This window comes from Equus przewalskii, chromosome 20 (assembly GCF_037783145.1).
Source record: "Equus przewalskii isolate Varuska chromosome 20, EquPr2, whole genome shotgun sequence".
Classification (NCBI taxonomy): Eukaryota; Metazoa; Chordata; class Mammalia; order Perissodactyla; family Equidae; genus Equus; species Equus przewalskii.
The window spans coordinates 1,485,290-1,554,701 of NC_091850.1; the positions used below are offsets into that span (position 1 = coordinate 1,485,290).

Sequence of the window (69,412 nt, forward strand, 5' to 3'; positions counted from 1 at the left end):
AGAGGACTGCACAAGAGGGTAAACACCAGGCAGTGCAGTCCTGGGGGCTGGGGACACCAGGGTGGGTTGGTTACAGTCACCCAGCTAGTAAGTTTCGAGCCAGGTGTGGCTCTGGGTCTGTCTGGTTCTGCATCCCATGCTCTGAAGTCTTAGCAGGTCCCATCGGCTGTTGAGAATGCGGGGTGGAGCAGGTCATGGTGGCACAAGATGCACATTCCAGAATCACACTCGTCGAGGACCTTTAGCCCTCCTGGCACTGTGTATGGTCACTTGAACAGCTACTGTGCATCGGGCCCTTTCCCTTCCTCCTTCCTCGTCCTTTCTCGAACGCCATCTGGGCCTTTCTTTTTCTGCAAACTGGGAATGCGCACACTTGCCCGGGGAAGCAGGAAGCACACGCACGGCTCCCATCAGTCTGCTCGTGGGTACATGCTCAGTCGGTGCTGGCTCATTTCCTGCCGCTCAGACCGAAGGGCAGCTGACCCAGGTTCCGGGGGCGAAATGTTGTGGCCAGGCCTCCCTGTGCCACCAGCCTGAGTGGAGCTGAGGGAGGGGCGAGGTGCACACCCTGAGACCCCAGCAGGCTGGCTGGGGCTCCCATCTTCCACCCCATGCTGGCCTGGGCTGCACCAGCATGTGACCTCACCTATCTTTCTCTTTCTTTAGCAAATGGAAAGGATCCTGAAGAAAGCGTCCAAAACCCACAAGCAGAGAGTGGAGGTAAGTCCTGTGCCCAGTGGGGAAACTGAGTCATATAGGGGCCCAGAGGCCAGCAGCCTGGCAGAAGGGCCACTGGAGTGTTGGTGGGGAGGAGAGTGTACCCAACCGGAGTGACAGCTCCCCAGGGCTCATTGAAGGGAGAGCCCAGGGTTCAGGAATCTCTGAGGCCTGGCAGAGTGGCCTTGAGAGGAGGGGGCGCCCTGAGGAAAGAGAGGACGTGGGGAAGTGGGGTGGCAGTGCCACACATCCCTGTGCCCTGCTTGGGGCTGTGCTGACGTGAGCTTTCTCTGCTTTCCCAGGACTTCAACAGACACCTGGATACACTCACGGAGCACTACGACATTCCCAAAGTCAGCTGGACGAAGTAGCTCCCAGCCCGGGACATGGAGTGGCATGGGGGGCAGCAGAGCGCCAAGTCGGGGTTATGTTTGGGGCCTTTGGTATTTTTTAGAAACATTCTTTTACACACACCATTGTGTCCTCTGCTGAGACAGTGCTTTTCCAAGCAGTGTGCCCTCAATCTGGACCTCAATTAAAGTAAGACTGTCCTTTTACTCTGTTTTGGTTTCTCGGTAGGAGATAGATCTTTTTAGCTTGGACTGGAAATTTTTGAGTTTATCCAGAGATAAGGGTGATTTCTGTGTAAGTGCCGTGGAAAAGTGTCTTTGCCCCCGAGTTGCATGTGACTCTCTTTGGCAGCTAGCCAGCTCTCTTTGCCTGGATGAGACCGACTCCAGAGGATGAGGAGTTAATGCAAGCGCGGCCTGCAATGTGCAGCCCCTCGGGGAGCCCTGCGTGGGCTGCCCCTACAGGCTCCCTCTAGCTTGGGGCTTATGCTGTTCCATCCAGGGCCGGGGAGGCCACATGCAGCTTCGTGGCCTTCAGACTGCCTCTTCAGCCACCTGGTGGGGAGACCTCGCAGCCAAGGAAGCAGAACAACCGCCTAAGGATGGAACACGCGCCTTGTCCCTTTCTGAGCTGAGCTGGTGGCCAGCATGCAGCCTCTTCCCCACTGTCCCCATTTCAGACATACCTGGTGGGTGTTGCCATGGCAGACGTTACTCACCCAGCATTCTTTGTAATGGAACCCGGACACAGCCTGCCTTGCTGCCCTCAACCGTGGCCTCTAAGCAGCCCCCCGTGTTTATTCGTAACATGAAGCCTATTGGGCATTCCTGGCCTAAGGACACCTCAGGGGTGACAGGACCAGGGCAGAGCCCTGCAAGGACAGGGGTGCAGTCACAGGGGAGGACCCAAGTTCTGTGCTGGAGAGCCAGGAGCTTTGAGGGCCTATGTGTACCCACCAGATGAGGATCAAGCTGCTTATGCACCTGGGAGAACCATCTGTGCCGACATAGATAGTGAAAGAATAACGGAGTCAGAGGACAGCCTGCTGTTGGGTTTGGGACTGTCATATACGAACTGCAGAATAAAGCAAAACCAGTTATGAAATAGAAGCCTGAGTGTCTTACTTATAGGCTGTTAGATTCTCACTAGACACGCTGTCTTTTGGATTTATCCCACATGAAGAATATGCGTACTGCAAAACGACTGTTTGCCCTTAGTCTGGAAAAGATTGAATGACGCATTTCCACCTGTGGTTCACAACCCACCTGAGAGAGGTGACATACCCTCTCATTAGCAGTGGCTCCTTAGGGCAGATTCCCCCACTGTCAGGCCTTTGCCATCCCTGAGCAGTGGCCGGGTCCTGCGAGCGTGCTCTGGTGCTGGGAGAGCCTCTGTCAGTACGGTGAAAGATGGACCCTAATTCTCCTTGCCTAACCAACCACTCCAGACCCGAGGGGCTCACAACAGCAGGAGTTCTCTCCCAATTCTGTGGGGTGACACTGCTCAGCTGGATGGGTCTTCTCCATGAGGCATAGTTTAGTTCACTCATATAGCTGCATGGGCTTCCCTGGGGCCAGAAAGTCTGAATGGCATCTCATCCTCCAGAGTCGCTCTCCACATAGCCTGTTTCATTGGCCAACGCAAGTCATGTTACCAAACCTAGAGTGTCAGGGAGCTGCACGAGGGCGTGAACACCAGGAGGTGGGGTTTCCTGGGGGCATCACTATTAGAATCTGCCACCGTGGTTTTCAATTTCTGCTGTATGTTGGACTCTCCTGGGAGCATTAGGAACCACTGATGCCACCTGCGGTGGGGTTTAGTCGTTGAGAGTCTTCAGAGCTTCCCAGGTGACCCTAATATGTAGCAAAATTTGAGAAACCCTGGTCTGCCACAATAGGTATGGTCTCCGATATGATGCGGAGGACAAATCTGGCTTACACCTTAAACATAAATGCCGAGGATGAAATTCAGATGGGACTTGAATTCTCCCACATGCTGAGAAAAGGAAGTTACAAGTAATTTCTGCATAAAGAGTGTTTACTGTGATGGTACTCTTGGCACTTGGGAATCTTTGTTTCCGCGAAAGACTTCTGCAATCTCTTCCTCCCAGCCTCCTTGATACTGTATTAAACATCTAAACAAAATGCCCAGAGCAAGCCCAAAAGGAGATGCTCTGTAATGAGAGAAGTCATCTTTCCTGGGCGGCTCTTCTTTTTGCCTTATAATCTTTGGCATTTACTCAATTTTTCTTCAGTGAGATGTATAGTTTTGTAATTAAAAAAAAATTGTTTTCAGGCTGGCCCCGTGGCCTAGTGGTTAAGTTCAGTGTGCTCCACTTCAGTGGCCTGGGTTCGGTTCCCAGGCACGGACCTACACCACTCGGCAGCAGCCATGCTGTGGTGGCCCACACACACAATAGACGAGGATTGGCAACAGATGTTAGCTCAGGGTGAATTTTCCTCAGCAAAAAAAAAAGACATGTTTTTCTAAAACGTTGCAATAAATTGTGCAAAGTATGAGGCTGAGTACAATAGGGTTTCTTACCCAACAAATGTCCAAAAGCCTCCCTTGGTTGCTTTGTGCAAGAATGCTTCCAGCCCAGGATGTACTTAGTAGTCTTCAAATATTACAGTTTTCTTCTCGGGATCTTCCTGCACCTACGTCTGTCCTAAGCAGAGGATCTATTGCCATCTTTCAAAACCCCAATGGGAGATGAGAGGGAAAATCAACAGTGAAAGCCAGGCAGCCTGAGTAAATGGTTCTGACACTGCAGGGTTGGGATCCCCACGGCACTGTAAAGGTTCATTGGGACAGAACGCAGGCATTTCTCCACAGCCCGAGTGTTCATAAAAGGAAATGAGATATTCAATTTATTAATCAGAGGTCACAATGTGCGTTAGCCACAGTGGCCACTAACTACAGAAATGAAACACGTGCTTTTCGCCTAAGTTCAGTGGAGCGTGGTTTTCAGATCAATCCAGGCAATAAACAGCCACGCTTGTTCACTGACAAAGGGTGACACTGACAGGTGACAGGTAGTGACTGTTGATAAGGCTTGATTACCATTCAGAGTTTGACCTCTTTCCGAGTAACTACCACCTTACCCCCCCCATTGAGCATTTCACAATGGTGGCTGTATATGTTTGTTTCCCAGCCTCCCCCACCAACTATGAGTTCCATTGGGCTGAGCCCTAGATGGGTTCCACCACCGGGATCTCCCACCTAACTTGGCCCACAGTGGGGTTTCCAGCTGCCACGGCTTCGTCGCGCAGCCGGGCAACTAGGGGATGCCCGGCTTCAGTCGGCCCGGCCCGGCCCCGCTCCGCCCCGCCCCTGTGGATCTTACTTCCGTGATGCTTGAGGCGGAAGCGGGAAATTAGAGCACATTGGACGTACTGCGCCTGCGCTTACTCCGCCCTGCGCCTGCGCACTCCTGACAGCTCCTCCCCGACCGGACCTAACGGTCCGCGCGCGGCTCCTCGGACCGGAAGTGGAGGCGAACTGTCGCGGGGCGCGCGCGGCCTTGCTCAACGCCTGGCGGTTGCCGCCGCCGTCGCCGCCGCCCTCGGCCGCTGCCGAGGCTTCCCGCAGCCGCCATGTCTGCCAGCGCCGTCTACGTGTTGGACCTGAAGGGCAAGGTACGGAGGGCTCCCCACCCTCCCGGTTGCCAGGCACCCGCGGTGGCCGCGCCCCGTGGGGACCCACCCTGTTGCTAGGTAACCGGCCAACGGGACCCACCCTGGCCTTAGGTGAGGAAGCGATCAGCCTCGCCTGAGGGCCCCACCCTGTTGCTAGGTAGCTAGGCAGGGTCTTCTGTCCGCTAGCCTGCCCGGTTGCTAGGAAACGCGGTGGGCTGCCGCCGTTGCCAGGTAACCGGCTGCACGACCCCCGCCCCCCGCGCCGTGGGCCGTGGGCTCGGCCCTGGGGGCCCCGGAAGCCCGAGGCGGCGGGGAGGGCGGGCCGCGGCCGGCGTCGGAGCCGTGCTCCTCTGGCCCGAGGTGGCGAGGCGTGACGAGGACAGGGTGCCCTCGTGCCAGTCCCGCCCTCTCCGGGCGCCCAGCCTCTGCTCCTCTGGCGATTTCTCTGTGCTGGTCCCTGCAGGGATTTCTTAACTTTCATTGTGACAGTGAGTGACAAGGGTTAGGTGAGGTGGGTGGTGGGAGTGACACTTTACAGAGGGAGCAGGTGAGGCACAGAGAGGCGAGGCAGCCTGCCCAAGGTCACACCCGTCACAGAGAAGTGACAGGTCTAGGAGTGAACCCAGAATCATTTGTTTAGTCAACTGATGTCTGAGAAGCACCTGCTGAATGCCAGGCGGGTTGCTGAGCCTTGGGCCCCTGGGGTGAGCAAATCTGTCAGTCCCTGCCCTTCTGGAGCTCACAGTCTGCGGGGAGATGGCCGCTGATCTCAGAAAGCACAAATAAATGTGACTGGCGGTGGTGGAACAGTGAGGATGTAATAGCGAGAGTCCGCCTCGGCGGGGCGTCAGGGAGGCGTGCCTGGAGGAGTGACACTGATATCAGGGTGAGGGGTGAAGGAGGAGTTGGACATGTCGATGGAAATAATCCTTAACCAACCTGTAAATCAACATTGGGGTGAGTTTATCACAAGCCAGAGAGAGGATTGTAACCTGGGAAGGCCTTAGGAGGCGTTCCATTCTGGAGAAGCTTGGTTGGCAGTGCAGTCTTACATGTTTTTAAACACACCCGGGATCCATTTTCATCAGTTTCAGAGAGGTCTTCAGTCGAAAATAGCAAGTCGGTCGACATGACTGCCTGTCAGGACAGGGACTGTCCGGGCGTACCTGTAGGGCGTTACCGGCGGGGCTAGGAGGGCAAGTGTGCATTCTTATCTTAAGAGAGCACAGTCTTTCCTTTGATGGATAAGCAGATGTATGGTGTATGTTTGATAGGCCATAAGCCAGGCTTGTTAGTTCAAGCCAAATCAGTTCTGAGCTCCAGTAGTTACCCCGTATACGTCAGTATGTGAAAATCTCCTGTCAGACGTGACGAGAACCCAGGTGCCTTTCTCAGGCGGATCTGAGGAAGCTTCTGAGAGGAGCAATCTCGACGCCTTTCGTAAGCGGGCTGTCGCCTTCCCCCAAGTCCGTCGCGGCTGGAAGGCAAGGGAGGGTCTGGCCTCATGCATCTGGAGCAATGAGTACAGGTCCAGCAGTGCGCAACATGCCCAACATGGAGCAGGGAGAGAAACGGGAGTCGGGCCTGGTGGGGCGGGCAGGAGTTAGCTCAGAAGCAGTGGGCAGTGAGGAGGTGAAGTGGCTGCCCCTTCCTGCCCCAGCCCCAGCCCTTTCCCGCAGTCCCCTGAGTGGGTCACCTGCCTTGGATGGCACCCAAAGTCAACATCCAGTGAGGCCCAGTGCAGGCTTCCGTCCCCTGACTTCTTCGAGGCAGGGAAAGACACAGATCAGGCGGGGGGCTGCATGGGTGCAGTGTTCCCTGAGTCCTTGTAGCCCCCGCCACCGTGTCCCCAGAGGTCCAGAAGGCTGCCTGTCTCTGATCACTCATTCCTCCTGGGCTCCCAGCACATGCTGAGCCCCATGCTGACTGTCTCACAGTGACTGTGGAGTTAGGGCTGAACTCAAAAACTGGCTCTGCTGCTCAGCTGTGTGACCTCAGGCAAGTGCCTTCTCTCTGAGCCTCACTTTCCTCGTAGTCAGGAGGCTTTTATGGCATTGTTGTGTGAACCCCCTGAGCAGGTACGTGAGAGAGACTCAGCACCACCTATGACCCACAGTCCACATTAGTCCCCACGGGCCTCAAGGTCTGGCAGGGGAGACGCATAGAAGCAGACGCATGGATCCAAACAGTCGATCTGGTTAGCCACAGGGCCTGGACAGTGCCCCAGGTGGTGCAGTTGCCCAAGCTCACTTTCGGCTGGCAGCAGGAGAAGTGTTACGAAAGGCTTACTGGAGGAGGGAGCTGCGGGAGCTGGGAAGGTGACCAGGTGGCAGTCAGTGGACAAGGAGGCATCACTGTGGGAATGAGGGGTGCGGGGCAGGGCGCTGGAGCTGGCAAGCTGGGAGTCCTGGTGATGCTGGAGCCTGGAGGACAGCGCCAGGAGGGCCCTGGGTGTTGAGGGTGTCCAGACAGCAGAGAGGGCCAGAGAGGACCACTGTGAGCCCAGGAGGGAGGAGCTGCCCCAAGGGGATGGTGGCCTGGGAGAAGCACCATCAGACCTGCCTTCCGGAAGCTCCCGAGGCAGCCGTGGGCGTCCCTCCTGTCCACAGCGGCTGTCACGCTGTTTATTATTCCTCTCCCCACGGCTCGCATGTTTTCAAAGTTTCCCTCCTGCACAGAGCACATTTAATCAAAAACAAGGTAATGGGGGCTGGCCCGGTGGCACAGTGGTTACGTTTGGCGCACTCCATTTCAGCGGCCCAGGTTTGCGGGTTCCAGTCCCAGGCATGGACCTACACAACTTGTCAGCCATGCTGTGTCAGTGACCCACATACAAAATAGAGGAAGAGTGGCATGGATGTTAGCTCAGGGCCAGTCTTCCTCAGCAAAATAAAATAAAAAATAAGGTAATGGCACATCAAGAAATTCACAACTACATGTCTCTGCCAGCTGAGCCCCTGATTACTGAGCAAGCCAGCATGGCTGCATTCCGCTGACAGAAAGCCCTCTGGACACTTGCCCGCCCTCTCTTTCTTGCTTCTCAGCAGCTCCTGCGGCCTCCTGCTCCTTTCTCTGTCTGCTGGCCCCTCCTCCTCCTCGTTCCCCTTGGATGTTGACCCCTCAGGCGCGGTGGTCTGTGCCTCCCGTGCCATCCGTCTCCCAGGGCAGGCTTTGACCCACGTCAGTGTGCCAGTGGCTTTCAAATTTGAACTGCGGTCCAGAGTACGTATCTGGAGACCCATTGGCCTCCAGGACACCCTGGAGGTCCCGCAGCCACCACAAACTCTCTCCATCTCAGCGGGTGACACCGCCATCCATTCGGCCACCCACGTTGGAGACCTGGGCACTATTCCTGCCTCCTTTCCCTCCTCCCCCGCACATTCACTCCCAGACATTGACCGAACACCAGCTGCGGGCCAGGCTCTGTTGTGGGTGCTGAGACCCAACCGTGAACAAGACGCAAGCAGTCACTGTTCTCTGGGAGTGGTAGACTCTGGTAGAAGTGACACAATAAGTGAGGTTACAGATAAATGTACAATGCAGCGGTGATGTGGGCACTGAAGGTAAAGTGGAGTTAGCGGTAGAGAGGGACGGGATATGATCTCTCAGCCATGGCAAGCAGGAAAGACTTCTTGGAGGAGGTGTTGTCTGAGCTGAGGCTTGAGAAGTGAGACGAGCTAGGCCAGGGCATTGTGGGCAGAGGGAACTGCGAATGCAAAGGCCCTGAGGCAGGACCATGTGTGGACTGCTCAGAGGCCAGCTAGGAGGCCAGGCTGGCTGGAGTGGAGTGAGCCGAGGGAACAGGGACGTTGGAGGCTTGGAGGGGCTGTGAAGAGCCAGACGGCCGTGGGAACGGACTTGCGGCTTGCTCTCAGCAGCAGGCTTGACAGACAGCAGTTTCAGCAGGGCAGAGACCTGACCTGCCTTCTGTTGAAGAAGATCCTCCCGCTCTTTGTGGAGAGGGAACTGTGGGGTCAAGAGGAACAGCGGGGGCGGGGGAGGTCACTGCAGCGTTGCCTGCCTCCCTCCAGTCTGCCCTAGGTCCTGCCTTAGTCCTCGCATCCGGGCCCCGCAGCCCCAGCTCCAAGGCTGTCCTCACTCCCCTACCCAGCGTTCCCACCCCTGGCTCCCGCCACCCTGGTCCCCCGACCCCTCAGGCCTCAGTTTGAAGGTCTCGCCCTGGGGGAGACTCTCAGTTCCCCCCAAGCAAGTGCCCCAGCCTGGGGACCCTGTTTGTCTTGGTCATCTCTGTGTCCCCAGGCCTCGCATGGTGCATGGCACAGGGGCACGCAGTGCATCCTGGGTAAATGAGCGGACTTCTCTGCAGCCCTGGTGAGGGCAAGCAAATGAATTTCTCCTTACCTTTTCCTTTGAGCACTCTAGGGACCCAGGGGCCCCGTGCCAGCGGCAGCCCCCAGAGTTGTTTGCCTGGGGAAGAAGCTGGGCCTTAGGAAGCCAGGAAGGCAATGTTTATGGAGCAGAAGTGGCCCTGCAGGGAGTGAGAAGTAGGGTGATGAGCCTGGCTCACCTTTGCTCACCATGTGCCCCAGGTGGTGGTACCACTCCTCTGGACGTCATGTCCCCTCAGGGGCCAGTATGGGAGGCAGGATATGCTCCTGACAAGGAGTGTGTGGAGGGCACGTGGGAGTCCTTCGGCCAGGGCCTGGTCCAGGTGCCCACAAGATCACCCCCCGGGTGCTGGGTCCCTGACAGGCCTTCTCAACCTCAGCAGGAAGAGGGCACAGGGACCCTTGCCCACGGGCCATCAAAGCAAAACCAGGAAAGGAAGGTTGTCTGTCTGTCTATCTCTGTCACTGTCTTGTTCTCTTTCTCTCTCTGGCGTGAAAAAGCAAAGACACTGTATTTCACGAACCTACAGCTTCCGAGGCAGGTGCTCTGGGCTCAGTCAGCTCAGCGATGGTGCTCTCAGGGCATGCTGGGTCCTGCAGCTGGCTGTCCTCGCGGCCCGCAGGAGCAGCAGCAGCTCTGGGCAGTGTCTCCACACACAGCCTCGCTGGGCTGCAGAGCCTCTGCCCCCTTTGCTTCCATCAGGGAGCTGTACCGTGCGTGGAACAAATCAGGCTTCCTGAAAGTTCACCCTTACAGCTACCCAGAAAGCCGCGAGCACGCTGTCCATCACCCCTGAGGTGTCCTCACACCCCTTTGTGTCCAGCCTGTCCCCAGGCAGCTGCTGCTGTGTTTTCTGTCACCATTTCCCGAGATTCTACATAAATGGAATTGTGTGGGATGTGCTGGCCATTGTCTGGTTTCTTCCACTCGGCCAGTGGTCCCAAGATTCCTTCATGTCAGCGTGAGCGTCAGGACTCGTTCCTTTCACGGCTGAGGAGTGCTCCATCTGTGGGCAGACACCGTCTGTGTCTCTGCTCACCTGTTGGAGGACATCAGCATTCTCTCCAGCCTGAATCCATTTAAAATAAAGCTGCTGTGGAATCGAAAGCCCAGAAATAAACATCTGTGGACAGCTAATCTTCGACAAGGGAGCCAAGAACTTACAATGGAGAAAGGAATCTCTTCAATAAATGGTGTTGGGAAAACTGGACAGGCTTAGGCAAAAGAATGAAAGTAGACCACTATCTTACACCAAACATAAAAATTAACTCAAAATGGATTAAAGACTTGAATGTAAGACCTGAAATCATAAAACTCCTGGAAGGAATTATAGGCAGGACACTCTTTGACATCAGTCTTAGCAGCATCTTTTTGAATACCATGTCTACTTGGACAAGGGACAAAAGAAAAAATGAACAAATGGGGCTACATCAGACTAAAAAGCTTCTGCAAGACAAAGGAAACCATCAACAAGGTGAAAAGACAGCCCACCAACTGGGAGAAAATATTTTCAAATCATATATCCAACAAGGGGTTAATTTCTGAAATATATAAAGAACTCACAGAAGTCAACAACAAAAAACAAACAACCCGATCAAAAAATGGGCAGAGGATCTGGACATTTTTCTCAAGAGGATATACAGATGGCCAACAGGCATGTGAAAAGATGTCCAACAACAGTAATGATCGGGGAAATGCAAATCCAAACGACAATGAGAGAGCACCCTACGCCACTCAGAATGCGTGTAATTAACAAGACAGAAAACAACAGATGTTGGAGAGGGTGTGGAGAGAACGGAACCTTCATACACCGCTGGTGGGAATGCAAACGCATGCAGCCACTGTGGAAAACAGTATGGAGATTCCTCAAAACATTAAAAATAGAAATACCATGCAACTATCCCAAAGAACATGCAAACAGTAATGCATAAAGATCTCCGCCACCCCGTGTTCACGGCAGCACTGTTTACAATAGCCGAGACTTGGAAGCAACACACGTGCCCATCAACAGATGAATGGATAAAGATGCGGGATATTTATACAATGAAATACTACTCAGCAAGAAAAAAGCACAAAATCATCCCATTCACAACAACGTGGACAGACCTTGAGGGTATTGTGTTAAGCAAAATAAGCCAGACAGAGAAAGACAAACGCCATATGATTTCACTCATGTGGAAGATAGACAAACACGAGGATAAGGAGAACAGGGTAGTGGTTACCAGACAGAAAAGGGGAGGGCAAAAGGGGTAAAGGGGCACATATGTCTGGTGAGAGATAAAAACTAGACTATTAGTGGTGAGCACGATGCACTCTACACAGAAACTGATATATTATAACATACACTTGAGATTTACACAATGTGAGAAACTAGTATGACCTCAATAAAATAATTTAAAAATAAATAAGTAAAATAAAATAAAGCTGCTGTGGACATATGTTTCCGTTTCTCTTGGGTAGATACCTAAGAGAGGAATGGCTGAATCATAACCTCAATGGATCTTTCTGGGCACCTGCCACACTTTACCCAGGTGGCTGTTCCATTTTACATTCCCACCAGCAGTCAGCGGGGGTCCCGGATGCTGCGCATCCTAACCCACAGGCTGAGAGAGAGAGGAGGAGAAGGGCTCCTCCCCTGTGGGCCACAGGCGGGTTCCAGCAGATGTAAACACTCAGCAGCGTCTGCTGAACAGGCGCCCTGACACAGGCAGACGAGCAGGGGGAGTTAGCACAGGAAAGGCTCTGAGAAGGTCTGCAGTGAGAGCCTGTGGACGTTGCTTAACCTGGTGTCCCCCAGGCGATTCAGTGCTGGACTCGCCCGTGGCTCCCTCCCACCTTCCCCCTGCAAAGAGCCCCGCTGGCCCCTGTGGAAGTTCACTTTGGGAAATGCTCTCCTTGGGGAATTCCCTGGGAGATGGAGATCAGACGGCCTCGAGTCTACACCCTCTGATGGCCTACTGTGATCAGGGTCCCAGGAGGGAGGGAGCTGATAAGTCTGCCCCCGCCCCAGGCTCCCGGCTGTGGGACTCAGTGAAAGCCTCTGCCCTCCACCGGCCCAGGTGCTCATCTGCCGGAACTACCGCGGCGACGTGGACATGTCGGAGGTGGAGCACTTCATGCCCATCCTGATGGAGAAGGAGGAGGAAGGCATGCTGTCGCCCATCCTGGCCCATGGGGGCGTCCGCTTCATGTGGATCAAACACAACAACCTGTACCGTATCCTTTTGCGGGGGAGCTCCCAGGCGGACTCCTGTGTGGGTATGCACGTGTGCACGTGTGTGTGCCCACATGTACACACGTGCAACGAGAGCTGCCGGCACTGGCCCTGGCCCAGCCCAATGGGGCCAGCTGACCCGGCCCGGCCCTGCCAGAGCTCTCTGCTGCCGATGAGATGCATGCAGGACACGCAATGACAGGCGGACCTCTTCTGTTCCAGGGATCTAGGAAGGCTTCCCTGGAGAGGCCTGCAGGAAGGCCAGCTGTCCATCTTGCCAGAGGAGTGGGCAGGCAGGAGGAGTGCCAGGCCCGGGCCAAGGGTCTGCAAGGGGAAGGCGTGGCCCATTCCAGAGGCCGCAGTAGGACACTGGAGAGGGGTGCGCGGTGGGAGCGAGGCCCACGTGGTCAGTGGGCACAGGCCATGGGGGCTCGTAGGACATCACCTTACGTGTGATGGGGAGTCTTTGGGACGTTTTAGGCAGAGGGGAGGTACAGTCAGATTTGCGTTTTCTGAAGGTCTCTCACTCCTGAGGGGACCACACTGCAGGGAACAGAAGTGGGCATGGGGAGGTGGCGAGGACATTGGGATTGGTGTCCAGGTGGGAGGGGGGTAGTGGCCTGGACCACGAGGGGGCTGGAATACAGCGAAGGGGAGAGATTCCTCACAACCCCGCCCACATCCCGGGCCCCCTGCCCTCAGGCCCATGTTTCTGTCCACAACGTCTGACTGGCCCCCATGGCTGTGGTCAGCCCTCCAGGCTCCAGGAGGGGCCTGGCTTTTCAAACTCAGCTCCAGCAGCTGTGTGCCTAGAGGCAAGTCCCTCCCCTTCCCACTGTGCAGGGGGAGCAGTTACTCCTCCCTGCAGGGCCATTAGGGTCTGCTGAGCGGATGTGTGCGATGCACCCAGCAGATGTGGGTTCTCTCCCCTTTCCCGTGTTCGTAGAGACACGTGGGACCTTGCTAGTGCAGGTGTGGTTCACAGGCCACAGCATCCTCGGGAGCCTTCTGGGAATACAGGATCCCAGCCCCCACACAGCCCGCAGGTCAGAGTCCGCGATTCAGCGAGCCCATCTCTTGTGACTTGTGCACATTGCAGCGTGGGAGGTGCTGCCCTGGGCCTGTCCCGGCCGGCCCTGCGGCACGCTTCTGCTTATCCTTCGCCGCCCTCTGGAAGGCCTCGGGGCGGCTCTGCAGAGACTGCCATGGCCTGTAACCCAGCCAGGTGACTGTCTCGGAAGCTGCCCTGGGTCTGGGCAGGGGTTGCCCAGGTGTGGGAGGAGGGCTCGTGTGAGCTTCCAGGGCCGTCAGACCAGTCTCCAGCGGGGCCCGACAGTTCACGTGTGGGCCTCCAGGGAGGAGACAAGGAGGGCTCACCCCTCTGGGTGCCGCACCCTGCCTGAGGGGAGGTCCTGTCCCCCCAGCCTCGTCCCTGGTTCCACTGTCAAGTGACAGTTTCCAGCAAGGCCTGGCCATGAGGGTTGTAGGTGCCCCTGGCCCCCCTTAGAAAGCGCTTGGAGGGTGTGGCCAGGCTGTAGGAGGGAGGCCAGCACTCCTCTGACCGGTCCAGCGTCCATTTCTTGGGCCCCTGCACTGGGCCAGGATGAGGCAGGAAGTGAGGTGAAGGTGGCCCCTGCCCTCCCAGCCCCCTTCCTGGAACTCACAGCTCGGCGCTGGAGCCAGGTGGCCTGGCCTGTCGTGAACGGGAAGTCCAGGGCACAGCCCAGGGGCCTGCAGTGGAGGAGCCGGCTTCCGGGGGGGTTCAAGGCCCCTTAGGGAAAGAGGGACAGGAAGTACCCAGCACACATTGGCTGTGAGGCGAGGCTCCCGCATTGGATGGAGTCTGTGCCGGGCACGCCCCACACATCCCCTCCGTGGATCCGCTCGCAGGCCCCAGTAAATGGGTGAGAAGAGGGGCTTGGTGACAAGTCCACTCCAGGGCCGAGGCTGGCAGGAGGGCTGCTTCCCACAGAGCCTGGCAGGAGCCCTGGACCGCGGGAGGCTCCCGTGCGGTCAGCTTTGGAGAAGGGCCAGCTGTGGTCCGGCTTTCCGCTCTCGGAACCAGCCGCACTGCCTCCCCGTGGGCTGTTCACCCCATGAAGGGCCCCTGCCAGGCTTCAGCTCTCAGGCCAAGTCTCCCCTCCTCAGGCAGCCCCCGCCCAGCAGCAGTGGCTTCTCTGTGCCCCTGCTGCCCCTCTGTCGGCTGAGCGCTCCCTGGGGCTGGGACTGCGGCCAGCTGGTAACTGCGGTGTCCCAGGCCCGGCTCAGACCCGGAGCTCAGTAATCCACTGGGGCCGAGGGCACGGCTCAGGGTTGGGCTGGTGGAGGCTCCGAGCCCGGCATGTGGGTGGGGGTCTCTCTAAGACATTCAGCGAGCCGGGGTCTGCGAGGCGGCTGCCCAGGCCTCAGAACGCTCCTTAACTGTGGCCGCCATGCAGTGGTCGCCACCTCCAAGAAGAACGCGTGCGTGTCGCTGGTGTTCTCCTTCCTCTACAAGGTGGTGCAGGTGAGTCAAGCCACAGGGGCCCTGGAGGGGTGTCGGTCGTCCTGATTCTGCTGTGTGTCACCCCAGACTGGCCACCCGAGGGCTGCAGTGTCCCCGGGAGTTCTGGGGCTCAAACCCCAGGAGAAGGGATGGGGAGCTCCAGCTGCTGCATGTGTGGGATTCGACAGCCTGGTGAGGAGAGGAAAGTGAACAGGAGGTGGGGCTCAGGGCAGGAGTGTGCCCTGACCACAGGAGGGACCCCCGCTGGCTGTGAAAGGGTGGAGGGTGGCCAGCTGAGAGTCTGGGGTTAGGGAGGTGGGATAACCAGGAGGAGGGCAGAGGCGAGCTCTGCTCAGAATCTCCAAGGTCCCCGGCTGGGAAGAGCTGACAAGCTAGGCCCAGGCCCACAGCGAGGTGGGAGGCAGAGAGAGCAGTACATGCAGCAGCTCTGGGGCAGGAGCACACCTGGTTGGGTCAGGGAACATCAGGCAGGCCGGTGTGTGAGGGACAGAGTGTGGGGCTGAGGTAGCAAGGTGGGTGGGGCTGGACCCTGGGGTCGAGGCTGGGCAGCACCTGGTGACGAGTTTAGGTTTCGTTCCAAGTCTCATGAGAGGTGGTGCTTAAGATCATCTCTCTGTCTGCTGAGTAGAGAAGGAGCTTGAAGGCAGGAGGGAGGCCAGTGAGGGGGTTGCTGCGGCCTTCTGCAAGAGGAACTGGGGGGCCTGGCTGAGGTGGGCGCCGCCAGGTTGAACAAAGTGGAGAGTCAGACCCACGAGGCCCCAGTGGGCCCAGGAGAGCTTTCGTCCCTCCAGTGGTGCAGCATGCAGCTAGCTCACGAGCTTCCTGTGCCACCTGGGCGCAGGCTGGTCTCAGTGGCGAGGGCGTCGGGAGCAGAGCACATGCCCCCTGGGGAGGGCCTTCCCTCCGGAGCAATGGTGCCGTCGCAGGCGGGCAGGCCCGGCAGTGCTGCGTGAGGTCCGAGTGGAGGCCAGGCGGTCTGGGTCCTGAGCACAAGAGGCGTCAGCAGGCCGGGAGCCAGGAGGGGGAGCCAGGAGGGCCCTCCTCCCTCGAGGGATGGCACTTCCTTTCTCCCCGTGACCTTCCTTCCGTGTTAGTGCTGAAGAAACGCCCCGCCTCGGTCCTTCTTTGGCCCTCTTAATTTTCTGCTGAAATGAGGAGGGCATGTCTGCATGCAGAGCTGCACAGGCTGGCGGCTCAGGGAGGCTGGGAGGACCACCTGTCCTGTCCCCAGTGGCTCCTGCCCCTCACCTGAACCCCTCCTGACTCAGTGGCAAAGGGTGACAGTTACAGTGGGGATTAAAGAGAGGCTCAGAAGGGGTCCGGGCCTGGGGCGTCTGTCAGGGAGGAGAGGAGCGCGGCCCCGCGGGGCGGGATTCAGGGCTTCTGAGCAGGCCTCAAGGCCACCTGTGCCCCCGGCCTCCTGGGTTCCGGCCGGAAGGGCAGACGGGTGTGTGCGAGCGCTCCTCTCCTCCTCCCTGTCCACTGGCTGCCTGTGCCACTGCCGGTGCCGCAGGTCTTCTCCGAGTACTTCAAGGAGCTGGAGGAGGAGAGCATCCGTGACAACTTCGTCATCATCTACGAGCTGCTGGACGAACTCATGGACTTCGGCTACCCGCAGACCACGGACAGCAAGATCCTGCAGGAGTGAGTGGACGGCGCGGCCCCGGCAGGCCGGGCGGTGGCGGGCGGTTGCGAGTTCTTGGCAGTTTTAGATGCCCTTCCCGCTCAGCATCCCTTTAGGACCGGGGCCTTGGTCCCCCTGTTGGGCAGTGCCTGGAACGCCTGGTGGGTGGGCGTTGCCTGCCTGTGTTTCCACCTCATAACAGGCTGTGAGGGGAGCCCTCCTGGAAGCTGCCCTCTGCCCCTGGGGCCCAGGCCCGCTCCACGCAGCCCGAGCCGTGTGCCCGTCTCACGAGGAGCGAAGGGCCGCCGAGAGCAGCGTGTAACGGCCCGCACCTTGCGCCTCTTGTTCCCCAAGTGGGAGTGGGGCCTCCCGCTTCCTCTCCCCGGGGTCGTCCCCTCCGCACACCCAGCCAGAGGGGAGTTCCTGCCCACGTGTTGGCCTCGGCCGCTCGGCGCTCCCTGGGCCTTGGATTTGTTGGGATCTGGGGACGTCCTAAGCTAGTCTTGGATTCGCCTGGCCCGGGCACCTTGACCCTGAGCCCGGCCCCGCAGGTACATCACTCAGGAAGGCCACAAGCTGGAAACTGGGGCTCCTCGGCCCCCAGCCACTGTCACCAACGCGGTGTCCTGGCGCTCCGAGGGCATCAAGTACCGGAAGAACGAGGTCTTCCTGGATGTCATTGAGTCTGTCAACCTGCTGGTAGGCCGCCTGTCTTTTCTGTTCTTTTTTGTTCTTTCTACTTTTGTCTTCTCCGTGATGGAAATCAAAGCAAGAGGCCTGTGAAAGCCAGCAAACCGCAGGGAAATGCTTAGGCTCCCGGGACAGCAGATGAGGGGTGCGGCTTGGGCCGCTCGCTGCGACGCAAGCTGCTTTCATCTTCATTAGCCTTTGTTCTTATTTCCAGTCAGTACGCGTGCAGTGTTGTTTAAAAAAAGAAAGAAAAAGCAGTGTGTAAAGTTAGAGGCGAAGGGCTCTGTAACTGGAAAGACCACCTCGCGGAAGGACTCATCATCATCCATGGGGACCTTATTCTGTAGCTTCACAAATGTACGTTGTTCTTCTGTAAAACTGAGCGTACGAGATGCAGTGCTCCTGCAACTTGTTTTTCTGTTTTTTGAGTTTGTTTGTTTTTACTGTTTTCTGTATGTTTGATTTTGTCTTAATTGTATCTTTTAAATTATCGTTAAGTAAAACTGACCTTTTTTCTAGGAATTTTAGTGCACTTCCAGAATTTTGTACCGCGTGATCCTAATCAGGATCCAGACTAGCCGCATCGCCTCAGAAACCTCCCCGGGCTGCGCCTCTGTGGTGGTGCCCACACCCGCCCTGGCGGCCGTGCTGGGGCCCCTGTCCCTGTAGCTCTGTTTCTGTGAGGTCATCTTCTGAAGGAATCAGACAGTGAGTGACCTTTTGGGTCTGGCTTCTTTCACTCCGCATGATGTCTTTGAGATTCCTGCAGGTTGCCGTGTTTCTCAGGTTTGGTTCTTATATTTGTGTATGTCCATTTTACGTTCTGCACCGCAGTTTGGTTATCCATTCACCCCCTCGAGGACCTTTGGGTCATTCTCAGCGTTTGGCAGTTGGGAGGAGGGTTGCTGTGGTCGTTGCGTGCACAGGTTTATGTGTGGACAGGAGTGTCCGTTTCTCTGGGGCAGATACCCGGGCGTGGGATTGCTGGCTCAGGCGGGAAGTAGATGTTTAACTTGATGAGAAACTGCCAGCCCGTTTGCCAGAGGGGCTGTCGCATGTCTGCGTTTTCCCCAGCGGCAGATGAGAGTTTGGTATGCTCCACGGCCTGGGTCCTTATTTTCACGTGGCCGTCCTGTTAGGTATGGGTGGCATCTCACCTGGCTTGGGGGTTTGCATGTCCCTGATGGCCAGTAATGTTGAACACCTTTCTGTGTGCTGCTTGTCATCCACATATCCTCTTTGGCAAAGTGTCTCTTCAGGTCTTTTGAGCATTTTTAAATTGGGTTGTTTATTTTCTAATTGTTGAGATGTCTTTTGTCAGCTCTGTGATTTGCAAATATTTTCTTGTCTCCATTCTCTTGGCAGTATCTTTCACAGAGCAAAAGTTTTTAATTTTGAGAAAAATTATTAAATTCTTTTTATTGATTATGCTTTTGGTGCCATGTCTGGGAACTCATTGTCAAATACAAGGTCATAGAGATTTTCTCCTAAATTTTTTTCTACAAGTTTTATAGTTTTACGTTTAGACCTGTGATCAGTTTGGAGTTGTTTTATATAAGTTATGAAGTTTATGGCCATTTTTTTGTATATAGAACAATTTTTTGCAGTTCTAAGTCATTTTTTGAAAAGACTACACTTTCTCCCTTGGATTGCTTTTGCATTCTTGTCAAAAAGCAATTGGCCATGTTTTTGCGAGTCTGTCTCTGGACTCTCTGTTCTGTTCCGTGGTTCTCTATGTCTGTTCCTTCGCCAGTACTGCACTGTGACAGCTGGAACTTTACACTGTCTGAAAATCAGAGAATGCATTCCCCCAACGTTCTTTTTCAAAATTGTTATAGCTGTTTAGTTCCTTTGTACCAAATTTTAAAATCGGCTTGTCTATATCTACAAGAAATCCTGCTGGGATTCTGATTGCTGTTGTGTTAAATAACTCAATTCACCTATTTGAGGGAGAATTGGTACCTTTAGTATATTCAGTCTCACAATCCATGAGTGCAGTATTTCTCTATATGTTTAGGTCACCTTTGATTTCTTTCTTCTGTCTTTTGTAGTTTTTACCTTGTACATGTTTTGGCAGATTTATACTTAAGCATTTCTTTTTTTTGATGCTATTGTAAATTGTATGTTTTCAATTTTATTTGGTAGAATTCACCAGTGAAACTGTCTGAGCCTGGAGATTTCTTTTTCACAATATTGTGAAGTACAAATTTCAGTTCTTTAATGGTTACAGGATTATTCAGGTTTCCTCTGTCATCGTGAGTGGGTTTTGGTAGTTCGCTGTTTTGCAGACGCTGATCCTTTTCCTGTAAGCCATTGAGTTTCCTGCAGAGTGCCGTCTGTAGCGTGCCCTCACATCTTTCAGTGTCTGCAGCGTCTGCGCTGACGCCACGCTCTCACTCCTCATACTGGTCATTTATGTCGTCTTTCTTTTTTCTTCATCAGTCTTGTGAGAAGTTTATCTATTTTATTGATCTTTACAGAGAATCAGCTTTTGATTTCATTGATTTTTCTCTATTGTTTTTCTCTTTGTAATTTCATTGATTTCTGCTCTTGTCTCTAATATTTCCTTCTCCATGATTTGGGTTTATTTTTCTCTTTTCCTAGTTTCTTAAGGTAGAAACTGAAGATACTGATTTGAAACCATTCTTCTTTTCTGATATAAACACGCTATAAATCTCTCTCTAGACACTGGTTTAGCTATGTCCCACAATTGGTACGTTGGATTGTTGTTTTTGTTCAAAGTATTTTCAAATTTCCCTCGAGATTTCCTTTTGGCCCGTGGATTATTTAATAAAAGTGTGTTGATTAATTTCTAAATGTTTGCAGATTTTTCTGTTGTCTTGTGGCCATTGATTTTTAATTTCATTCCGTTAATGTCTGAGAATATGAGAATATATTGCGTATAATGTCAGTTCTTTAAAATTTGTTAAAGTTTTTTTTTTTTAAAGATTTTATTTTTTTTCCTTTTTCTCCCCAAAGCCCCCCAGTACATAGTTGTATATTCTTCGTTGTGGGTCCTTCTAGTTGTGGCATGTGGGACACTGCCTCAATGTGGTTTGATGAGCAGTGCCATGTCATTTGCATTGCACTCTCTTCATTCCCAATTTTCCAGGTTTCCTTCTGGAATCATTTCCCTTCCACCTAAAAAACTTTTTTTTAGCAATTCTTTCAGAACAGGTGTACTGGCTACAAATTCCCTTGTTTTTCCGTCCTCTGAGAATGTCTTTATTTTACCTTCATTCCTGACTGATATCTACACTGGATATCCAATTCTGGGTTGACAGTTCTCTTTTAGCACCTTAAAAACGTTGTGCCACTTCCTTCTAGGCTCACAGTTTCTGGTGAGAAGTCCAGTCGCTCAAATCCATGCCCCCCGTAGGCAGCACATTGTTCTCTCTGGCTGCTTCCCAGGTTTCCCTTTGTCTTTAGTTTTAAGCAGATAGATTATAATGTGTCCAGGTTTGGGTATCTTTGGGTTTCTACTGTTTGGGTTTTCTTGAATCTGCAGGTTTATGTCTTTCACCAAACTTGCAGTGTTCCCAGCCATTATTTCCTCAAATATAGTTGATCATTTCACTCTTTCTCTTTTCCTTCTGTGCTCCAGTGACACGAACGCCAGCCTTTTCTTATCGCCCCAGAGTCCCTGAAGCTGTTTATTTTATTCCACTGTTTTGCTCTCTGTTGTTTAGATTGGATAATTTCCATTGCTCTTTCTTCAAGTTCACTGGCTTCTCCCTGTGTTGTCTCCATTCTGCTCTTGAGCCCATCCAGCAAGTTTTTAATTTCAGTTATGGTATTCCTCAGTTCTGAAATTTCCATTTGATTTTCTTCCTATCATCTGTTTCTTTGCTGAGACTTTCTATTTTAACATGTGTTGCAAGAGTGTTTGCCATTTTTATCATAGCTGATTAAAGTCTTTGTCATATAATCCAAATACTGTGTCAGTGTTGTGTCTGTTGCTTGTATTTTCCACGTGAGCTGAAATTTTCATGGTTCTCTGTATGCTGTATAATTTTAGATTACATCCTGGACTTTTTGAACACTAAGGTATAAGGTTCTAGGTCTTATTTAAATTATATGGTAAATGTTGATTTTTTTTAGCTAACAGGTGACCTGGTTAGGCTCCAGCCACAGTTCCAGCCTCCAGTCTGTGGGCCATGAGTATCAGTTTTTTTGGGTTTTTTTAAAAGATTTTATTTTTTTCCCTAAAGCCCCCCGGTACATAGTTGTATATTCTTCGTTGTGGGTCCTTCTAGTTGTGGCATGTGGGACACTGCCTCAGTGTGATTTGATGAGCAGTGCCATGTCCGTGCCCAGGATTCGAACCAACGAAACACTGGGCCGCCTGCAGCAGAGCGTGTGAACTTAACCACTTGGCCATTGGGCCAGCCCCCTTTTTTTTTTTTTTCTGCTTTTTCTTCCCAAATCCCCCCAGTAGATAGTTGTATATTTTGAGTTGTGCGTCCTTCTAGTTGTGGCATGTGGGATGCCGCCTCAACGTGGCCTGTTGAGCAGTGCCATGTCCGCACCCAGGATCCGAACTGGTAAAACTCTGGGCTGCTGAAGCAGAGCACACGAACTTAACCACTTAGCCACGGGGCTGGCCCCTGAGTATCAGTTTTTAAAGGCTTCCTGTCATTTGCTATTTGAGTCTATCGCGCGTGTGCACTGTCCAGTGGTCAGGCTGGGACTAGGCAGTTTGGTTGTCCAGGTCTTTGGCATGCTAATTAGGACCATGCCTTGCACGCCCCCTTCTAGAGAGCTCTGGAGACGTGAACAGCGTCATGGGGTTGCTTTCCTGAGCTCCTCACTCTCTGCTCTCTTCCTAGTGCTTTCTGGCTGCCTGGGGCTTCCCTTTTTGGTTCTGCAGACAAAAACTTGTGGCTCTAGAGCCCCAGTTTGTTGTGCATGTCTGCAGTTGGCCCCGAATCCTGGGTTTGCCCCACCCTCTCTAAACAGCAGCTAAATGGCTTGGGGCCTGGGATTTGAGAGAACAGAAAAGGGGGGAAACGGGGGGTTTCCGTACTCCCTCTGAGCCACAGGAGTTCCCCTTCTGGCCCCGGAGCCAGAGCTAGAGGCTTCCACGAGCTCTGTCTGCACCCAGGTGTCACTTCCACTTCCAGGTTTCCTCTGCTCTTCCACGGAGTGGGGGAGGGGAGGGGCGCTGCTCGTTTCGCAGGCTCTGCCCGGACCCACCTGCTGCACTTTCCAGAGTCTCCCCACAGTTGCCCGTGTGTCCTTCCCAGGTTTTGTGGCTGTAGTCAGTGGCAGAGAAAGGGTGACGCAAGCCAGCTGCGTCTCACCTGCGGGCTGCCTGTCTCCACATGGGACAGTACCTCCTCCCACTGTTTGGGCTGAGCCGATCCCATCATGTGGGTCACTTATGCGGGCCTGTTTCTGACCATTAGAGACGGGACAGAAATGCGTGTGCCTCCTCCTCAGGTGCACACTTTGGGCTTCCCGCTTCCCTGGGCAAGGCTTCTGGAGGGCTGAGTCTGCAGACGTGGAGCTGCTGAGCAGCCATGCTTTCCACCAAGACTCCCAGTGGACTTCATGGAAACGCGTCAGCCTTCTTACTCTTGGGGCTGTGGGACAAGGCAGTGGCCTCACTGGCTCCCTCCTGCCTGAGGACCTCTGCCCGGACTGTTTGCTGAGCCAGCACACGGCTCAGGTGCCCTGGGGTGGGAGAGCAAATCCAAGGGAGCCACTTAGAACAGCTGTGTGGGAAAGCGCTGGGCCTGCAGGGCTGTCCCGGCCACAGTGCGTCCCTGCGCCTGGCTCTGCCCAGGGACCCGCGTTCCTCTGTACACGGGGCAGCGCGCAGTGGGTGTAGACACCCCAGGCATGTTAGAACCTTCCCAAGTCAGATTGCAGAGCTGGCAGCTGCTAGAGTCCACATCGGGCTCCAAATTCTGGAAATCCAGCTGTAGAGGTGTACCCAAGCAGCCGGTCCCTCCCTCCCTCAGCCAGTATCTCTGCCGACCCCACCCTGGGGAACCCCCTGGCTCTGGGCCGCCGTTCACACCGCAGCTGGGGAGGCCAGCCCCGTCCTGGTGGCTGCCCATGGGGCCAAGATTAGCCTTGTGGGCTGCATGGCTTTTCTGCTCCACTTCCTGGGCCTTCCTTCCCAGCGTTCTTGACCTCATGTGTTTAGTGACAGAGGTCTGTGCCATCCCAACTCCCCAACGGTGAGACAGCCCCAGAGAATGGGATCTGGAGGTGGTCACAGTTCAGGAGTGCAGAGGACCAGCAGGGTAGGGCTGGCGGGGGTGGCAGCCAGAACCGGGCCAGGGCCCACGGCTGCACCGGCTCACTGAGTGCTGCTGCCCCTGGGCTGGACCCAACGGCAAGCAGCCTGGCATAGCCCCTCCCCAGAGGGGCCTGGAGGCGGAGGGACACGCAGACAGTGCTGGCGAGAGGCAGAAGAGGAGGCAGCAGCTGTGTACCGTGGGGGCAGGGAGCTGCCTGCTGGGGTGAGGACAGCGAGGACCATTGTGGCCAGAGCACATATAGCGACCCTGGGAGGCGATGAGCCAGACCCTGCAGGCCCTTCCGTCCTGTTTCCTGCCTTTCTGGGGCCGCCATCGGGTTCTCCACTGCCCCCAAGGCAAAGGGCTTTTCATGCACATGGGGCTTTCTAGACACCTGGGTTAGACCCTGCAGAAGTCAGAGGCTCAGCCTCCATCGTGTGAGCATGGCTGGCGCCTGTGAGGAGTGACCTGTGTGGTCCCAGGGCCTCTGGGTTTGCAGCCCTTGGTCTCGCTTGCTGGCATGGCTGTGGCCTTGTGCAGAGTGGCGCTGTAGAGTAGTGGTCAGGGCTGCGACCCAGCACCTCTGCCCACTGCTCCGTGCCTCATCTCAGAAGTGGGCCCGAGGAGAGGCACTCCAGCAGCCTGGCTCCCTCAGGACAGGCTCAGGCGGCCCAGAGGTCTGCTGTGATTTTCATCGCATTCTCAGATGCCTCCGGCTTGCAGGGAGTCACAGGGTCTCCCAGTCACAGCCCCCGCGGGCTGGCACGGAGCCACCTGGGCAGTGCTGGCTGCTGGGCTGCGTCTGCTAAAGTGCCTTGTTGCTTTGGGTCTGTGCTTATCAGATGTCAGGGCAGCCCTGGGGAGCAGGGACAGCTCCGGGCACAGGAGGCTCCGTCTGTGACAAGCCTGAAGGTTTGGACAGACAGAGATCTTGAGAAAAGTGAGTCTGGCCTGCTCCAGAGAGCCCCGGGGCGGTGGGTGAGCATGCAGATGAGCTGCAGGGTTTGCCCCGTCATCGTAGGGGCTCCTCAGAGGGAGCGGAGCCTGCGAGAGAGCCCTGAAGTGGACGGCCAGGCCTAGGTCACCAGGCCCAGCCATGACGGAGGGGCCCATGCGGCCTGAGGCCTAGAGGGGCCCACGAGTGTCTGCCCCGCTGGCTTGCCCCTCCCTCTCCAGCCAGGGGCTGGTGAGCAGGGCGTCCAGGATGGAGGTGGCTGGGAGGTCTTACAGCATGCTGGGGGACAGTAGCTGGGAGGCAGGGCCGCCTCTCACGCCCACCCTGCCACCCCCAGGTCAGTGCCAACGGCAATGTCCTGCGCAGCGAGATCGTGGGCTCCATCAAGATGCGGGTGTTCCTCTCGGGCATGCCCGAGCTGCGCCTGGGCCTCAACGACAAGGTCCTCTTTGACAACACAGGCCGTGAGTACCCCCACCCACCTTGTCCCAGGCCCAGTCAGAGCTGGGGGAGTGTTCACCTGCATGGGGCGCAGGCCGAGCTGCGGCACTTGGGTGAGAAACATTGTCACGTGGTTCACGAGATGCCGTGAAAAGGAATAAATGAACACCTGGATGGGGAGGGCCTGGGATGGTGAACACCCTAAGGTCAAGTCCCCTCGACGGCCTGGCTGAGCGCGTGGAGGGTTGCAACTGGTCCTCCACCCACTACCCCCTGCACGTGGGACGGCTCAGGGTCAGCCTCGCTCCCTCCCCGCGGGCCACTGCTGCCCTCGCCTCGGGCCCTGGGTCTGGCCTATCTGAAGGCCACACGCAGTGCTGCAGCTCCAGTCCCCAGGCCTGGTGCGGCACTTCCTATAGTGGGACAGGGTCAGGGCGGCCTCGGGGGCTCAGAGTTGCTGGGGCTGCACGTTTGCAACCTGGACCACCTGGCCCCTGGCCCACCACAGGCCCTGCAGTGGGGAGCAGTGGCCTCAACTGTCATAGTTATGTCCACAAGGGCCATAGTGAGGGCTTTTCAGGCAGTAGCCATCAGGGTGGCTCCCCTCCCAGGGCTAGGCCTGGCCTGTGTGGCCCTCTGTGGGGTGGGAAACAAGACAGGACCCCAGGACCCTCAGAGAGCTCTAAGCCATCGTTACGCATCCCCAGCCGGGTCTCTTAGTCATTCAGCAAACATGTCCCAAACCGCAGCCCTGGCTGGGCCCTGGGCTGGCTGCTGGGGATTCAGAGTGCACCAGCCTGACCAGCCCTGCCCTCAGCACATGCCCAGTGTCAGGACGTAACAGGGCCTCCAGAGGAGAGGAGGGCCAGGGCAGGTTGTCCTGTGACCTGGCCCCCTTAGTGTCCCTGGTCCAAGATGCTGTCACAGATTTGGGGGGCAGGACAGCTCTGCTCTGGCAGAGGTGGACCCACGGCAGTGGGAGTGTGGCTGAGAGAGTGACCCTAGGGCCTAAGGTCCATCCCACCCTCAACCCGCCTCCCCTCAGGTGGCAAAAGCAAGTCAGTGGAGCTGGAGGATGTGAAGTTCCACCAGTGCGTGCGGCTCTCACGCTTTGAGAATGACCGGACCATCTCCTTCATCCCACCCGACGGCGAGTTCGAGCTCATGTCCTACCGCCTCAACACCCACGTGAGTGCGCCAGCCGCCGGCTGCCAGGGCCCTGGCCCCGCCCCTCCCTGGCTGGGTCTCCCCCAGCAGGTGCCTGGGAGGCTCCCAGCCACTGCCCGTTCCTCCCTGGTGGCACAGCCCCTGCCCAGGGGCGTCAGTCCACGCGGAGACGCCAGGGCGGGCACAGCTCCCATGGCTGCCCGGGCTCCGAGGAGCCTGTGTCTCACAGGCTGGGGCTCCCGACCCGCTGAGGGGCCATACCCCCATGGCACCCCTGCGCCTCTCCCGGGCAGCCGCAGCAGAGCAGCCTGGCACAGGTTTCTGCATTTTCACAGAGGCCCTCGGGCTCTGTGCTCTCACCTGTGCCAGCGTTGCTGTGGACTCCTCCAAGAGCCCCTGCAGCAGTGGGCTGGGCCGACAGCCAGGCAAATGGTCTTGTGCCCGAGGCCTCAGCTTACCCTCTGTGAAACAGGGCTTTGTAAGATGAGCAGGTCTGAGCCACCCGCACTGCCCTGACAGGTCAAGCCCTTGATATGGATCGAGTCCGTGATTGAGAAGCATTCCCACAGCCGCATCGAGTACATGATCAAGGTGCGCATGTCCTGCACAGCGTCAGCCTGGAGGCAGGGGGGCGGGCACAGGGTGACATGGGTGGCCCCGTGGGCAAGGGCATTCCTTTGTCTCTGGCCTGTCCAGGGCCTTTGGTGCAGGCTCCTAACCCAGGTCTGGGGCCGGGGGGCTCTGAGACCCCTGTCCTAGGGAATGAGGGCCATGGCTCTCATCCGTGCCGCCTCTCTGTGAGCTCGGACGCAAGAGTAGGCCCAGGGCACAGAGAGGAGACACACTGCTCAGGTCCTGGCTGCGGCCATGTGACAGCAGCCTGTGGCCAGATGTCCAGGAAGGCTGCTGCCTGCAGGGGTAGCACTCCTGCCACTCCGTGACCCCGTCTAGCCCAGGCCAGCCCTGGTGACACAGACATTGTCCCAGGAGGCCAGGGCTTAGCCGGAGGGAGGGGTGGGAGCTCCGAAGGCTGAGGAGACAGGAGGGCAGAGACTGAGCTTCCAGAGTCGGGCATTGGGAGAATCTCAGAGAGCAGAGAGGGTGTGGGCAGTGCCTGGAGAACTGAGGGCCAGCTGGGTGGCGGAGGGGGTCCCACAGGCCAGGCCGAGGATGCCTGTGGCCCTGTGGGGGCCGGCTAGCTGAGGGCTGGGCTGTTTCACCCTCGCCCTGCACAATCTTGGCTGCATTGGCCTCGTCTCCAGGCCAAGAGCCAGTTCAAGAGGCGATCGACGGCCAACAACGTGGAGATCCACATCCCTGTGCCCAATGATGCCGACTCGCCCAAGTTCAAGACCACGGTGGGGAGCGTCAAGTGGGTCCCTGAGAACAGTGAGATCGTGTGGTCCATCAAGTCCTTCCCGGTGAGCACCCTTCTCGGTGGGGAGCCCCCTCCACACTCCCGTCCACACCCACCTGCTCCCTGTGCCCGTCACAGCACAGCACCCTGGCTACTGTGGGTCCCCCCAAGCCTCGAGATGGGGCATAGGGCCAGGATCCCTGCCTGGGGCTCCCAGGAGGGTGGACGGAGAGCTGAGGAGCTGGCCAGGCACAGAGGGGAAGCCCGAGCCCCCTGGGAGAGTGGAGGCTGGCTCTGGCCTCGAGGGCCCCCCTCTGCCTTCCTCTTGTTTGTGACCCCGCCCGTCCTCAGCGTCAGGGCAGCGCCCCTTCCTCCCTCCCCTCTCTCACACTCTGGTTCAGAACTCAGCTTCCCTCAGGGGAACAGGCTGCCTTGAGTTCAGAGCACCCCGGGTTCCAGATCCAGCGCCAGCGCCAGGGACATGGAGCGCCGCACCCTGTGCCCGCTCTGCCCCAGCCGCCTGGCTTGCATTGTGGGTTTTGAGTGCTTGAGTCTGCATTTGCAGGAGCAGTGCCCGGTGAGACGAGAAGGCAGTGTGAGCCCCCGTTGCCACTTTCTCATTATACACGAGAGGGGACCCCTGTGCTGATGTCTGAGGGCCGTTTGCATTTCTTTCTCTAGAGACGTTAGTTGCTGTCCCTTGCTCATTTTTCTGTCAGGTTTGGTCATTTTCTTCTTTGTTTCCCAGAGCTTTTTATATATGGGCAGGATTAGTACTTTGCCTTTGATGTAAGTTGCAAATGGTTTTCTTCAGTTTGATGTTTGTCTTTTGACCTTGCTTATGGTGTTTTTTGCTGTGTAACTTTTTTTGAGTGCTTCTTTGTTTTATCATTGTTGTTTAACATAGTCAAATTTCTCATCTTTTCCTTTTAGTGTGTCTGGATTTTAAGTCATACTTTGAAAGGCTTCCGTGTTCCCCATCATAAAGCAATTCACCCAGGTTTGCTTCCAGAGCCTGTACAATGGCGATTTCACCTTAGGTTTCAGGTCCTTTCAGAGCACAGTCTGGTAAACAGGGTCGAATTTTGTCTTTTTCCAAGTGACCATCCAATTTCCTAACATTTACTAAAGAGTCCCTCTCTCCCCCGGTGGTTTGAAATGCACGTTGAGCAGTTGTCAGACTTTCCTGTGGCATCAGGTCTGTTCCTAAATGTCCTCCCGTCTGTCTGCCCTTGCAGCAAAGCCGCGTTGTAACTCGGGGCTTCATTCTCTGTTTCAGTGTCTGTAGGGCCAGCCCTGCCCCACTGCTTGTCTGTTTTCTGGCGATTCTTCTTGTTTCGTTTTCATCATGAAGTTAGAGTCAGTCTGTCTACACTAAATGTACGCGTAGTTGGGGAGAGTTTACAAAGGTCGGGAGGCTGTTATCCTGTCCAGTCGCTTTGCCCTGGCTCGCCTTTGTGCCTCTGGGGAATGTCTTAACGTTAACCTCGTCTATCTCATATCAGCTTTCTCCTGGTTTAAAAAAGTACTTTTATTGAAGGATAACATGCAGAAAAGTGCAGAAATGAAATGTGAACAACTCGGTGAGTTCCTGTGAGTGCTCACGCCCGTGTGTCTGCAGTCGGCGAGGACCGTGGGGGCCCTCCCCCAGCCCCCAGGGCTCGTCCCCAGTTTGGCACATGTCTCATTAAATTTTTCGGTCAATGTTTGGGTAAATGGGGTCTTCTCTTCCACTGTATCTTCTACCAGGTCGCTACTGTTTCTATGGTAATCTTATGTCCTAGGACCTTACTGAATTTTTTGTTTGTGGTAGTTTTTCTTTCGATTCTCATGGATTTTTAGATATTCTTTCACATCCTTCGCAGCCAAATGCAGTTTTCCCTTTTCCACTCTTGTTCCTGGGCGTCTCATGGCTTCTGGAGTCTCATTACTTCTCACTGCTCCAGCTGCTGTCTCGGGGCCTGTACGGGGTGGTGGGGAGCGTGGCCTCCTGGCCTGGCCCTGCTGGGGTTCCTCCCAGTGCAGGGCTGCTGGGCCGTGGGCTCCCTCCAGTCCCACTGGGTAACAGATTGAGCCAGGCGCCTCTTCAGTGTCTCTCTGAGTTCAGACGTATTAACGGTGGGTCTCGGACCATCCGTGCCTTCTGGTCAGCTCCCCCTGATGGTGGTCTATTCTCTTTGTAATGGGCCACCAAGTTCTGTTGGTTAACGTTATATGTAGGATTTTTACATTGGTATTCATAACTGAGATGAGTTTTTTTGGTATAGTCTCTATCAAGTAACAGTGTTATACCTGTTGCGTGATTTTTTCGTCTCCTTTTCCCTGCTGCAGAGCAGTTTAAGTAGGCTTGAGGTCATCTGGTCTTGAGAGGGTTGGTGGAATTTGGCTGTTTGACCTCCTGCGTCTCTGCTGCTTTCTCTCTCTTCTGGAAATTAGGCCGTTTAGATTTCCATTTCTGTTGGAGTCAGTTTGGGTAAATTATATTTCCTACAGAGTTATCCATCCTAACCAGGTTTTCAAATTTGTCTACACAGAGTTGTAAAAACTGGTCTTTTTGTCCTTCTCTGATGACAATTACTTCTCTCTCATTATTTATTTGGCTTATTTGTGCCTTCTTTTTTTCTTGATAAGGTTACCTAGTGGTTTGTCTATTTTTTTTTCCAGATTTGCTTTTTAATTGATTGGTTGTATTATTTTCCCATTTTCTAAATCTTTAATTTTAATTTCTTAGTCTTTTGTTTGTTCTAATTCTAATTTTTCAGGTTAGATTTTTTAAATCGATTATTTTGTTTTTAAATTTATGTTGATATAAATATTTAAGCCACAGATGTCCTCTGAGCCCTACCTTAGCTGTATAACCTGTGGATTCTGACATATATTTGATATCCTTATTATCTAAAAATTCTGTGATCAAATACAGAGTTGGTTAGATTTTTTTAATTTCCTGATGGAAAGACCTCTGTTTTCCATCTTTTCCTCACTACGGATTCAGAGCACTCTGGCCAGAGAATGTTACTCATGCTGTTTCTGCTTTTAGGATTTATTGAAGTGTTTGTTGTGTGCTCACATGAGGTCAGAGTTTGTGGATATCCCATTTGCACTTGTGAAGAAGATAAGGCCTCTGTCCTTGGGCAGAGAATGTGACATGTGCGCCCATGAGGTCCCCCACGATGCTGTGACCACATCCCTGGCAGGGGCTGGGTCAGCTCTGCCTTCCTCCAGCTCCCTTCACCTGGCCAGGAGCATCTGCCTGGTGGGCGTTGCTGCCCGTCATCTGCTGCAGACTCGTACTGCAGCGGCGTGGCTGTGGCCTGTGCCCTTTGCGCCTGTCCTTCTTGCCCTGCCTTCTCCTGATGACAGCAGCCCCGGCTGTTTGTTTGCCCTTGGTGAACACGCCTTCTCCTGTGCCTCCTGCTGGTTTGGCCTTTCTCACTCTCCTCCCGTGGCGTAGCGTGGGGTTTGGTCTTTGAGCCATCCTCTAAGTCTCTCTCTACCATTAACAGCAGAATTAAACCCATTTCCATTGAGCTGACCCACGCAAGGTGGGTGTCCCGACCCCTGCACCCCGGGAGGGCCTCCCTGCGTGCTCTTCGGCTTTGATTTTCCCCTCCATCTTCACAAGGCTCAGGTGTCCGGTCTGGTTATTGTTTCATACACAGGCTGGTGGAGCCGATCTGATTCCTTTGCCACCTGCTCTGTCTGCTGCTGAGACCACGTTATTCCCCCTCGTTGTCCCAGAGTCTTTGCTCAGCACCTGTCACTTGCTCAGCACCTGTCACTCGCTCAGGCAGAGTCCCGCTCGCGCTGGCCTTGGTAGCGACAAGCAGAGACTGACGGCTCGCTCCGTCCCCGGGAGGGGAGCTCGAGGCTGCGCTGGCCTGCGAGGACAGCCCCTGCTCTGGGCAGAAGCAGCCCCAGTCGGTGGGCCGCCACTCCTGCTGCCAGAGCCCTTCAGGTCAAAGACCGTGACGCCCCGGGGCTGACCACGCCTGTGCTCCCCTCTGCTCCAGGCAGCATGTGCTGGGCACTGAGATGCCCTCCCCCTCCTGGCCCAGTCTCGGGTTCCTTCATTCCTAGCCCTGCTCTGAACCTGTCTCTAGAGTCATTGCTCAGCTTCCGGGGCCAGAGCCACCCCCTCACCTACCCTTTGGAGCAGACTTGTCAGTCAGCCGCCAGCATGGCCTCTTGCTTGAGCTGCCTCTCACTGGTCACTGTTCTGCATTGTGACATTCCCCTCTTTCACATACCGCCCTGACGCTGGGCATGTGGGGATGTCCACCTGGACTCAGGCCTGGCGGGCGGGGGACCCTTGTCCTGCGCAGCCTGCACCTGTCGGTACGCGCTCTCCCTCTCTCTTCCTCCTTCTCCAGGCCCATAGCCTCTTTTCCCTGAAGCAAGTAGTCTTGTCTGTCTGGGAGCTTGTGAAACTTTCTCTTGATCCTTAGAATTCGCCGATTTTCCCCGGCAGGGCCTGGGATCTGATCTGCCCGGCAGGGCTGCTGGGGAGTCTGTGAGGCCTGGAGGATAAGTGTGTTAGGGGAGCCGAGTGCCGGGTGACCACCGGCCACTCAGGCAGGGGCTCGGTGGCCAGGCTAGCAGCCCAGCATTCTCCAGGGGCAGCTCTTGGCCAAGCTGGGCTGGGCCTTCGCCTGACGGTCTCCCCCCTCATCTGCAATCCCAGGGCGGCAAGGAGTACCTGATGCGGGCCCACTTCGGCCTGCCCAGCGTGGAGGCAGAGGACAAGGAAGGCAAGCCCCCGATCAGCGTCAAGTTTGAGATCCCCTACTTCACTACCTCTGGCATCCAGGTACGTGCAGCCAGGGCGGCCGGGCCCACCACAGACGTGGACAGGCCCCCTGGGCCCCACAGGGACCCGGGTGGGGTCCAGGCTCAGGGTTGCAGGTGACAGACGTCAGTGCAGCCAGCTTAGACAGGGGTGCTAGCTGGCTTCTGGCAAGGCCTCCAGTGCTGCCCTGACTCTGCCCGTCTCCACACGTGGCCCAGCCCTGGCAGAAAGAGGCCCGCGTCGTCTGCTGAGAGCTGACCCTGTGCTTCTGCTCTCAGCTCAGGGACACACTTGGCCCCGAAGCTGGAGTCTGAGCCTCTAATGGCCACAGACTTGCCAGGATGGGGCGCATCCTCCTGGCACCTGCGTGTGAGGAAAGCCTGCAAGGGGAGCCCTGGGCCTCACCCGGGGACCTGCTCGGGGCGTGCCTGCGCACATCCTGCCTCTGCGCCACTTCTCGCAGAAGTGCTCCACCTCCCCCAGCCTCAGATGAGGCCCGTCGCCCCTCCTTCACCCCCTGCGGCCTGTGCTCGCTCACTACTCGTCACAGCCCTGGGGGAAGGATGGGGGGGGGCGGGGAGGGGAGCAGGTGCGTGCTCAGGGCCCTGGTCCCTGTGTCCCAGGTGCGCTACCTGAAGATCATCGAGAAGAGTGGCTACCAGGCCCTGCCATGGGTCCGTTACATCACTCAGAACGGAGGTGCGTGTGGCCCGCCCTGGGGCGGGGGGCTCTGAGAGGGTCAGGGTGGTGCTCAGAGAGTGGCCCCAAGGGCAGGGCAGACACAGAGGCGTCCCTCCCTCGTCCTAGATTACCAGCTCCGGACCCAGTGAGCGGCCGCGGCAGCCACGCCCTCGCTGGCGCTGGGCTCCTGGCGGCAGCACCAGGAGGAAGCACCTGCCAAGCCTGCCACAAGGAGGGGGCGCCCTGGACACCAGCCACCCTCCCAGCCACGCCTGGGACCCTTCCTTCTCCAGGCACACCTGCTCTACTGTCGCCACTCTCGTCTCTGATGTCCTTTCTCCCACAAGAGGCTTGTCTGTGAGAAGTCTTGTCTCTTTGTCCCCTGAGTCAGTTTGGGGGAAAGGAAGTAAAATCTTCCCCTCCAGAGATCAAACACAGCCTTCTGTGCTGTCTAGCTCCCAGACACCAAAAAGATCAGAAACGCTCGCCAGACCGCTGGCTGCACGCGGCTCCTGCCCGGCTCGCAGGGCCACCGTTTTGTTCCCGTCCTGTTGGACGTTGTAGGTTTCTGGCTGTTCCTAGATGTCTTGTTCATTTGTTGATGTTTACGTGTACCTCTCTGTCCGTGCCCCTCGGCCCCTCGCCTGAAGTCCTCGGGCAGCACTTAGCGATGACAGGGCCTCCCACCTCCTCACTGGCCTCCCAGCGAGAACCAACACTGAGTCGCCCTCCCACCTCGGGCCGGAACCTGGCACTTTCGTCGGCAGCTGCAGCTTCTGGCTGCTTTTTTGGAGGTTCTTGGCCTGGACCCATGGGCTTCGAGGGAGGTGCCTTCCCAGGGGCCAGCCCGTGCCATGCCATACTGTCACTCAGCCACATCAGTGTTTGTCCCACCAAGGGAGGTGGGGTCCAGCGAGGGCCGCTGGCCTTGGAGGGTGGGGGCATGGGTCACCCACATCTGTGCTTGGTCACCCGCCTCCTTGTCTGTGTTCGTGTCGTGGTCACATTAAATTCCATCAGTTAAACATGAGGCCTGCCTTGCCTCTGATGCGCCGTGGTACTGGCTCTTCCTGAGTGACCAGGGACAGGCGTAGACCTCCCCTGGGTTCGTCACCAACCTGCCATGTGGCCTACATGCTGTCACCAGCTTCTGGTACCTCTGCCTCCCCAGGTGAAGACGGGAACAAGCCATCAGTGGGAGGAGGGAGCCAGTGCACTGGGTCACAGGGCTGCCCCTCCTGAGGGGCCACACAGAGGAGAGCACCCAGCAGATTCTTCCCCTCTCACCCTAGGTGACTGTCGCCACCCCCATCCCTCAAGTCACCAACAGCCTAGCCCTGGCCCTCCCTGACCCAGTGGCCTTCCTCAGATTCCGGTCCTCATACTGGCAGCCTCAGCATCCCCTTTGAGCTCACCAGAAATGCAGGTTCACAGGCCCACCTGCCAAGGCAGAATCTCTGGGGATGGGGCCCAGAAGACTGGTTGGGGCTCTGCTGGTAATGCGTACATGCCCTGGAGTTTGAGAACCACTGCCTGGGCCACAGAGGTCAGGTGGGCACCTGACCATGGTGAGCGCATGGGCAGGCGGGCCTCATCTTCCCACTGCAGGCAGCTGTACTCCCACCCCTGCCCCTCCAATGCTGAGGCCCTGCCTGCACCCCCCTACCTCTCAGGGCTCCCTCTTCCCTCTCCTGTATCACCAAGCTCCCCCCATAGGTCCAGTGGGCATCGGCCAAGTGGAATCTTGACCTTCCACCTGCATGAAGTAAGGGATGCTGCCCCAGCCCAGGGCTCATGCCAAAGCCCTTGGTGGGCCCCCTTGATGCCCCACCCTTCACAGCCACACCCACATCCACAGCAAGCCCTGAGGCCTCCCTCCAGAAAACCCTGGGTCCAGCCCCATTCTCCATCCTTACTGCCACCCCTGGAGGCCAAGCTTCAGCCTCCAGAGCCCATGGGATGGAGAGTGGTCACCCACAATGCAGAGCAGAGCCTCTTCCCAGCAATTTTTAGGACAGTGTTATCTGCAGGCCCCGCCATAAGCACACAGAAACTCGTAGAAGGAAGCCAAAATGCCCAGCTGAGCCCATCAGAAAGCCAGGGAGACCTGCACAAGCCTGAAACAGAGGAAGCAGGTGCCGAAGAATAGCAGGAGCCAGTGCCCGGCTCGCTCTGGGAGCAGGAGGTGTGGATTGGAGGGCCAGGTGGCAGAGGGGACTTTGGTCCTGTGGTGAGATGCCATGGGACCCTGCAGGAAGCTGCGATCCATGGAGGGTCACATATAGTCACAGAAGAGAGGTGGGCTGGAAAAGCTGCTTGCCCTCTGGCCCTGGGAGACAGCCCTGCTGACTCTTGGCTGAAGATCTGGTGGAGAGAAAGTCTCCCCTGAAGTCTTGCAACCACTAGTTTAGACTGAGACGTACACTGCCTCCATGGCCTGGAGACAGCCAAGCCAGGACTCACGAAACAGCACCTCTCTCCAAGGTCGTCGCACACAGAGCCCCCCTAAACACGAGTGCACATCCCGAAAATCACAAAACACATGGGCGAGAGTCAGCAGGGTCAGAGCCTCGAGACTTCCATGTGAGAGGATTGTCAGAGGCACAGGGGCTGGACCCAGGGTCTTCTGGAGGGAGGCCATCAGGGCTTGCTGTGGATGTGGGTGTGGTATGCAGTAAATACGCTCTCTGATTAAGGACAAAAGAAGGATTCCAGGTTAGAAAAGAGCAAAATGTTGTTAAGTTAGGACTCTTGCAACATCTAACAACACAAATAATCTGTGTACAAATCATATAGATAACTCTATAAATCAGTTAGAAAAAGAAAGAGCCTGACAGAAAAATACGTGAGCAAATGATCCTGAGAAGAAGCTCTACAAACAGCAAGTAAGTATAATGTCCAACCTCGTAATAATTAAGGAAATAAGGGAAGACCACAATTAGATGCTATTCCACACTCGTCAGATTGGCGGGGAAGAAACTAAAATGTCTGACAAAACCATTCAGAAGCGCACTTTGGAGATATTGTGGGTTGGGTTCCCACCACCGCAATAAGGCAAATGTCAAAATAAAGCGAGTCACGTGAATCTTTCAGTTTCCCAGTGCATGTAAAATTATTTTGACACTATACTGTAGTCTATTAAGCATGCAATAGCATTATGTCTAAAAAGCAAGGTACACACCTTACTTTAAAAACACTTTATTGCTGGAAGTCAGCATCACAGCGGAGTGAGGTCTTGCAGAAATTTCCCCACTCCAACATACAATGAAAAGAACATCCAGACTCCAACTCAACACAAAAAACATTGGAGAGATCCATGTGGCCATATGACAGAGGATGGAGAGGCTGGAGCTCCCCCTCAGAGCTGGAACAGAGTAAGAGAAATCTTTGCTTCCCCCGCTAAAGACTGCGCTTGGGACCATGGGAGGACCTGTGAGGGAAGGAGCGGGGGAGGGGACGTTCATTCACAGGAACATCAAGGACTCCCGAGGGCCCCTGCAGCCTAGAGGGAAGGCCTCTAACAGGGCAAAAGCTTTTGTGGGGAGTCACCTCATCAAACCAACACCCCAGAGAGCAGAGAGAGAAAACCCCAAGAGCATGCAGGAGAAAGCGCCCCTCCCCACCACCCGCCCACCACAGCTCCAGCCCCTGGGGGTCTCGGCTCAAGGCAGAGGGCTCAGAACACGCAGCTCTTGCCCGCCCCCACTCAGTGGCAATAGGTGGTAACTGCAACCTAATAATGCCAGGATGCAAAAGAACAGAACTCCCTCTAGCAATATCAAACACTATATTAGATCTCCAGACAAGAGAGAAAATGACAAGTACCCAGAAATCAGTCCTGAGGATACAGAAATATGTAATCTAAGCGACAAAGAATTCAAAACAGCTATCATCAAAAACTCAACGAGGTAAAAGAGAATGTGGAGAAACAATTCAACAAGTTCAGGAGCTACTTCACAAGCAAGATTGAAACTATAAAGAAGAATCAATCAGAAATATTAGAGATGAAAGATACAGTGGAAGAGATAAAACAAAATACGGATTCCCTGAATTCTTCAGTGGACATCGCAGAGGAGCGAATCAGCATAATCGAGGATAGACATGTTGAAATGTTCCAGATAGAAGAGGAGAGAGAACTAAGACTAAAAAGAAATGAAGAAAGTCTCCGAGAAATAGCTGACTCAGTTAGGAAATGCAACATAAGAATTATAGGTATTCAAGAAGGAGAAGAAAAGGAGAAGGGAGCAGAAAGCTTGTTCAAAGAAATAACAGAGAACTTCCCAAAACGAGGGAAGGAGCTGGAAATCTATGCAGAAGAAGCTGCCAGATCTCCTAAATATGTCAATGTAAAAAGACCGACTGCAAGGCATATAGTAGTGAACCTGGCAAAAGTGAATGACAAAGAAAGAATACTAAGGGCAGCAAGCTAGAAGAAAATAACCTACAAAGGAACCCCCATCAGGCTTTCAGCAGATTTCTCCATGGAAACCTTACAGGCTAGGAGAGACTGGAATGACATACTCAAATCATTGAAGGACAAAACCTTTCAGCCAAGAATACTTTATCCAGCAAAAATATCCTTCAGATATGATGGAGAAATAAAAACTTTCCTAGATAAACAAAAGCTAAGGGAGTTCGTAGCCACAAGACACCCCCTACAAGAAATCCTCAAGAAGGCCCTCATACCTGAAAAAAGGGGAGGAGAAAAGGGTTACAAAGCACGGAGTGAGCAGATAAATAGGTAGACAGAATCAGAGCAGGATAGCAAATACTCAAGTATAGGATTAAAGACAAAGGGAAGGAAAACACCAAAAATGAAGATAATCTTGTCATTTTAACCACAAACTCATAACACAAGATGGAATAAGATGTGAGAAAAACAACTTAGGAGGGGAAGAGGAAAGGGACTGAATCAGTATAGTCTAAGGAAATAAGAGGTCATCATAAAAGGGATTATCCACAAGATCTTGAGTATAAACCTCAGGGTGACCACTAAACAAAAAAAGCAGAACAGAGACACGAATAGGAGAAACACCACATAAAAAACTACATAACTCAACTGGTAGACCAAAATACACAGGATGAGAAACAAAGGAAATTCAGGAGAACTGGAAAACGAGTGATAAAATGGCAGCATTAAGCCCTCATATATTGATAATCACCCTAAACATAAATGGATTGAATTCTCCAATAAAAAGACACAGACAGTCTCTGTTGAAACTACTAACTCTGCCATCGTATCTGGAAAGCTACCATACACAGTATGTAAATGCGTGAACATGGCTGTGTGCCAATAAAACCATTTATGGGTGCTGAAATTTGAATTTCATATAATTTTCACATGTCATGAAATATTCTTTTGATATTTTTTCCCAACAGCTTAAAAATGTAAAGGCCATTCTTAGCTTGGGGGCTGTACAAAAACAAGCGGTGGCCCAGGCAAAAGAATGAAGGTAGACCCTTGTCTCATGCCATACACAAAAATAAACTCAAAATGGATCAAGGACTTGATAAGCCCTGAAACCATAAAACTCCTGGAACATAATATAGGTAGTACACTTTGTGACATTGAACTTAAAAGGATCTTTTCAAATACCATGTCTTCTCAGACAAGGGAAACAAAATCAAAAATAAACAAGTGGGACTTCATCAGACTAAAGAGCTTCTGCAAGGCAAAAGAAACTAGAATCAAAACAAAGAGACAACCCACCAATTGGGAGAAAATATTTGCAAATCGTATATCCAATAAGAGGTTAATCTCCATAATATATAGAACTCACACAACTGAACAACAAAAAAACAGCCCAATCAAAAAGTGGCCAGAGGATCTGAACAGATATTTTTCCGCAGAAGATATGCAGATGGACAATAAACACATGAAAAGATGTTCAACATCACTAATCACCAGGGAAATGCAAATCAAAACTACACTAAGATACCACCTTACGCCTGTTAAAATGGCTATAATCACTAAGGCTAAAAACAACAAATGTTGGAGAGGGTGTGGAGAGAAGGGAACCCTCATACACTGCTGGTGGGAATGCAAACTGGTGCAGCCACTATGGAAAACAGTATGAAGATTCCTCAAAAACCTAAAAATAGAAATACCATACAACCCAGCTATCCCACAACTGTGTATCTATGCACACGACTTGAAATCAACAACCCAAAGTAACACGCACCCCTATGTTCATTGCAGCACTATTCACAATAGCCAAGACATGGAAACAATCCAAGTGCCCATCGACCGATGATTAGATGAAGAAGATGTGGTATATATATATGTATGTATGTATCATGAAATACTACTCAGCCAGAAAAAAGAAAAATTCATCCCATATGCAAACACATGGAAGGACCTAGAGGGAATTATGCTAAGCAAAATAAGCCAGACTGGGAAGGACAAACACCAGATGATTTCACTCATACGTGGAATATAAACAAGCACATGGACAAAGACAACAGTTCAGTGGTTACCAGGGGAAGGGGCATGGGGGGGTGGGCACAGGGGGTGAAGGGGAGCATTTATGTGGTGACAGACAAGAAATAACGTACAACTGAAATTTCACAATGATGAAAACTATTATGAACTCAAATTTAAAAATTTAAAAAAATACTTTATTGCTGGGGGCTGCCCTGGTGGCACAGCGGTTAAGTTTGCACGTTCCGCTTCAGCAGCCCGGGGTTCACCGCTTCGGATCCCAGGTGTGGACCTATACACTGCTTGTCAAGCCATGCTGTGGCAGGCATCCCACATATAAAGTAGAGGAAGATGGGCACAGATGTTGGCTCAGGGCCAGTCTTCCTCAGCAAAAAAAAAAAGAGGAGGATTAGTGGCAGATGTTAGCTCAGGGCTGATCGTCCTCAAAAAAAAAAATAATACTTTATTGCTAAAAAATGCTAACCATCTTCTGAGCTTTCACAAGTTATAATCTTTGGCCGGTAGAGGGTCTCGTGAAGAACACAATATCTGCAGGGTGCAGTAAAGCAGCGAGGTGCCTGTGTCACTGAACAAGTGGAGCCACGGAACACGCCCATGTGCTGGTAGTTATGTCAGCTGACAGAGTCCCTGTCTTAAGAGGGCGCGACGAGCACAGTCGAGGCCGCGTTCACCTACAAAGCAGCGGCCTCGTTCCCACGTGGACATGCTCCACCCGTCTCCAGCGGGTTCTGCAGGGGACGCAGCCCTGATGTCCTGAGGCCTGAAGTAATTTTCTGTACGGCAGGCTTCTTCCATGGGATTACAGTTGGGAAAAGCCAGAATCCCCACCCACGTCTGAGGAACTGTCACAGGTACAGTAACACTCACAGCAGTGTCGTTCACGACAGCAAAAGATCGGAAACCACCAACCCCTCCACGAGAGAGCTGATCGTGGTGACCTGCTGGTAAGGTAGGAGACTGCCGTGGGATGAGCTGAGTGTCGCATGGTTCATGGTGAGTCTTGCACAACGCTGAGTGAAAAAGCAGGTTACCAGAGAAAATGTACGATATGGTACCATGAATACAAAGTTGAAAAGATTAACGTTCTATGCCTAGGAATCCATATATATATATATATATGTGGCAAAAATCGAATGAGGTGCTTAAGAATCACAAATCAAAGTCCCTGGTCACCTCTGGGGCCTCTGCTGCATTGGTAATTTTCCGAAGCTTGGTAGTACTCAGCATTTTTTAATTTATGCTTTTTGTAGTTCATGACTACTGCTTTATTTTTAAAAAGACAAGGCAGGCTTGGGAAAAAAACAAATTTCTAGAAATGAAAATGATCATAGAAGTTAACAACTTGGATGGAGAACATTAAAATCCAGATGAGACACAGCGGAAGAGAACTGGTGACCTAGAAGGCCATCTGAGGCAGTTACCCAGGGAATTCTCAGATTCAGGAACCCAGTGAGCCCAAATCAGGAGAAATAAACCTTAATCTGTAACCAAAAATATCACAGTCAAAATGCAGACCATCAGAGACTCCTGGAAGATCATAAAAGCAATGCGAAGAAGATGAAAACACATGAAAGAAATAAAAACGGGCTGAGAGCAGGCTTCCCAGCCACGAGGACAGAAGTCAGAAGACGAAGGACAGCCTGAACTGCTGAGAGAAGGTGGCCAGTGGAGACCCGTGTGCCAGCTCAGCTGTAGAAGGACAAACTGCAAAGCAGCCCATCGCTGAAGCAACTCGCGCACGTCAGGAGGAAGGCGCTGCCGTGCCAGGGGAGGGAAAGAGACGGGAGGAGGGACACGGAGAGACCCTGGGACCCATGGGCCATCTCTGCCAGCGCTGACACAGACAGGAGGAAGAGTGGTGACCAATGTCCGAAGGAGCGACAGAAGATGCAGCTCAAGTCCTGGACAGCATCTTGCAAAACAGGAGACGGGCGGCGGGCGGAATGCCTTCCAACGCCTCACATCGTCTGGAATATAAAGTCTTTAAAAGCTACATGTTCATGTACAACTCTCCACCTCGTGGGTCGGAAAGGGTTTAAAGAAAACTTTAACAAATCAACAGGAAAGGAGAGAGAAGCTTAGAAAAAGCAGGATATATAGTGTCCTAAAAATCTTTTAATAATAAATAGCACTTAAAACCACGAAGACTTTTCATTTTGTGCCATAGAAACCACAGATTAAGATTGTAGAAATAAATCCAAATATTAGCAATCATAATATAAACGAATAAAACTGCTAGTTTTAAATATTGTCAGATTGAAGTGGAATACAAAACCCAACTAGATCCTGTTTATAAAATACACAGTAAAACAGAAGTACACAACACAAAGCAAAAAGATGCTAAATGACAAAGCTCAGGCAGTTATATTAATATCAGACAAAATCGAATTTAAGGCAAAAAAAATCAGTGTACTAGAGCCTCATAAAGTTTCCCCAAAGCCCCAAGAATTCTTAGTATTAGAGCCCACCTCCTCCAAAGGATTCTCAAGGGAAGGGAGTTAGAATTCAACAACACAGAAAGTTAAAACATTTCCAACTATAAGAGGTTTTTACCATGTATCAAGGGAAATTAGCGATTTTTGAGAATGTGGGTATTTCATCTGGATGTAGGTCACATGAATGTGCTCACTTTTGAAAATTCATCAAGCTCTTATGATTTGCTCACCCATCTGTATGTGTGTTACACATCCGTAAAACATTTCTAAAGGAAAAGAAAGATAAGTATTTTTTGTTTTTTTTTTAAAGATTGGCCCTAAGCTAACATCTGTTGCCAATCTTCTTTTCTCCTCCTCCTCCTCTCCCCCCCCCCGCCCCCGCCAAGCCCCCAGTACATAGTTGAGTATTCTAGCTGTGAGTGCCTCTGGTTGTGCCGCGCGGGACACCACCTCAACATCACCTGATGAGGGTGCCCTGTATGCGCCCAGGATCTGAACCGGCGAAACCCTGGGCCGCCGAAGCAGAGTGCACGAACTTAACCATGTGGCCACGGGGCTGGCCCAACGAATCTTTAAAGCAGGCAGAAAAAAAAAAAAACAACTTCAAAAGTGTGGCAACTAGACAAACAGCTGGCTTTTCAGCAGCAATGAAGGAAGCCAGATGACAGTGAAATGACGTTTCCAGCATGCTGAAAACTGCCGACCCAACAAAAGTATTTCAAGAATGAGGTTGAAATAAAAACATTTTTCAGACAAAACTTGAAAGAATTTGCCAGCAGCAGACTCACACTAGAGAAAATTGTAGACAATGTACTTCAAGCAAAAGGAAAGTGACCCCAGATGGAAAGTCAAGATGCGAGAAGGAATGAAGAACAAAGAAGGAGGAAATACGTGGAAAACTCTAAACAAAGATACGTTGTACAAAACAGTAATGATGTTTTCTGAAGTTAAAAGATGTGCTAGAATGAGAATGTACCACAGAAGAAACAGGTCCTCTGGCAGCGGCTGGAGTAAGGGTGCTCCAAGGCCGCCACTGGAGGGGAGGCAGACACGGGAAGACCGTCTGCATTTCCATCAGCGTGCAGTTCAGTCTCGGAGGGAGCCACGAAATCAAAGAAGCAGAATTGTGACTTCCAGATGTTCAGAGAGAAAACAATGATTTTTTAAAAAGCCACAACCTAAACTCCCGAGAGGGAGTGAAGGGGACCGAGGGTCAGGTAGGTTTAAGGCTGGACTCAAGGGCGGTGCCAGTCACCGCACTACATGCAAATGGACCAAGCATTCCCACTAAACGTCAGTTTGTCCAGCTGGACGTCTAACATCCTGACTCTGTGTTCTGATGAGACGCATCAACAACGTAAAAATTCAGGAAGATTAAAAATTAAAGGATGGGGGAAATAAGCCATCCTAACACTGGCCAACAGAAAGTGGGAATGGTCATGTTAACACTGGACAACATGGGCTCTCAGGAAAATCACTGATGGAGATGAAGAGGAACACGTCACAGTGACAAAAGCTTCACTTCACCAGAAGAGACCAATTTCAAAATTTGTGTGACCCTAATAACATGGCCTCAAAATACATAAAGCAAAAATTGACACAATTACCAGTAGAAAGAGTCAAATCCACAGTCATAATGAGAGATTTAAACTCTTCTCTCTCAGCAATTTTTAGCACAAGTAAACACAATCAGTAAAGATATAGAATATTTGAACAATATGATTAGTGAATTTGACGAAAGGGATCTGTAAATGTAAAACGTTGGACTCAGCAACGACAGAGCCCACTTTCTTGTTACTTACACGCTGGGTGATAAAGCAAGACTGAAGGAAATAGTCTCTTGACCAAAATGCTGTTTAGTTAGGAATCAGTTTAAAAACAATAACAAGAAAAATCTCCATTTGTTTGGAAACCAGTTCTAATTAACCCATTGGTCAAAGAAGAAATTCTAGGAAAATTATAAAATATTTTGAACTGAAAGAGAATGAAAATACTGTATTTTAAAACTTGTGCCATGCAACTGAAGTAACATTTGGAAGGAAATATATAACCTTAAGTTTATATATATTATCTATTACATATATGCAATATATCATATATACGCAATCTATTATATGTTGCATATATGTAACATATAATATTATATATAAAAGAAAGACTGAAAACAATGAGTTAAGACTCCAGAAGTTAGAAAAAGAACAAAATAAACCTAAGAGCATAGAAAGAAGGAAATAATAGAGAGCAGATATAAAGGAAATGGAAAACAAACATTCAATAAAAGAATCAACAAAACCACAAGTTGGTTATTTTAGAAGATGAATGAAATAGAAAACCTGCTGGAAAATTTGACCAAGATGAGAAGAAGGCACAAATAGCTATTCCTGGAAGTGGAAAAAAAAAAAGACATCACTATAGCTTTTAAAACATGAGAAAGATCACAGCAGGGCAGACGCCACTCCCCGGTGCTCAGCCCACACCCTGCCACCACACTGCGCGCCTGGCCGAGCTGCCTCCTCGGGAGGGAACATCCTTTTCTAAGTGACCTGAAGACACCGTATGGGCAAGAAGAGCCCTGAATAAAAGAATATTAAGAATAGCTTTATGCCAGCAAACTTGGAAATTTTAGATGACTTACATAAATTCTTAGAGGAAAAAAACTGACTCAAAAAGAAATTAAAAGTCTGAATAGTCCTATAACTACCAAAGAAACAGAACCAGTCAGAACTCCAGGTCTGGACGTTTTTATTAGGAAAGTTCTACCAAACATTCAGCAGGGAAAAAAAACTCACAAACTCTTCCAAAGATTAGAAAAATAGGAAACATTCCCTAACTCATTTTATGAGACCAGCATATCCTTAAAATATGAGACAGGAAAATTATAGACTAACCTCACTGAGGACCATAGGCGTGAAAATCCTAAATAAAATCCGGGGGGAGGGAGAGTTGGCATGCATCAAAAGGACATAACACTGTGACTAAGTCGGGTTAAATCTTGGGGCTGCAAAGTGGTTTAACGCTGGAAAATCAGCTAGTCCTCTCCACTACATTGAAAATAGCACACGATCCTTTCAATAGGCTCAGGAAAAGCGTTTGATAAAATTCAACATTCCTTCCTGATCCGAAACATACACAACCCGTAAGCAAAGTGCAACTACTGACAATGGTATCCAAAAAATGAAGTTCCCGGCACTAACTCAAACAAACAGATTTGCAAGGCCCTGTGGGAACTGCGTGGAGAGTCGTTAGAGAGCGTCTAATGGGGAGATGGAGGCGCCCCAGTCATAGGGCCGAGTCTCAGCAGCGAAGATGCCAAGACCCCTTGAGGTAGGCAGAGAACGGCTTCCTCCAAAGATGCCATGTTTAATCCCCAGTACCTGGGATGTGACAAGGGGCTGTCAGTTTGCAGGTGGAATTAATGTTTGCCAATCAGCTGACCTTAATGGGGAGATTACCCTGAATGACCTGGATGGGCTCGATGTAATCTCAGTGGTCCTTAAAAGCAGAAGAAGGATGCGGAGGAGAGAACCAGAAAGTGGCAGTGTGTCACCGACTCAGCCCACTGGGGCTGGCTGTGAAGACGGAGGAAGGGGCCCTGAGCCGAGAATGCAGGCCGCCTCTGAGGCTGGGAAGGGGAGGAGACAGACGCCCCCAAGCCTCAGAAGGAGCACCGCCCTGCAGACTCTCAAGTTTAGCCTAGTGAGACCCACTCCGGGCTCTGCCCTCCAGAACAGGGAAGTTGATAGACTTGTGTTGTTTCTACGTGGTGGTAACTTGTTACAGTGGCAATAAGACACTAGTACGCTCTGCAAACTGATCCACAGATGAAATGCATTTCAATCGGAATCCCAGTCAGGTTTTTGTGGAACTTGACAAAAGTTAACTTAGCTAATTCTAAAATTTGCACAGAAGGCCAAAGGGTCAAGAATAGTTAGGATCTTGAAGAAGATTAAGTTGGGATAACTTGCTTGACTGGGCATCAAGACCTACTTAGTCAGTAGTGATTAAGACAAAATAACATGTACAGTATCATTCCTTTGGAATGAAGTTCAAAAACGGCTTAAACTAAACTATATTCTTTAGGGATGCTTCTGTAGTAAGGGAGAAACTTGAAAGAAGAGCGAGATGAAGATTTAGTCAGAACAGGGCTACCTCGGGGGGAAGAAAAAAGGCACAGGTGTCAGGGTGCTGGCCACACTTTTTTCTTTTCTTTTCTTCTTCTTCTTCTTTTTTTTTTTTTTTGTTTTTGGTGAGGAAGATTGGCCCTGAGCTGACATCTGTTGCCAATCCTCCTCTATTTTGTATGTGGGACACTGTTACAGCACAGCTTGATGGGTGGTATGTAGGTCCGTGCCCAGGTTCCAAACCCATGAACCCCAGGCTGCTGAAGCAGAGCGCACAAACTTAACCACTATGCCACAGAGCCGGTCCCCTGCACTCTATTTCTTGAGTGGGTGGTGGTGATACTGGTGTTTGCCTCATAATTTTATTAAACTGTACAGTAGTTCCTGTCCTTCTCATCCTCAAGGGGATACAGTGCAAGACCCCCAGAGGATGCCTGATCCTGCGGCTAGTACTGAACCCTGTATAGACGGTGTTTTTCCTGTACATACACACCTATGACAAAGTTTAATTTATAAATTAGGCGCAGTAAGAGATTAACAACAATAACAAAATAGAACAATTATAACAATATGCTGTAAGAAAGTTACCGCAGGTCTTAGCAACCTCAGCATACGATTTTTTTCCTTTCCTTATTAAGTCAAGAACTTTCACCTTTTCACTTAAAGGAAGCAATTTATAGCTTCTCTTTGGCATACCCGAATGGCTGGCACCACCACTCTTGCGCATTGGGACCATTAAGTAAAATGAGGGTGACGTGAACACGAGCACTGCAATCCTGTCACAGTCAATCTGATAACTGAGACGGCTAAGTGGCTGACAGACGGGCAGCATATGCAGCGTGGACACGCTGGACAAAGGGACAATTCAAGTCACAAGCAGGACAGAGTGGGACAACTCGAGATTTCATCACGCTCCTCAGAACAGCATGCAGTTTAAAACTTATGAAGTGCTTATTTCTGGAACTTTCCATTTAATATTTTCAAACCACGGTTGATCACAGGTAACTGAAACCATGGAAAGCAAAGGAGCGGTGGAAAAGGGGCGACTACTGTACATTTATGTTTTACGTGCTTTAGAGTATAATTCCCCCAAATTTAACGCATCAAAAATCAGACGGCTCTGATGCCATTTAACAATTCCAGGTAATCAAGGAAGTAGAAAGCTCCCCAATTCATTCTTTTAAGCACTAGCACTTGAATATCAAAACCAGTTAAAGATGGGGGGGCAGGAAGCCACCTCCCATTGCAGACGGTCCCCTTTCAAGAAGCACGGAGAAGCGTCCTGCTCGGAGGGAGAGCTCTGTCCAGGGCTGTCTCTGACACGGCCACAGCAGCAGGAAGGGCCAGGAATTAATGCCCCCAAACCCCTGTGATTTCACAGACCTGGCCAGTGTTCCCGCACCAGGTTCGTTTTTGCCCTCCACCCAGAAAGCCAAACACTGAGACGATGGGATCGCAGCAGAGAGAGAGTTTACTCACAAGGCAGCTGTGTGAGGAAGGGAGAGCATGAGCCTCAAATTCGCTTCCCCGAAAATAGGGACTCAGGGATATTTATGGGATGAGGGGCAAGGTGGTCTGAAATGTGGAGAGGTGATTGGAGGTGAGGAGAGGTGAGGGAATCGATGACCTGCACAAGTGTAGTCAGACTCCACGCCTCTTCACAGGACCCATGCTCACAAAATGGCGGCATTAGCATGACCTGAGGGGGGAGTTTTTAGCCTCTTGACATCACAATGTCACTTGTCAGACGTCTCCATGGGCCCAGTTGATGGGTTAGTGGTCTCAACTGGCCTGAACTGGACAAGGGGTCCTAATTCCTGAAGAACAGCTCACACGCCCATTACCATGGTGACCCAGGCTCTGGGGAGATGTTATCTGTAGGAGCCTAGTGGGAGTCAGACAGCATATTGCCTAAGCAGCACAGTTAGCAATGGGTGGGTTAAACAGCTAAAAGCTATAATCAGTAATTGCAAAAAGGAAAAAACTTTAGTCCCTAGCTGCTTACCCATCAGTGGCTAACTGTCTGCTGGTTTCAGTCCCCCTATTCCTTGATCATTCCTCATTCTTGAGTGATTCGGGCCAATGACCAATCTAGCTGCTTCCTGCTGAATGGGGGCATAGATCTGGGTTAGAGGAATGAACCCTTTTAGCACTCACTTGGAAATATTCTCTTGTTCCTGGCTTCAGGTTGACATTTTGCATTATTAGAATTTTGCACCTTGCTCAACAATTTTGGAACAACATCTAAAGGCACATTTTATAATCAAGTATCCGACCACAAGGGTAAGAAGTGTAGACAACCCAAATTTTCACGGTCCCTGAAAAATAGTCCTGATCCAATGGGGCCTCCATCTGATCTCCAGGTGGGGCAGACATCTTGTCCCAGTTCCTGACAGTCTTTTGTTTTCCTGGATGTGCCTCAGCAAACGGAGCAGAGCACTATACCTGATCCTTCAGTTGTCATTGATGACGGCCATCAGCACAGACGCTCTGCCTGGGGTCATCACATTCCTAAGGAACTCAGAAGAACAAAGTTACCAACTCATAGCAGCTGGGAGGGGGCGTAAAATCTACAGAACATGTCTCGTTAGTTAATCAGATTGTAATATTGTAATTCTACAATATGGCTTCCCTTATGTCAACCTTGCTTTGAGCTGGTATCACCAGGTGACGCCAAATTTCAGTTATAGGCTAATGACAGTAATGATGCCACTGTTTTCACGTTGCCCTGCCCAGAATTCCACCCCAGGCCCTATGCACCCCTAGCAGGTGTACAGAGACGTGTCCAAGAACACTTGCAGCAGCTCGATAGGAGCTCACAGTGGGAAGCCACCCAATGGCAGCCAGTGGAAGGAGGGTGGAACAGTGGGCAGCTCCTCCAGATGAATATTCTACTCACTCAGCAGATGGGCCAGGGCTGGGAGTACCAACACAGCCGCTTTTCACCCCTATGCTCAGTGGTTTCCACCAAAGCTGAACACTTGCCTGGCCTGTGACCCCAAGTTCCGCCCCAGGCATCCACCCAGGAGAACCCAGCCTGAGCCCCGCGGCTCCGCCCTGGAGAACTGAGCGTGCGTGTCCACAAAAGACACGAACGCAAATGTTCACAGCAGCCTCATTCCTGATGGCCCCAAACTGGAAACACAAATGGTGGGCGAGCCACACGACAGGACAGCATACAGCGATGGAAAACACAAAACCCGCCCATGTCCCACAGACGGATCGCAGGCACGAGCGAGAGTGGCCGCCGCTGAGGCAGGAGGCTATGGACTGGGGAGCCTTCTCGAGTGATGGGAAAGGTCTCCACTGTGATCTGGGTGCTGCTCACAGGCATGTGCACGTTGGCAACATGCGTCAAACAGCTCACTTAAGACTCGTGCACCTCACACCCTTTGTGGATGCTATACCTCATGTTTTCAAGGCTTAAAAATAAAAATACTAATAGCTAAAAAAATATAAATGATGTTAATGAGATGAGCAAATTGCAGGTGGATGCTGTCCTCGTAATTTATACAAAGTTTAAAGTCCTGTGAAACACTCCGTGCTGTTTATGGCCACATAGTATGTAATAAACTATGAAATCGTCCACAGGAAAGACTAGCTCCAAGCTCTAGGTCGTGAGACCCTCTGGGACGAGAGAGGAAAGATGCTGAGCTGGGACCACAGGCCTCAACTGCATCTGCCGCCTCATTTCTCCTGGTCAGTTGTGCATATGTGGATATTTGTTCAATAATCACCAGTGTTTTTGCAATGGCCTAAGACCACTCTTTATGAAGATTAAATTCAGATCGTTTCTCCCCTGCTCAAAATCCTCCTGTGGCTCCCCAGCGCCCCAGAGGAAAACCCTCACTCCTCGCCTGTGGTTGGCCGCCCTGGTCTCCACTCCCGCCTCCCCTCTGCCCCGCCACCTGCCCCGCCCCAGCTTGTTCTTGCCCCTGTGCCTCTGCCCTCACGGGGCCCCGCTGAGGCACCTTCTCTGTGCTCCTCCTTGACACTCACGGCTCAACTCAAATGTCACCTCCCTGTGGACACCCCAGCTTGTCTCTACATGCAGTTATCATTTGTTCCACATCTTCCTGTGTCCCTGTTTTCCTAGGAGCCCCCCACGGGCAGAGTCCCCTGTCTGGTTTGTCACTGCTGTGCCCCCAGGGTCCGGGGCAGCGCTGGGCTGGGACTGGGTTTGTGGACACAACCATGAGCCGCTGCCGGTCGTGGCCACCAGGGGGCGCCCCCAGGCCAAAAATCAACACTTGGGGACCCATCGCCGGCCAGGCCAGGGCCGCAGGGAGAGGCGTGAGGACAGGCTGGCGGGGGACACCCCAGCCCCTGCAACCCTTCTGGGTTCTCACTGCGGCCAGACAAGACAGACGAAACCGAGGCCCTGAAGCCCCTAGTCGCCCAGGTGCCCTCCCAGCCCCCACCACCACTGGGCAGGCTGAGGACAAGGACGGGCAAGGGTGCTGGGGCCCTGAACCGGGAGGCGCCCCTACCAGCCTGTGCTGCCAGAAGGACTGAGTCAAGGCCAGCCAGGGGTCACGCTGACCCCTCAAACTCGGGGGACCTCAGCTCACGGCAGGCCGCCGAGTCCCTGCCTGAGCCCTGCAGCCCCCACCGTATACATGGGGAAACTGAGGCCCAAAGACAGTCCTCAGGGAAACAGGACCCGGCAGGCCCCCCACGCCCAGCGCTGCCCACTGAATCCCCTCCAGCTGCCCTCTGGAGTGGGACTAGGGGCCTAGTGGAGAGAGCAGACAGGATGCCCCTCACCCACTTCCTCCCAGCTCCCTATTCAACAGGTGGGGACTGGCTCCATCCTCCACCCAGGCCCACCTGGAAGCCCCAGTCCAAAGCTGAGCCCCACACACCAGCTGCTTTCACTGTGTGACCTTGAGCAGGTCCTTACCCTCTCTGGGCCTGTTTCCATGTCCACATGGGGCTTCTGCATGCCACTCTGTTGGAAGAAAGAGGCTCTTGAAGAAGGAAGTTTTAGGTTGTTGTCAACCAAGTGGGAACTACTCAGTTGCCCTCTCTAGGGGCCAAGATCCTTCTAGAAGGTGCAAAGACTCTGGGGTCACCAACTCACTGTTGCCAGTTTTTCTATTTGAGGTGAAATTCACATAACATATATAGTTAACTGTTAAAGTGAGAATTTCATGGCATTTAGGGCATTCATGCTGTTGTGCAACGATCATGATCTAATTCTAGAACAGTCTCATCACCCCAAGAGGAAACCTGTCCCCATGAGCAGTCACTCCCCTCCCCCTCCCCAGCCCCTGGCAGTGCTAATCTGCTGTCGGTCTGTGGATTTGCCTGTTCCAGACACTTCCTGTAACGGGATCACACGCTGTGTGACCTCTGTGTCGGCTTCTCACTCGGCGTGAGGTTTCCGAGGTCCCTCCACCCTGGCGCTCGTGGGTCCTGCCTGCGGCTGAGCACCGGGCCGGCGCGTGGACGGACCGCATTCTGCTCGTCCGTCATCAGTTGATGGACACGGCTTGTTCCACCTTTTGGTGCTTGTGAGCAGCGCTGCAGTGAATGTGGATGTTGAAATATCTGTTTGGAGTCCCTGCCCTCAGCCTTTGGGGTCTGTACCTCAGAGAGGAACGGCTGGGTCATATGGTAATTCCATGTTTAACTTTTTGAGGAATTTCACTGTTTTTTACAAGGCTAAAAAGCCATGGTTCCTGACCAAACTGAGAATACCGTGCCTGGAAATTTCCGGCAAGTTCTTTTCGATGAGCACTTTCCTCTGCGCCAACGTGCCCCTCCCGTCAGCAGCGGCTCCACCCTGGCTGACCACAGCCCCTCCCCACAGAGACCCCAGCCCGTCCAGCCTCCCTGTCCCACCCAACCTCAGAGCAGCGTCTGCACTCCGCTCACACCCTCCTCACTGCACGTTCGTGTGCATGTGTGTGTGTGTGTGTGTGTGTGTCTGAGGAAGACTGTGGCTGAGCTGACATCTGCGCCCATCTTCCTCTGTTTTATGCAGGACGCCGCCACAGCGTGGCCTGACGAGTGGTGCTAGACCCACGCCTGGGATCTGAACCCGTGAACCCCTGGCTGCCGAAGCAGAGTGTGCGAACTTAACCACTCAGCCACGGGGCGGCCCCACACCCACACGCTTGTAATGTGACTGGTAGCTCACAGATTAAAGTGCTGCCCAACTGTTTGCTTTTGTGAGTGTGTAAACAGCCACGCACCACGTAACGATATCCCAGTCAAGGGCAGACGCAGAGACGACGGTGGTCCCCTGAGACCCGTGCCACAGGGCCTAGGTGTGCAGCGGGCTACATCATCCAGGTTTGTGTAGTGCATGCTATGAGGTTCGCACAACGGGATCGCCGAACGACACAGTTGTCAGGACGTGTCCTGTCGTTGAGCAGTGCATGGCTGCATGCGGTGTGCCGCACACGCAGATCTCAAGTGTGCAGCCTGAGGTGTCCTTCCCTCCGGGTGTGCTCAGATGAACACGTAACACCCCCATCCCTCGTGTGCCTCTCAGGGGGACCATGAGCCTGTCGGCTAACACCACGTATTCCTTCCACCTGTTTTTGAACGTCAGATGAACGGTCACACGGGGCATCCTGTCTGGGAGCTGGCTGCTTTTGCTCAGCATTGTGCCTCGAAGATTCACCCACAGGCTTCGTCCTTTTTCCTTGCTGTATACCATTCCACAGTGTGCCTGCAGTGAAACTCGTCTGCCCACTCCTCCAGTTGACGGGCGTTTGGGTTGTGTCCAGAGCTATTAGGAACAAAGCTGTGCCGAGCACCCACGTCCAGGTCTTGTGGCCAAGGCATGTTTTTGTCTCGTGGATGAACACCCAGGGGCGGGCTGTCTGGGCTATAGGGGCGGGAGACCTGTGTGTGGCTTCGGTAAACACTGCCAGTCTTCTAAGGTGCTTGCACCATTTCACCTCCCACAAGGGCAGGTGAGCGTTCCGGCTGCCCTGCATCCTCCCCAGCACTGAGCATTGCCAGACTTTTCCATTTCAGCCCTGCCGGTGCAGCTGCGGTTCACGCGCGTTCCAATCCACTGCAGCCCCGGCGCTGGGCCCACCGCAGGCTGCCCGAAGGAGTCCAGTGGGGTTTTGACCATGTCCACCTTCCTGGGCCGCCCCTCTGCCCTTGGCCCCGACCACCGTCTGTCTCCCTCTGTGTCCTCCTCCCGCTGCTCCATCTCTGGCGCTGAGCTGGATCCTCCTTCTCGGCTTATTCTTGAAATGAGGGCGTCTCCAGGTCCTCCTGCATCCCAGGAATGGCCACCGAGTGAAGGGTCCCCCAGAACAGACCCAAGCACGCTGCCCCTGCGCCTCGCCTGGGGGCTCCCTGCCCTGGGAGCGGGCCAGCGATTCCACGGCACGGCCGGACGCCGAGGCTCAGCCTGCGCCCTAGTCAGTGGTGGGTCAGTGACGCCCTTTGCGCCCCGCAGATCTCCCCTCCCTGCTTCCCGCCGCGCCGCCCGCCTGGCCCTACACCGCGGCCCTCGGAAAGCCCACGGGGCTCCTCCCCCCCAACCTCTCCAGCTGGGCCCGCCTCAGTCACCCTGTCACCTGTCACCCCATCAGGTGTCCCCTGAGCGTCCACTGTGCCCAGCGCCCAGCGCTCCGCGCAGGTAGGCAACAGGCGCCAAAGCCCCTCCGGTGGGGCAGCGAGGCAGGGCCGGGGGCTGAGGCCTGGCCCAGGCAGGGCGCAAATCCTGGGAGCCCCGGAGAGGCCCAGCCGGAGGGTTCCGGGTGTCACAGCTTGCCAGGCGGCTGCTGGCAGGGGGAGGGCCAGGGGGAGGCTGGGCCCCGGGTAGGGGACGAGAAGAGGAGGTGGGGCTGGGCTGCGGCCAGAGAGAGCCAGGAAGGCCTGGGGACAGCGAGGGGGCGGGGGCTCCCCAACCGCCGGGCAGCAGACACACCCAGCCAGGGGATTCGGTTCCCCAAAAATGCCACACACTCGCGTGCACACACACGGTGCATCGCGCACAGACACACACAACAGCTACCACACACGCAGGGCACAGCAGAGACACACAACATACAGACACGCCTATGACACGCAGACACGTAACCATACACGTCGGCCCTCGGGTGGCCTGTGGAGGGACAGCTCCTGGCCCGGTTCTCCCCCCAGGCCCCCAGACCCCCGCAGGGCCAGGCCAGGTTCCAGCGTCCCCCAACCGGGGTCCTGTGTCCTTCAGCGCCTACTCAGTGCTGACCACGAGATGTGTGTCCCACTCTGTCCCCCACACTGGGGGCTTCTCAGGGCCCTAGGCACTGTGGGCTGGGGGTCAACAATGCCCACTGAGCACAGGGGCCTGCGTCCCCTAAGTGTCCCTTCCCCTGCCGCTGCCCTCACTCTCCCGCCCTCAAAGCAGGGCCCCCCACTCCCTGCCCCTCAGCCCAGCTCAGCCTCACCCTGTGACAGTGACGGAGCCGGATGCTCACCCCCCAGCTCTGGGCTTGGGATGGGCCAGAGGATGGGCTGGGGGCCAATGGCAGAGCTGGGGTCTACCCGGGAGATGAGGGAGGGCTGCCTGGAGGAGGGGGCATTAGAGCCAGGTTTTGTAGGATGAGCCGGAGCTTGCCGAGGGGATGGGGGAACACCGAGTAACTTCCTCTAGTGTGGTCAGCCCAGAGCAGCTCCCACAGGAGGGATCATCAGACTGCTTGCTTTCTTTTTAATTCTGCTGGAATACACGTAAGATAAAGTTCACCGTCTTACCCATTTGTAAGTGTCCAGTTCAGGGGTGTTGGGCACATTCACATGGTTGCACAGCCGTCCCCACCATCTGTCTCCAGAACTTGTTCGTCGTCCCAAACTGAAACTCTGTCCCAATAAAACACTCACTCCCCTCCTCCAGCCCCTGGCGCCCTCCGTCCTACCTTCTGTCTCTCTGAGTGTGACTCCTCTATGGGCCTCGTATGCGTGGGATCGTACAGTATCTGTCCTTTTGTGTGTGACTTACCTTGCTGAGCATAATGTCTTCGTGGCCCATGCCTGCAGTAGCAGGGTCAGAATGTCTCTCCTTTTGAAGGCTGCGCACTGCCCCTCACCCCTGTGCACCGCATTACATTTATCCATTCATCTGTTGCAATTCTATTCTCAACTTTTTGAGGAACTGTCACAGTGTTGGCTGTTTGCTGGTAAACCCAGCGTGGCTCTCAGTCTTCCTAGCTAGGCCCCAAGCAGCCCCCATCCCCACTTCCGTCTGACCAGTGGGCTGCCCCCTCGGCTGACCTCTCAGTCGTTTTCATTCATCCCTCATATCTGCAAGGCAGTGACTGTTATAAAGCCCATGTCACAGAAGAGAACTGAGGTCGGAGAGCAGAAGTGACGTGCCCAGTGTCACCCAGCAGGGACTCGCACGTCCCAGCTCCCGAGATCACAGGCTGAGCCTCCCTCCCCCGAAGCCCAGAATGTTCCCAGCCTCTCAGCAGTTCCTGCACAGCCCGTCCCCGCCGCCTGTGCTCCGACGCTGACAGCATTTCCCACCCGTTCTGGCTCTGCTCCCTTCCAAGAGAAACAGGTTGCACCTGGCACCACTTCCCAGAAGGCCCTGGGCAGCGGGAGCCTGGCCACGTGAGTGGGTGTGTGTGCGTGTGGAGGCGTGCGGTCACAATGCAGCCCCCACCACGCCACTGCTCGGGAAGGGAGGAGCCACGGGTCCCAGACCCAACAGAGGGGGCCTGGGAGATGCTGAGCAAACAGCACTGGAGCCAGCCAGACCTGAGTGCGACCTGCGCTTGACCGCTTGCCGGCTGGGTGACCAAGGCCATCTGAACCTCAGTTCCTCATCAGGGAAACGGGCTCAATGGCCCCTGCCTCTTAGGGAGGATTCTGGGAGGGGCCTCAGGGGACGCGTGCAGGCCGGGGTCCAGCAGGCCGGGAGAGCTAAAGCTTTCATAGGCATCGGCGCCAGCACGTACGTCGTCATTACAGCTTCAGCAACAGGTCTTCCCGGAGCCAGTCCCATCCACGGGCAAGAAAACCAGAAAACAGCACAAAGGTTCACCATCTAAAGTTTTTGAAACCACCCAGAAGCCACCTCTGAAAAAATGCTACACATTTTAGAAATCTTTTTTTTTTTTTGAGGAAGACTGGCCCTGAGCTAACATCCATGCCCATCTTCCTCTACTTTATATGTGGGACGCCTGCCACAGCATGGCGTGCCAAGAGGTGCCATGGCCACACCCAGGATCCAAACCCGCGAACCCCGGGCCAAGGAAGCGGAATGTGCGCACTTAACCGCTGCGCCCCCAGGCCGGCCCCAAAATCTTTTTTTTTTAATTGAGGTGAAATTCACATAACAAAATGAACCAACTTAAAGTACACAATTCAGGGACATTTAGTGCACATGCAACCACCACCAGTATCTAATTCCTGAACATTCCATCACCCTAGAAGGAGACCCCGTCCCCACGAGCAGCCCCTCCCCATCCCCCTCCCCAGCCCCGGGCCACCACCCGTCTGCCTCTGTCTGTGGATCTGCCTGTTCTGGACCTTTCCCCTATGGGATCACATGAGGCCTTCTGTGTCAGCTTCTCTCACTCAGCGTGAGGCCGTGAGGTTCGTCCACTGTGAAGCGCGTGTCAGGGCTGTGGTCTTTGTTATGACCGAGTGCTAGTCCCTCGGGATGGACCACAGTTGGTTTATCCATCACCTGTCAGCGGACCCTCCGGCCGTGTCTGCTTTCCGGCTCCTGGGAGTCATGCTGCTGCGGACACCGAGGTGCGTGCCTCCGAGTCCCTCTGTCGCGCGGCCACATCCTCCGACCGCGGGGCCACGGAGGCAGCGCTCAGCTACTAACAAAGTTCCAGTTTGCTCACATCCCTTGAAAAATGTTAAAGAGGAAACCCAAACCAGCGCTCCCTTCACCTCTTGCCCCACTGACCCTCCCTGTGTTGGGGACACAGCCCCAAACCCGAGCCAGCGAGGGAGGGACGGCGCGAGTGAGCGGGGCTGGTCCTCAGGGTGGACGGTCCTGGGGCGCTGGCCCCTCGAGGGCAGGGCGGGCGTGGACAGCCTCCCTGAAGCCGCCCGGCCCCAGCCGCCCGCCCGCTGGGACCCTGGGAAGGGCCTTCGCCCCCAGCCCCGTGCCCCCAGCTCCGGTTACACCCCAGCCGGCCCAGTGCCCGAGGGTCCACCAGCCCCTGGCGTGGAGCTGATGAGACCCGGGGGGGGGGACCCCCGGAATCAGAGCTTCACTCACAGGAAGAGAACAGCTCATCTCAGGGTCGCGGTTCATTGCGAAGCCGTTGAGGTCGGTGACCTGGCAGGAAAACGTGTCACACTTACGCCCAGTTAAAGACGTTGAGTTATCAATGTCGGCAACTTTAATTTTAATACCACCTGCCAAAATAAACCTTATTTCCTAGAAATTTTATTCCCTCTGAGTTATTACTGTGTGTGCATCTATAGGGCCACACGCGCGCACACCTCACACACACACCTCATTATTACGTAGAGTTAATTCCACTGTTTGGGCTGCAATAAAAGCAATTTTGAAATTTAAAATTGTTCTCCAGATCCCAGGGTCACAATGGGGAGGGTACATGTCCCCTTCCAGGAGCTCAGGTCCCCGTCAGTGGGTACAGGGGAAGAAAGAGCCAGGTTTCAGAGCCACGGCATCACCTCCTCTGAAAACCTCAGTGTCTTTCTCTGTGAAATGAGAGTGGCACTTGGACTCCAAGCATTCACAGACACTGTTCCCTCAGCCTGGCCATCCCCTCCACGAGTTCTGCCTGGTGAGCTCCTACATAACCATTAAACCCCAGCTGTGACATCCCTTCTCCAGGCAGCTGCTCCATACAGACACCTGGATTCCTCCCACCTCTGCCTTCCCTCCAGCCAAGCCCTGGCGCTGCGGGGCTGGGGGCATGCGTGGCCAGCTCGTCTCCTGCAGACTGGGGCTCCTTGAGGGGCTAGGGGTGGGGAGAGTTGAAGGAAAATGGAGATGCCACTGTCCCCACTTGATGGGCGAGGGGCACTTTGAGAGGGGCCCTGCTCCCCAGAGACAGGTAGCCATTTGGCCCCAGAGCCGCAGCTCAACTCTGGGGCAGCTGGACTCTGAGCACAGTGCTCCTTCCTAAAAGTCATGTGTTGACCAAATGACCCCCACCCCCAGTGGGCTGCTCGCCCTGACCCTCCAGGGTCCCTGCAGCCCCTGCCTGGGCCAGAACAGCCTGTCCCTTGGCAGGGGGGCTGTCCTCACAGCGGCCCGAGGTCACAGATAAGGCCGCTGGCCCGGCTATCGGCAGGAAACATCTTGGCAGGACAGGAAGCCGCGGCGCTGGCCAGCCGCGCCCTCGCCAGCCTCGGCCTATGGGCGGCCAGATATTTTGGGAGGCCCTATATAAACCCGGCTCAGCCCCGAGCCACTCCCGGGGGGAGCCCGCGGCCCTGGGAGGCAGCACCCGGGCTCTGGGCAGAGCCGCCGAGGGCCGCCGCGTGCTGGGGCACCGGTCTGGATCGGGCCTACCCCACTCAATCCTGGCGCAGCACTGGCTTGCTGAGCCCCCCTGGGAACTGGCTGCACCTCTGTGCCTCAGTTTCCCCCTCTCCACAGCCCTTCCCTGGTCGTGTCCTGAGAAACACAGACTTGACACCAAACGCACCCACGGGCCCCAGAGATTTCCCTGAAGTTTCTGGGCCTGACGTGGCTCCCGCAGATGCCCGGGCAGGCCCAGGAATCTGCATTTCGTCCAGCCTCATGATGAAATCCCTACACAAGCTCAGGTTTCTCAAGTTCAAGGACATACAACTGCTCCAGCCCCTCCACCCTCAGGCCTCCTCACCTCGCCCAGCCCGAAACAGCCCGCTGGACAAGCACTCAGCCAGACCCTGCGCCAGTGTCGGATCAGAGAGACAGCGTTGCAAGGATGTGACTGTGGTTATTCCATTTTACAGAGGAGAGAATTGAGGCCCAGAGAGGGGAAGGGACTTGCCTGAGGCCACACAGCAGGACAGAGGCAGGCCCGCATCAAAACCGAGGCCCCGGGTCTCCTCCCGCACCCCGTGCACATCACAGGAGGCTCAGGGGGTGGAGTGTGGCTCCAGGGGTCACACGCCCAGCAGTGGCTTGGGACTCAGACCTGGGTCTGCCCACTCACCCGCCCCCACCCCAGCTGGCACAGCACACACTAACTTCTCTCGGGGCTGACTAACATGCATCCTTCAGCCGAGACCAGTAAAAGTGAAACGCAGAAGTGAAATAAAACTACGCCAAGATTACAGGGCTCCGAGCCGGCTCCCGCGCTCAGAAGCCCTGGCCCTTTCCTGGTGAGAGGCCAGGGGGCAGGCCGGCCGCCAGGCGGGGGAGGCCAAGCGTGGCTATGTAAATGGCCGGCCCAGCACCTGCAGCCGCTTGCCAGTGCGGCTGGTGGAGCATGCCCCACCGTCCCCACCCCAGGCAGCTGCAGCCGGCGAGAGGGAACGGCCATGCCAGATATAACCCAACCTGAACTCCACCCAAAGCCCAAGCTCCAAGCCAGGCCTGTGCCTGGAAAGCCAGTTTGGGACAAATGACCGTGGGAGGTCACTGTCCAGCTCTGGGCTTCCATCTCCCCCCGAGAAAGGTCTCAGCTTGGCCACATGTCCCCTGCAGCTCTCCTCAGTCCCTCTCTGCAAGGCCTGGGGCGGGTAAGAGGCAGGACCATGCTGTCCTGCCCAGCCTGCTGCCGAGGATGCATTGGGCGGGCCTCTCTGTCCTGACGGGATGCTCAGTACCATTCAAAGCAGCCTGCTCGTAGCCTAGAAACTGGCTGGTGAGACGGTGCCTCCCTCAGACCCTGCCCTGCCATCCAGCCACCGGAGCAGGTGACAGGGACCCGGGGCTGTCCGTCTCCAGGTCAAACGCCTAAAGCCTCCAGTGCTTTCTACCAGGGCACCACTCAGAAGTGTGCACATGCACACGCACACACACACACAGAGACACACACACCACGGTGATCCTCCCTGAACCCTCTGCCGTCTGCCTGCCCCGTTGCAAAGTGGCAGGGGGAGCTGCCTGCCTGCTCTGACCAGCCCAGAATGAGGAGGGAAATCATCTCCTTCATCCTGGAGTCTACACCTCTATTAATGCAAGCCATGGACCCTGCAGCTTGTTGAGCAGCTACATGACAGGCAGGGGGCCTATCCTGTAATCATCAATCATCAATTCAAAACGCTGAGCCTGCAAGCGAGCTCCACTGGGAGAGAGGGGCTGCGATGTCCTCCCTCTTATCTGGGTGCTGGAGAGGTGGGTGTGTTAACTTTGTGAAAATGTATCGAGAGCTGCACACTCGGGATTCAGGCTCTTCAACGTCTCCGTGTTATTCTTGAATAAAACGCTTACAAAGAAGAAAAGGAAAGAAAGCTGTTAACATGAGGCTGAGGCAGACCGGGGTGAGAAAGCACTAATGGAGAGGCCGAGGGCATGGCTGGACCCGGGAAGGGCGGTCCAGGGGGCACAGCTCGGGCCAGGGCCTCGGGAGGCCTGGGTGACAGGGTTGGGGGCAGGGCCTGGGCACCACAGCCTCGGAAGTCACCTGAGACTAAGGCAATGCCACGGACAGGTTTGAGCGGAGGCTGAGGACGCACGGTGGACACATGCAAAGGCCACCAACGCGGCGAACAGGAGGTTTAAGACGAGTGAGTGACGCATGCTGTGGGTGGGGGGGCGGAAAGTGAGGCACAGCAAGGCCAGGCTGCTTGGCTCTATGTCAAAGGTGGAGGTGACACCCGAGCCTCTTCTTTTCCGGCCGACCCCGCGCGCCGAGGGCGGGAAGAGCCACTGTGCCCAAGAAGCAGCTGGCGCCCGTGGGCTCCTGGCTGAGCTCTCGGCCTCGGTGTCCTGGTCCGTCCGTGGGGGCGCGGGAGGGCTGAGTCCAGGGCGTTTCACAACGTGGCCTCCAGGCGGCCGAGGAGGAGATCCTCAGCGGGGGCGGCGGCGCCCGCTGCGCGGGCCGCGGGGACAGGACCAGACCGGGCATGGGGAGGGGGTTGGGGGACGGGGTCGGGGCCGGGGCGGGGCAGGAGATGGGGATGGGGGTTGGGGGACGGGGTCGGGGCCGGGGCGGGGCAGGAGATGGGGATGGGGGATGGGGGCCGGGGCGGGGCCAGGGCCGGGGGCGGGGCAGGAGATGGGGATGGGAGCCGGGCGCGAGGCCGGGGTAGGGGCGGGGTCGCTCAGAGCAGAAAGGCCCCTGCTACGGCCCTGGCTCGGCCCCTCACTGCGGCTCTGGGAGCCCCGTCACCCCACTGTGGCCCGTGGAGTCACCGTGCCCCTCGGCTTCCTCCCCACGGCCGCGGGCTCAGTGACCTGGCCGGCCGCCCACCTTGTCTCAGGAGCCTGTCGCCAGGTCTGCCCAGGGCGGGCTTCAGTCCGGCCACCACGCTCCTGCGAAACCCCAATGTTCTCAGTGGGCCTGGGGGGGGACACGTCTTACGGGGGTCCCAGGAGATGACCACAGCACACAGCCAGCCAGGGACGCGGGGAGCGCCCGAGGATCGGTCCCTGTCACCCCGGGCTCCCGCCCCGCCCATCGGCTGACCCTGGATGGAGCTGCGTCCCCACCCCAAGGGGACGAGAGGGCAGGGGCGCCGCAGGACGGGCGGGGGGCTGGCGGGCTCCCCACCTCAGGCTCTTTCTAAGAAGCGGTGGTGACAACATTCTCCCAAAACAGGAACCCCTGGCTGGGCCGGTGTTGCAGAAGCCTCGCGAGCCGCCCAGCAGGCCCGACCCGCCGGCTTCAGGGCCCGCTGCGCACGGCCTGGAAAGATTTTTATGTAAAAGGGGCCGATGCAAATCCGGGGCCCGGGGCCACGAGAGGCCCCACTTCCCCCTTTCCCCGGCTGGACGCGGCCACCTGGGCGGGGCGGGGGCGGGGGCGGGGGACCCGGCGCCCCCACCGGCGCCCGCTGGCGCCCACCCTGCGCTGCGCTGCGCCCCTCTGGGCGTCCGGGCCCCCAAACCGCCCTGGCCGCTGAGCCCGGGAGAGGGGCGCGGCCGCGTGTGTGAACCCCAGGCTCTCAGCTTCAGGGGCGACCACAGAGGCTGGCTTTGATGTTTTTTTAATTGAGATAAAATTCACATAACATAAAACCATTTTAACCATTTTCGAGTGTGCAATTCAGTGGTTTGCAGCACGTTCATAATGTTGTGCAACCATCACGTCTGTCTAGTTCCAGAACATTCCATCACCCTGAAGGCGACCCGGTCCCCATGAGCAGTGGATTCCCCTCCCCCTCCCCCAGCCCCTGGCCACCCCTCACCCACTCTCTGTCTCCGTGGACTTGCCTGTTCCAGATGTTTCATAAATGGGATCGCACACCGTGTGGCCCCCTGTGTGTGGCTTTCTCCTCTTGGCGCCAGGTTTCCGAGGTCCGTCCCCGCTGTAGCGCCTGTCAGGGCTTCGCCTGTCTCTATGGCTGAGCGCTGGTCCCCCGTGCGGACGGGCGTTCTGTTCCTCCATCATCTGTTGCTGGCCGTCTGGGTTGTTTCCACTTGGGGCGATTGTGAACGCGCTGCCGTGAACACGGTGTACGAGTCTTTGCACACGTTTTCACTTCTCTGTGTCTCTAGCCAGGGGTGGAACTGCTGGGTCGTATGGTGACCCTGTGTTTGATCTTTTGAGGTGCCACCGAACTCTTTTCTACAGTGACCGAACCATGTCCCCTTCTTACCCGCAGCTTCCCCACATCCTCCCGACGCTGCGCATTTGAGTTTTTTTGATCAGAGCCATCCTAGTGGAAGCTCTGTCTCACAGACGGAGAAACTGAGGCTCAGAGACGGGGTCTGCTTGCCCAGCGTGAAGCCTCAGCTCCTCAGTCTTGAAGGCAGACTGGCTGGATCCCTGGCAGAATGGGGCAGGCGAGCTCTCAGGAATTCTCCTCAAACAGGAGTCAGAGACCTGGGAAGTTCCAGGCCCGAGTTTGCCCCATCTAACTCTCCTTTACAGGCCCAAGGTCCCGGTGGAATCTCCTCCAGGAACCCAAAAGGAACCTCCTTATGTGCCCTCGTGACGGGGGCACTCTACTGTGACGGGGAGCTCACTACCTACAGGGCAGCCTGTTGGGACCCTCACCCCAGACAGCTCCCAGGGTTAGGAGCTTCTTTCTCAGATGGAGCTGCAGTTATCCCCTACTCCCCACCAGCCTGCCCTTGACCTTGGGAACCCCCTGCTCAGGGCCAGCCCCCACTCAAGCTTTCTCCAGCTTCGCAACCGAGTCTCTGATACATAAAATCCACATTTTAAAAACAGCCAAGCGAGTAACTGCAACATGGGATCCTGGATCAGAAAAAAAGACAAGTGGAGAAGCTGGTGACATTGGGATAAAGTGTCTGTTGGGTTAATGGTGACATAAACACACCAGGCTGGCTCCTTCCATTTGGCAAAAGCCCCATGGAAATGTCAGCCCTTGATGGGGACACTGCGGGAGGGCCACGCAGCTCCCGGTGCTGTCTGTGTGCCTTGTCTGGAAGCCCAAAATTATTCCAAAATAGAAAGTTTATCTAAAGAGAGCCGGACATGGACACACATGGACCCCCAGAATCCCATGGGGGGAGCAGAGAGAGAATCATCTTGGAACCTGTGACCCTCACCTTGCAGCTCCTGCCGCCCTGCCCCCCAGAGACAGCTCTTCAGCCCCAGCCTCCTTGTCGACTGCCTCCCCACAAGCCCCCGGACGTCTGTTCACACTGGTCATTAGGCAGCCACGGGGGGCACAGTCTGGGGCAGTGGGCACAGCAGTGAGCCAGACACAGGTTCCTGCCAACGGGGAAGAAACAAGAACTGTACGAACGAGCAACGTGACATCGGCTACAGTCTTTGTGATACAGAAACGTTAACTAGAAGAAGGAGGGGGGTGGAACTAAGTGGGTTATTTCAGCGGGAAGGCCAAGGAGGGCCTCCTGGCTGGAGCTCAGACCCGCGGGAGGCAAGGGAGTGAGCCACGGGAACAGCATTCTCGGCAGAAGGAACGGACAGGGCAAAGGCCCTGAGGCAGGAGCATGCCCGGTGTGGTCACAAAACACGAGGGAGGCCGGTGCATTGAGAAGGGGAGGAGATGGCGTCAGAGGGTAGTGGGTGCCAAACCACAGGCCTCATGGGCCTCAGCCAGGGGTTTGGATCTTATTTCAAACACACCTGCAGGCATGCTCAGGGCAGGGCCAGGGGGCCTGAGCCGCTGGCACTTCCTGCCAGCCCCCAGACAGTCCACACATCTCCCCTGAACCACCACAGGCCTGACCGGGGTTCGTCCCACTACTCCCGCACCCTGTCTGGGAAGCAAGGGGTGTTTAAGACCTACCTGGACTCCCACTTGGCCAAACCAGACCCAGGAAATGGGGCATGGGAACCAACTGACCTCAGTTTCCCCATCTGTTGAAGTGGATGGAAAAAGCCCTGCTGTGCGTAATCCCAGCCCCCTGCTTTCCTCCAGGCTGGGCCCTCGCCCGCGGCTGTCCCCCCCACCCAGGCTGGCCGGGCACTGTTTACACCTCGCTCCGCTCCGCAACCTGTGCCACAGTGCCATCACTGCAAAACCACAGCTCAGGGGCTGTCAGCTGCTCTCGGCCGCCACAGGCTGGGCGGTTGGGGGCCTCTCCACGTGGGTGCCTCTCAGAAGAGCCACCAGTCAGCCCCGGGGGTGGGGAGGGGTCGGGTGGGTGGTCAGCACGGAGCAGCCGGGTTATCGCCCCGCCTCGCGACCCCGCTGCTTACAGCCTTGTGCGGTCTCACAACCGAGGGGTCACAGCTTGGGAGACGGGAGGCAGGGCTGTGCCGGGGGTCTGGAAGGCTTCCTGGAGGAAGGAGCATGGAAGGGGGTTGGCAGGGTGGTGAGGGTTCCGTGAGGAGAGAGGGAAGAGCATTCCAGGAGAAGGACCCGCCTGGCAAAGGCTGGGAGGCAAGGACCACCCGGCGAGCTCGGCCTCAGGAGCTGGGCTCCTCTGAGGTCAGTGGGGACTGTGCAGCGTCTGAGCTGGGAGTGGGAGGTCGAGAGCAAGGCTGAGGGCCAGCTCCCAGCGCCGCCTGGCCCAGCCCGGCGGGACACGCGGCCGCCGCGCCCTGAGCCCCGTGCTCCCGTCTATGCGGGGGCGAGGACAAGGAGACCACGCGGGCTGGACTCTCCGTGGAGAGTCGGGGCGTCCACAGGGGCTGACAGCAGAGCGTGGTGGCTGGAGTGGGAACGGGAGGCGACGGCTGATCGGGGGGCGTCCTGGGCGGTGAATCTGTTCTGAAACAGACTGGGGTGCTGGCTGCGCGACCCTGGGACACACTCAAAACCTCCGAATGAGACACTTTCCACAGGTGAGCTGTGTGCTCTGTGCATTTATCTCTCAGTAAAACTGGAAAAGAAAGCTGCAAAGAGCAGGAGGCGGCTCGGATCCCCTCCCGGAGGAGGGGTTTGGGGGCTGCTGAAGGAGGGGGGTAGTGACCTCCCCGTCACCCAAGCTGGGGCCAGGCGGGCCTCCACCAGGACCCCGACCACCCTGGCTGTTCCTCCCCCTCCTCTGGCAGGAGGGGTGCCAGGGGCTGCCCCTCAGATGTGGCACGGGCGCCAGCTTCCCCCACCCGCGCCGCCCAGCCAGCCTGGGGTTTCCACACATTTGTTACCTGTCTACCTGCTAAGCCACTTCCTCCGAGGGCTGCCGCCTGCCTGCCTGCCTGCCTGCCTGTCCGTCTGTCTGTCTGCTCGCCCGGCGCCCGGCACGGCCCTCGCTCGCTCGCCTGCCAGCATCCTCCCCACGGCCTCCGTGTGGCCGGCCCTGGAGGCGGCCTTCCTCGGGCATCTGCGGCAGCTCCAGAGGGAGGTCCCGTCCACCGCCCCTCCTGGAAAGAGAGGTCCAGAGTCAGAGCTGGCTCGGCCCCTGGGACCCGGGAGAGCTGAGCCTCGCTTCCTTCACCTCAGCAGTGGGGCTGAAACCGCCAACTGTGCGGGATCGGCTGTGAGGTGCCGGACCTTGCGCTGGCTGTTCCCTCTGCTAGGCACACCGTTCCCTCTCACTGCGCCCTCTAAGAGAGCCCCCCTGCCACCACTCACTCAGGGCAGCCACTCGCCCCGCCTGGCTTCCCCCTCCTCAAGGGCACCTCTGTCCTGGAGTTCTCCTCTGCGTCTGTCCCCAGGTCGTGGAGGGAAGGGCTCTGCGTGCGCGGTGCCCAGCAGGGGCTCGGGCCTGTCCTCAGACGACTGAGGGCTGAGTTGGGGGAACCGCACCCACAGCGTCAAGGGGCTCACGGCGTTTCGCAGCCAACTCAATGGGAAAATGTCGTGACGTTGAGTGAAGAAGTGTCCTGGATTTTCAAAATGAGCCCTGAAACCTCAGAGGAATTCTCTGCTTGGGGAGAGGTCAGCCTGGGTCCAGCCCCACCTCCCCCCTGGGGACCCCCAAGGCCAGCGCCGCCTCTGCCTTCAGAGGGTCCCGGAACCAGAAGAGAATGGAAAAGGCCTCCTCCCTCCAGGCCCGTGCACTGCAGGCAGGAGTCTGCTCCTGGTGGCCCGGGGACATCCCGTGAGCGCTGGGCCTGGTTGGAGAAGTCGCTCACGAGCAGGAGGAGGAGGAAATAGGAACACACTAGGCCTCCGGGGGCAGCTCCAGGGAGGGGCCTGGGACACAAGTGAGCAATCAGCAAGACTGCCCAGGAGGGTTGCTTGGGTCAGGCCTCTGTCTGGATGCTGCTTCCGAGAAGGCCTCCAGGTTACCCATGCCCATCCTGGGCCAGGTTGGGTCCCTGGAGCTCTCCTGAGGTTCCCAAACATCCCCACACCTGAAACCTGGGCGTCCAGGTGGCATAGGGCTCCCTGCCTCCCTCGCCCCACCCCTGCACATTTACGTCTGGTTCCAAGGCCCGGGAGACAATTCTGTTTCAATAGACACCCCACGGTGGGCAGTAGTGTGGGCATTTCCCCCGTCTGGGCCGAGACAGCACAGGAGCCCGGGCTGGGGCAGGCGGCGTGGAGGACAGGATTGAGGGATAGTCGAGAGCGAGGGCTCGGCGGACAGACAAGGCCTGGGTTCGAATCCCGCCTCTGCTCCCAGCCTGTGCATTTGCATCATCGTTACCTTTGTATTATCTGTTAGATGCTCTCTCTTCCAAGGGAGGCTGGCTCTCTTTTGGGGGGTGGGGAGGCTCAGAGGCACAAGATGGCCGACTGGCCCCAGAAAAGCAGACGCTAGGAGAAATTACATCTGGAAGCCAGTCTAGCATTTTCTCCTCTGAATCGATCTCCTGGTTCCCCAAAGTTTCTGGCAAACCTCCACTCACCTCCCTGCTCCCACCTCCTCCCCTACCATCCGCCTCCCCCTCTCTGCCTGGGCCATATACTCTGCAGCCCTGCTGCTCCTTGGAAGCCCACCTTGTTCGCTACCCCAGGGCCTTTGCATGTGCTGTTCCCTCTGCCCAGAGCACCCTTCCCTCGGATCCTCACACAGTGCATTCCCTCATCTCCTTCAGGTCTCAGCTGAAATGTCACCTCCTCAGAGAGGGCCCCTCGCCCCCCCCCCGAGACTAAGGTAGCCCCCAGTTCCCCTCTACACACCCCTGTTTATGCAGTTCCTCGTCTCTATCACAACTTGTAATCAAACCGCCAGACTCACTCCCCCTGGACTGTCAGCTCCATGAGGCAGGACTGGATGGGTCCTGTGTCCCACTGTGGCCCCAGGGCTGGGACCGAGCCTGGCACACAGTAGGTGCTCAGGGACTCAGGACCAGAGCACGTGGGGTTTGCAAGCCTAAGGTCTTGAGACAGAAGAACAAGGCTGCCACCTCCTGCCACAGACGCACCACGGAGCCAGGGACGCAGGAAGATGCCCGTCCTCTGTGTCCCCCCCAGGGCTGCCGCTCTTCTTTCTCAGCCCCCCCAGAGCCTCTTCCCTCCCAGGGCCACCTCGTCCGGGGGAGGAGCCAAAACATTCCACCTGGGGGTCCCCCACCTCGCCCGACCCTGCAGGGGCGGGATTACTATCATCCTCCCGTGTAGACAAGGAACACGGTCAGCGGTCCAGAGAGAGGAGGCCCAGAGACTCCAAACCTCCGTGTTCAGGGTGATAACGTAATGCAGTGTTTTCGAAAATCAGAATAGTCGAAAGCACCCATAAGGAACAAAGCAGAGGGCAGACCCAGCACGGGCTCGCCTCGCTGTCCTCGCCCCGGCCCCAGGGCACAGGCTTAGAGGGACGGCCGGTGGCTGCCAGCCCAGCCCCGCACAGTCTGGTGCCCTGTGGAGACGGGGATGAGACGCGGGCCCAGCAGTTGGCCCGGAGCCCACTGACCCGCCGAGCGTCCCCGGGAGGTCAACCTATGGCAGCGCCCTGGAAACCGGCCCAGAGCGGGCACGGGAGCAACACGCAGGGACACCAGACGCAAGATCCCAGCTCTGGGGAAGCCACAGGACAAGGGACCCCAGTTCCTCAACGAAGAAGGAGCGAGGAGAAAGGAAGAGAGAGGAGAAGCGATATGCTCGAGAGACGTGAGCGGCATCGCACCCACACACTGGCTGGGAGCAGGGTCCAGACAGACCAAGCGCAGGCAGACAGACATGATGTGCGTGTCTAAAATGCTGCATAAATGTGTCTGTTTATATGTGCTGTATTTGCACACAACATGCAGATGTGTGTGTGTCTAGTCAGCTCTCATCATTCGCGGAAAACCCTGAGTCGCCCAGTCCTGGATGTTGCTCCCCAGGGAAGGACTGGGAGAGGTTCCCGCGAGCCTCCGCGCACTGTCGGGTCGGTCAGCACATGACCCATGTTGCACATGCGGCGTTCCAGACACCTTGTTTGACGCGTGTTGTCAGTTCACCGGCGCTGCGGCTGGTGCCTGAAGGAGGCAGGCCTGACCCCTGCGCTCTCTCCCTGGGGTGCATCCCGGCCTCCTCGCCTGGGACACCAGACAGCACTCAGCACTGCCCTGGGCCCTTCTAAACGCGAAGTCACCAAGGAAAAGCACAGAAATGCACGAAACGTGGCCCTAAAACCCACGAGAAGGATGCTGGTTTGCAGCCCGAGAGCTGGACGGGAGGGCAGGGCCCAGGCCCACCTCCGCCAGGAAGGGCGCAGGGGCCCTCAGGGTTGACGCCTCTCTGCATGTCTGTGAACTGATTGTGAAGATTACAAATAAATTTTAGCGAATGGGAGAATTCGCAAATACGGAATCTGCAAACAATGAGGATTGACTGCATATATTTGCATATAATATAAAAATTATATAAAAATATTAAAATATATAATTTATTGAAACAAATAAATATATCCACTTACATATTTATTCATATAAGTATACTTTTACTCATATATCTATTTATGTAAGTACATAGAGAGGGAAATCAGGGATACTAGGTATTTGCTGGTTAAAAAAATAGAGACGAATGAGCGGCTGTCTGCACCACAGCTCTGCCCTCCTCTTTGGTCTCACCTCCTGGAACCTGACGTGATGGCTCCAAGTGTCCTGGTCACAGCTGTGATCTCCACACACACGAGACCCTCAAGAAACCCTCCTCCTCCTCCTCCGAGGACAGAGGAGCCCAGGGTGGCTGGCCTGCCCGCTCTCTCAGCAACAGCAGCAGAGCTGCAGTTCGAGCCCGGGTCCCCGTCACCAAGCCAACGGCTCTTATCTGTCCCCTCTGTGGGCCGAGACTCCTTGCCTCATCCCTGGGGCCCTTGAAGGGTCCTTGCTAATGCCACACCCTCCAGGTACTCTCTGAGCCTCAGTTTCCCCCT

At 55.0% G+C, this 69,412-nt stretch overlaps 2 protein-coding genes and 1 long non-coding RNA gene across 4 annotated transcripts in view; 2 read left to right on the forward strand and 1 right to left on the reverse strand.

The window, feature by feature from the left end:
* The window catches only part of FAM32A (family with sequence similarity 32 member A), a 5,587-nt gene extending 3,415 nt beyond the window's left edge, over positions 1-2,172 (forward strand). Inside the window, exons 3-4 of the mRNA XM_070586437.1 lie at positions 667-720; positions 1,020-2,172. Coding sequence (XP_070442538.1) covers positions 667-720; positions 1,020-1,088 — 123 coding nt within the window. The 3' untranslated portion in view covers positions 1,089-2,172. The remainder of the gene's footprint in view (positions 1-666; positions 721-1,019) is intronic.
* A 1,909-nt stretch (positions 2,173-4,081) lies between these two features.
* Positions 4,082-33,758, forward strand: AP1M1 (adaptor related protein complex 1 subunit mu 1). 2 transcript variants are annotated; one of them, XM_070586435.1, is made up of 12 exons: positions 4,082-4,706; positions 12,116-12,272; positions 14,709-14,776; positions 16,290-16,420; positions 16,952-17,099; positions 24,634-24,760; positions 25,783-25,925; positions 26,424-26,495; positions 27,167-27,325; positions 31,943-32,068; positions 32,671-32,746; positions 32,855-33,758. In XM_070586435.1, the coding sequence occupies exons 1-12, from the start codon at positions 4,665-4,667 to the stop codon at positions 32,875-32,877; spliced, it is 1,272 nt and encodes a 423-aa protein (XP_070442536.1). In that variant the 5' UTR covers positions 4,082-4,664; the 3' UTR covers positions 32,878-33,758. The 2 variants fall into 2 exon arrangements, with proteins under 2 accessions (XP_070442536.1, XP_070442537.1); XM_070586436.1 differs by having other exon boundaries at positions 4,144-4,706; positions 12,067-12,272.
* Positions 33,759-55,563: 21,805 nt separating this feature from the next.
* Positions 55,564-62,465, reverse strand: LOC139077772 (uncharacterized). The gene is made up of 4 exons (XR_011530225.1): positions 61,991-62,465; positions 61,329-61,463; positions 58,509-61,090; positions 55,564-56,983 (listed from the first exon to the last, which is right to left on the reverse strand). It is a non-coding gene; the product is annotated as an uncharacterized lncRNA (long non-coding RNA).
* Between the last annotated feature and the right edge of the window lie 6,947 nt (positions 62,466-69,412).

Coding starts and splice junctions, on each gene's coding strand:
- AP1M1 (XM_070586435.1), top strand. CDS start 4,665: ATGTCTGCCAGCGCCGTCTACGTGTTGGACCTGAAGGGCAAG. Junction 24,761..25,782: donor CCTCTTTGACAACACAGGCC/GTGAGTACCCCC, acceptor GCCTCCCCTCAG/GTGGCAAAAGCAAGTCAGTG. Junction 25,926..26,423: donor CCTACCGCCTCAACACCCAC/GTGAGTGCGCCA, acceptor CTGCCCTGACAG/GTCAAGCCCTTGATATGGAT.